Here is a 71,569-nt window from a genome sequence, read left to right on the forward strand (position 1 = left end):
TTTACTTTTAAAAATTAATTAAATAGCAAAATGCACCATGCTTTCTGTCTCCTTTGTTATGTTACTGTCAAATTTAATTCTTTTTTAATGCACTTTATGTTGCAAACCAATGAGTCTGTGGAAAAATTGAATAATTTAAAGCATTTATATCGATGGAACTGCATTAATATAGGGCACAGTTATATTAATTCCCTTGTAATATTATCTAGAGAGAGAGAGTTGTGAATTAAGATTCCAACAATTTCCATGTAATTCTTTTCTTATTTGAATAAACAAAAAAATAAAAAAATTTCCAACAATTACTTATATACTTGTCGAATTGTTAGTAATTTAAATAAGTAATAGTGAGAGGCTGCTTATGTAGTTTACTTATTTGAACAAGTATTCAGACAACTCGATCGAGATCGATTTGTTCGGATAAGTTTTTATTGTTTTATTTATTCTGTATTTTTCGTTTTGCTTTTGAATACGATAAGTCTATTGTTGCTTTGGTTGTAGCAGGTCTTGAATTTGTTGTGTTTTTTAGGTTTTACTTAAGAATAAGAGAATGATTTCGGGTAGGTCTTTTGTTTTCTTCTTGTTCTTTTTTGGGAGCAAATTATTGATCGATGACGAATGAGTTATCAAGTTTATAGAATAATTGCCATTGATGAAAGAGACAACAACCATAGTCGTGATTCGTCCGTTTATACTGCATATCTACATACTGATTGTCGTCATGACATTTCTAAGGTGTGTTTTGTAATAACCCTTCAGACTATTAGGTATGTCATAGATAGTGTTGATGTCGTATTGTTTTTAACTTATATTTTTGGATTGCATTATAAAACATTTTGCTTCAGATTTATTTTATATCAAAGAAAATAACTCATTTCTTAAAAAAGAAAAAAAAAAAAAATTTACTGCATTAAATACATGATGCATCACCGAAAACTTTAGGTAAAAAAAAAACTGTGCGCTATATTAATGCAGTTCCATTGACATAAATGCTTTCAATTGTTCTAATATATATATGCTTTCAATTTTTCTAGTCATAACCTCTTTTGAAACATATCATACTCATTCATTGATAAAACTTGCGAGCCTAAAGCTCTTACAAACAGAGTAAAAAGCTCTGAAATAAATCATAACCGAAGCTAAAGATACAGTTATCAACAACAGACAAAATCAACCAAAACACAGCATCCGCTAACCTATGACTAAATATCAGGTTGAAAACTCAGATCTGCATCAAACAGACACCATCTAATGCATAGGTAGCGCTTATTCCTCGGTCTTGAGAGCAAAACCCCCAAGCCGATACTTATTCCTCGGCCTTGAGAGCAAAACCCACAAGCCGATACTTATCCTCCTCGTCTCGAAAGCCAGGATAAATTTCACATCCACAACCCAAAGGTTTGGACCAGTAATATCGAGCAGCAACCGGGCGCAACAAAGCAGGAGGAGAAAGCTTATTACAAGCATAAATAAAACCATACAAGAAAATAAAGGGAACAATAAAACTAATGCAGGAAAATAAATTACAGCAAATAAAACCAAATACACGAGAACTCAAAGGAAATACAAAACAGAAAAACAACAAAACAGGAAAATAAATGCGAAAAACACTTAAAGCGGGTCATGGCAGCTGGAGGAGGCCGATCGCGAGCTAGCCGGAAACCGCCGCGGAAGGTGGCACAAAAAGCTTGGCGCGGGAGGGGCGCGTGAAAAGACCCGACAGCGAGCAGTGAGCAGCGAAGCAAGTGCGGAGGAGATCAGCGGCACACAAACAAACAGAAGGGGGAGAGTTTGAGTGAAAACTCCCAAAAGCAGTACCTACCGAGAGATAACACAAGTACAACAGAAAAAAAAACACCAAAGATAGTAACAAACCTAAAACAAAAATCGGAAAGCAAGGAAAGGAGGAGGGATGCAGGCAACGGGCATCCTTCCTCCCCTAAGGCGGCGACGCCCTGGAGGGGGGCTTAGGGTTTCACAAGGCTTGTAGTCATAACCTCTTATAGCATATAAAGTAATTTATTATTTAATTTTTCCACAGACTCATTGGTTTGTAACATAGAGTGCATTAAGAAATAATTAAAATTGACAGTTATCATGACAAAAGGAGAAAGAGAAATAGAATTAATTTTGAAAAGTAAACAACCTGCACGTGTATATGTACGTGGTTCGTTCGAATGTACCCCTTTACTATTCAATTCTTTGATCAAATGAAGCTAAACATACAATATTAACTGATATTATAATTTTGGGAAAACTTTTCTGACTTTTCATCATTTTTATAATCATATACCCTTTAAAATACTTTAAAAAGTGTTAATTTGAAGTTATCATGTTCCTGTCGTTTGGAATATCAACACTTCCGTCAAAATTTAGTGTTAAATCAAATAGTTTGATGAGTGAAATTTTCATAATATTCTTAAGATGTTTATAAATTTACAAAAATATATTGAATTTGGACGAGAGTATTTTGGAGATTTCACTTCATCTGTTAGTTAGGATTTATTGTTGAATTTGGACGGAAGAGTTGTCATTGGAAACTTCTAAAAAATTGTGACTTTAAATTGACATTTTTTAAAGTTACTAAATATTAGGATTGTAAGTGAATTAAACATGTAGTTTTTTTTTTTTTTTTTTTGGAAGGGAATATTTCATATTTATTCATTGAAAAAAGATTAAGAGTATAAAGCTCTTACATCAAAGAACATAAAACTCTAATAAATCATAGTCAAAACTATGAGGTTACAACGTCATAGAGACAAACATAAAATCTTACAATTAAGTTTTATCTATGACTTCAACATTCGCTAACACATGTCCAAACTTTAGTTATAGAACAAATCTGCTCCAAGTAGACTCAACCAAATACATAGGTAGCTCATATTCCCAAATTTTATTTTCTCAGCTACGAGAGTAAAACCCTCACACATAAACTAATCCTCGTGGACCCAAAGACCAGAATAAAACACCCTTATTCAAAAAAACAACAATAAAAATTCAGCAAATAGCTACAACAGCCGGAGCGAGGAAGGCGAAGTGCATTGGCTAGCCCGTGGCAGAGCGAGACGGGGAGCAGGGTGGGCCAGCGCGTGGCTGAACAAAACCAGTTGAGGATACTAGATTTAAATTTGAAAAACTAGATTTAAAGCCCAATCGATTCCAAGAAGGCGAAGAGCGGCACAACACGTGGAGGGCGGATGGAGGTAGCGCAGCATAAGTAAAAGGATAGCGGTAGCAACTGGATTGGTTTTTTTTTTCTCTCTAGGTTTTCTCCTAGAGAGAAAACCTTTAGAAAACCTTGGGCCGGCTTAGCGTTTAAATTTTATTTTAAACATTTTGTATTAAAGACAATTTAATGTTAATCACAAAATCTTGTTATTATTCATGTAGATGCCTAAAACAGAAACTTGGTATTCATACCTATGATATCCCAAAATACATGTGAAATCATAGTAGAGGGAGAAGGAGTTGAGGCACCAAAGCACAAATCCTCAAGTTAATGATAAGTTAGTCAACATTTGGAGTTTCCTTTTCTCTCTGTACGAAGAGAAGATCATTGTACCTCAAAATAAAAAGAAAAAAGAAAAAAATATAGATAGAGAGAGAATATCCATTGGCTGGGTGACACTTCAAAAGGTAATTTAGTTCTATCTTTCTCTTTTCCTTACTTTTTTCCAATATATATATATATATATATATATATATATATATATATATATTAATTCAGTTTGGGTTTGGTGGGGGAGGGAGAATGTAATTTTTTATTTAAAAAATATAACGCCCTTATCCGAATCTCTAGCAATTATCTATCTTGATCGCTAACAATTTGAACAGATAATTGTGAGAAGACTTCCTTTGGATTAGAATTGAAAAAGCTATGGGTGCTGCTGTGACAGCTTGGTACGTCACCACTTTGTTGGTTGAAATAAAGTAGTTAGGGATGTCAATTCGTGTTCACTTGTCTAGTTAAGGTTATATTGAGGTATAGATAGACTATATAAGTCAACCTTAACCCAACTTATTTAATTAAATGTGTTTAACTCTCAGCTCTAATTCATTAATTTCGTATTGATTTGTAGATTGTGTCAAAAATTGTTAGACTTTATATAGCATATCAGGTTCAGGTCATATTGCGACATGAACATAAGATTATATAGATCAACCTTAATTCAACATATTCAATTAAACGGGTTAGATTTTTCAAACCTAACACGTTAATATTGTATTGAATTCGTAAATTGGTTTAAATTAAAAATTGATTGTCCTGAAATAAATAAAAGGTCCATATTAGAGAATAGTAATCTACTACCCATAATTTGGTTATGAAGATAGAGATGGGACAGCCCCAGAGCTTCCTCTTTTTGTTTTGGATAACATTAACAGGTGATTTACATGGGAAAGAAACAAATTAGAGTAATCGAATTGGTACTTTACTTGACCAGTTTGACGACAAATATGTTGGCCACCATGCAAAAGTAGTAGTTGATTTTAGTTAGCAACAGCATGATTAAAAAATAGACTAAAAAAAATTAATTAAAAAATAGAGAAAACTTCGCTAAACTCTTTTGAATTATCCAAGTTTAAAAAGTTTGTAATGTTATTCTTATTGTTAGGGTTTAAAGACCCAACGATTAATTTTAAAAATTTAGAGGTATTTTGACAAAAAAAAAAAATTGACATATTTTGAAAAAAAAAAAAAATTCCAGACATGTACAATTTTTATTTTTTATAAAAAAAAAAAAAAAAAAAAAAATTCAAACAATTTTCTATGTTTATGGTTGGCAGAGTTGGGAGATAAAAGAATTGAATAGTAAGGGATACACTCGAACGAACCACGTACATATACACATGCAGGTTGTTTACTTTTAAAAATGAGTTAAATAGGAAAATGCACCATGCTTTCTCTTTCTCCTTTGTTACTGTCAAATTTAATTCTTTTTTAATGCACTTTATGTTTTTGACATGAATGCACTTTATGTTGCAAACCAATGAGTCTGTGGAAAAATTGAATAATTTAAAGCATTTATGTCGATGGCACTGCATCAATATAGGGCACAGTTATATTAATTCCCTTGTAATATTATCTAGAGAGAGGGTTGTGAATTAAGATTCCAACAATTTCCATGTAATTCTTTTCTTATTTGAAGAAACAAAAAAAAAAAAAAAAAATTCCAACAATTACTTATTTACTTGTCGAAGTGTTAGTAATTTAAATAAGTAATAGTGAGAGGCGGCTTATGAAGTTTACTTATTTGAACAAGTATTCAGACAACTCGATCGAGATCGATTTGTTCAGATAAGTTTTTACTGTTTTATTTATTCTGTATTTTTCGTTTTGCTTTTGAATACGATAGTCTATTGTTGCTTTGGTTGCATCAGGTCTTGAATTTGTTGTGTTTTTTAGGTTTTACTTAAGAATAAGAGAATGATTTCGGGTAGGTCTTTTGTTTTCTTCTTATTCTTTTTTGGGAGCAAATTATTGACCGATGACGAATGAGTTATCAAGTTTATGGAATAATTGCCACTGTTGAAAGAGACAGCAACCATAGTCGTGATTCGTCGATTTATGCTACATATCCATATACTGATTGTTGTTATGACATTTCTAAGGTGTTGTTTTGTAATAACCCTACAAATTATATTAGGTATGTCATAGATAGTGTTGATGCCATATTGTTTTCACCTTGTATTTTTGGCATTGTATGATGAAGCATTTTGCTCCAGATTAATTTTATGTCAAAGAAAATAACTCGTTTGTTAAAAAAAAAAAAAAAAATTAACTGCATTAAATACGTGATGCATCAATGAAAAATTTAGGTTAAAAAAAAAAAAAAAACTATGCGCTATATTAATCCAGTTCCATTGACATAATTAAATGCTTTCAATTTTTCTAGTCATAATCACTTATAACATATAAAGTAACTTATGTCTTCAATGAGTAGTTCAATCGGCAGTGGATCACACCTCATAAAGTGAAGGTCACTAGTTTGAATCATCCCTTCCTTTTTTTTTTTTTTTTGACATGTCCACACAAGAGGGAGGAGAGTGATTCGAACTAGTGACCTCCGCTTCATTAGGCATAGTCTTAACCGATTGAGTTACCTCTTAGGAACCTTCTTCCCTTTCCTTGTATAGCCATGTCAAAATAAGGTAACTTATTATTTAATTTTTCCACAGACTCATTGGGTTGCAGCATAAAGTGCATTAAAAAAATTAAAATTGACAGTTAACATGACAAAAGGAGAAAGAGAAAGCATGGTACATAGAATTAATTTTGAAAAGTAAACAACCTGCATGTGTATATGTACGTGGTTCGTTCGAATGTACCCCTTTACTATTCAATTCTTGTATCTCCCAACTGTGACAACCACACGGACATCAAATGAAGCTAAATATAGAATTTTTTTTTTTTTTTTCGAAATATATCATACTCATTTATTGATAAAAGTTGCGAGCCTAAAGCTCTTACAAACAGAGCAAAAAGCTCCGAAGTAAATCATAGTCGAAGCTAAAGATACAGTCATCAACAACAGACCAAATCAACCAAAACACAGCATCCGCTAACCTATGACTAAATATCAAGTTGAAAACCCAGATCTGCATCAAACAGACACCATCTAATGCATAGGTAGCGCTTATTCCTCGGTCTTGAGAGCAAAACCCCCAAGCCGATACTTATTCCTCGGCCTTGAGAGCAAAACCCACAAGCCGATACTCATCCTCCTCGACTCGAAAGTTAGGATAAATTTCACATCCACAACCCAAAGGTTTGGACCAGTAATATCGGGCAGCAACCGGGCGCAACAAAGCAGGATGAGAAAGCCTTATTACAAGCATAAATAAAACCATATAGAGAAATAAAGGGAACAATAAAACTAATGCAGGAAAAGAAATTACAGCAAATAAAACCAAATACAGGAGAACTCAAAGGAACTACAAAATAGAAAAACAATAAAACAAGAAAATAAATGCGAAAAACACTCAAAGCGGGTCACGGCAGCCGGAGGAGGCCGATCGCGAGCTGGCTGGAAACCGCCACGGAAGGTGGCACAAAAAGCTTGGCACGGGAGGGGCGCATGAAAAAACCCGACAGCGAGCGGTGAGCAGCGAAGCGAGCGCGGAGGAGATCGGCGGCACACACAAACAAACAAGGAGGGGGAGAGTTTGAGTAAAAACCCCCAAAAGTAGTACTCATCGAGAGAGAACACAAGCACAATAGAACAGAAAACACCAAAGACAGAAACAAACCTAAAACAAAAATCAGGAAGCAAGGAAGGGAGGAGGGATACAGGTAACGGGCATCCCTCCTCCCCTGAGGCGGCGGCACTTTGGAGGGGGACTTAAGGTTTCACAAGGCTTAGGGTTTCATAGAAATATTAATTAATATTATAATTAATATTTCTATGTTTAGCTACCGAGACGTGATTGGGAGTATGCACGCCGTGAAGGAAATTTTTTTTTTTTTAATATTTTAATACAAAAAAAAAAAAAAAAAAAAATTTGCACTGGCGTGCATAGCACGCCGTGTGCTATCTTGTTCTACCCTTAGCTACCTCTTAGGGACCTCCCTCCTTTTCCTTGTATGGACATGTCAAAATAAGGACCTCCCTCATTTTCCTTGTATGGACATGTCAAAATAAGGTAATTTATTATTTAATTTTTCCACTGACTCATTGGGTTGCAGCATAAAGTGCATTAAAAAAATTAAAATTGACAGTTAACATGACAAAAGGAGAAAGAGAAAGCATGGTACATAGAATTAATTTTGAAAAGTAAACAACCTGCATGTGTGTATGTACGTGGTTCGTTCGAATGTACCCCTTTACTATTCAATTCTTTTATCTCCCAACTGTGACAACCACACGGACATCAAATGAAGCTAAACATAGAAATATTTTTTTTTTTGAAATATATCATACTCATTTATTGATAAAAGTTGTGAGCCTAAAGCTCTTACAAACAGAGCAAAAAGCTCCGAAGTAAATCATAGTTGAAGCTAAAGATACAGTCATCAACAACAGACCAAATCAACCAAAACACAGCATCCGCTAACCTATGACTAAATATCAGGTTAAAAACCCAGATCTGCATCAAACAGACACCATCTAATGCATAGGTAGTGCTTATTCCTCGGCCTTGAGAGCAAAACCCCCAAGCCGATACTCATTCCTTAGCCTTGAGAGCAAAACCCCCAAGCCGATACTTATTCCTCGGCCTTGAGAGCAAAACCCACAAGCCGATACTCATCCTCCTCGACTCGAAAGCTAGGATAAATTTCACATCCACAACCCAAAGGTTTGGACCAGTAATATCGGGCAGCAACCGGGCGCAACAAAGTAGGAGGAGAAAGCCTTATTACAAGCATAAATAAAACCATACAGGAAAATAAAGGGAACAATAAAACTAATGCAGGAAAAGAAATTACAGTAAATAAAACCAAATACAGGGGAACTCAAAGGAAATACAAAACAGAAAAACAACAAAACAAGAAAATAAATGCGAAAAACACTCAAAGCGGGTCATGGCAGCCGGAGGAGGCCGATCGCGAACTGGCCGGAAACCGCAACGGAAGGTGGCACAAAAAGCTTGGCGCGGGAGGGGCGCATGAAAAAACCCGACAGCGAGCTATGAGCAGCGAAGCGAGCGCGGAGGAGATCGGCGGCACACACAAACAAATAAGGAGGGGGAGAGTTTGAGTAAAAACCCCCAAAAGTAGTACTCATCGAGAGAGAACACAAGCATAACAAAACAGAAAACACCAAAGACAGAAATAAACCTAAAACAAAAATCGGGAAGCAAAGAAGGGAGGAGGGATGCAGGCAACAGGCATCCCTCCTCTCCTGAGGCGGCGACACTCTAGAGGGGGACTTAGGGTTTCACAAGGCTTAGGGTTTCATAGAAATATTAATTAATATTATAATTAATATTTCTATGTTTAGCTACCTCTTAGGGACCTCCCTCATGTCCAAATAAGGACCTCCCTCCTTTTCCTTGTATGGACATGTCAAAATAAGGTAATTTATTATTTAATTTTTCCACTGACTCATTGGGTTGCAGCATAATTAAAGTGCATTAAAAAAATTAAAATTGACAGTTAACATGACAAAAGGAGAAAGAGAAAGCATGGTACATAGAATTAATTTTGAAAAGTAAACAACCTGCATGTGTATATGTACGTGGTTCGTTCGAATGTACACCTTTACTATTCAATTCTTTTATCTCCCAACTGTGACAACCACACGGACATCAAATGAAGCTAAACATAGAAATATTAATTGATATTATAATTTTGGGAAAACTTTTCTGACCTTTCGTTATTTTAATAATCGTATACCCTTTAAAGTACTTTAAAAAGTGTTAATTTGAAGTTATCATGTTTCATACGTTTGTAATATCAACCATTATGTCAAAGTTAATGTTAAATCAAATAGTTTGATGAGTGAAATTTTCATACTATTCCTAAGATGTTTATAAATTTGCAAAAATATATGGAATTTGGACGAGAGTATTTTGGAGATTTAACTTCATCTGTTAGTTAGGATTTATCGTTGAATTTGGACGGAAGAGTTGTCATTGGAAACTTCTAAAAAATGGTTACTTTAAATTGACATTTTTTAAAGTTTAGGACTATGATTGCAAAAGTTACTAAATATTAGGATTGTAAGTGAATTAAACATGTTGTATTTTTTTTTCTTTGAAGGAAATTTTTCATATTCATTCACTGAAAAAAGATCAAGAGTATAAAGCTCTTACATCAGAGAGCATAAAACTCTGATAAATCATAGCCAAAGCTATGAAGTTATAATGTCATAGAGACAAATATAAAGTCTTAAAATTAAGTCTTATCTATGACTTCAACATTCGCTAACCTATGTCCAAACTTTAATTATAGAACAGATCTGCTCCAAGCAGACTCAATCAAATACATAGGTAGCCCATATTCTCAAATTTTATTTTCTCAGTTATGAGAGTAAAACCCTCACACATAAACTAATCATCGTGGGCCCAAAGGCCAAAAAAAAAAAAAAAAAAAAAAAACCTTATTAAAAAAAATAATAAAAAACCAGCAAATAGGTACAACAGCCGGGGCAAAGGAGGCGAAGCGCATTGGCTGGCGGGTGGCAGAGCGAGACAGGGAGCAGGGTGGGCCGGCGAGAGGCTGAGCGAAACCAATTGAGAATACTAGATCTAGATTTGACAAACTAGATCTAAAGTCCAACTGATTCCAGGGAGGCAAAGAGTTGCGCAGCACGGTGGAGAGCGGATGGAGGTAGCGCAACATAAGTAAAGGGATGGCGGTAGCAACTGGATCGGTTTTTTTTCCCTCTAGGTTTTCTCCTTGAGAGAAAACCTTGAGAAAACGTAGGGCCATCTTAGCATTTAAATTTTATTTTAAACATTTTGTATTAAAGACAATTTCATGTTAATCACAAAATCTTGTCATCATTCATGTAGATGCCTAACACATAAGCTTGATATTCATACCTATGATATCTCAAAATACGTGTGAAATCATAGTCGAGGGAGAAGGAGTTGAGGCACCATAGCACAGATCCTCAAGTTGTTTTTTTTCTAAGCAGCACAAATCCTCAAGTTAATGATAAGTTAGTCAACATTTGGAGTTTCCTTTTCTCTCTGTACGAAGAGAAGATCATTGTACCTCAAAATAAAAAGAAAAAAAATATAGATTGAGAGAATATTCATGGATCAGGATCCTCTCCAATTGAGAGTAATTGGAGAATCTCATTTTTTGAGATCTTAGCCATCCAAAGAATCTAAGGGTCTAAAATATCTAGGAATACAAAACTCAAAAATAAACCCAGCACACCTGATTATAAATAGGGTTAAATACCAAATACCCCCCGGGGTTTGGTAACTTTATTTTTACCCCCTGGGGTTTCATTTTTATCACAGGACCCCCCCTGAGGTTTTGATAAAGGACCAAGTTAGTCAATCCGTTAGTTGACCGTTAAGATTGACATGTGGACCAATCAAATGTTGACACGTGGCACATATTTAATATATTTTTTTTTAAATTAAAAAAAAAAAAAGAAAAAAAAAATTGGGTGTGGCTCTTGGCCATTTGGGGGTGGCTCGGCTACCCCCTTTGCCCCAGGGGGTGGCCGAAACCACCCCTTGTACCCACTAGGGGTGGCTCGAAACCACCCCCAATCACCATTGGGGGTGGTTTCGGCCACCCCCAAGGCTCCATCGGCCACCCCCAGTTTTTACAGGGGGTGGTTTCAGCCACCCCTTTGGAGCCCAAGGGGCTCCACGGGGGTGGCTCGGCCACCCCCATTCGGCTAGATGGGGGTGGCCTGGCCACCCCTATGGCCAAAGTCGGCCACCCCCAAATGGCCAAGGGGGTGACTCGGCGACCCCCAATTTTTTTTTTTTTTTTTTTAAAAAAAATTAAATATGTGCCACGTGTCAACATCTGATTGGTCCACGTGTCAGTCCTAACGGTCAACTAACGGATATACTAACTTGGTCCTTTATCAAAACTCCAGGGGGGTCCTGTGATAAAAATGAAACCCGAGGGGGGTAAAAATAAAGTTACCAAACCCCATGGGGGTATTTGGTATTTAACCCTTATAAATAATAAAAACATTTATTTATCTGTTTTTTTTTTAAAAAAAAAAAATTTGGAGGAGAAGCAACCCCTTGGGGCAGCTCGCCGCCACTGCCGGCCATCCCATGGGTGGCTATGTGGCCACCCCCAGCAGATTTGGCGGTGGCGCGCGGCCACCCCATGGCCTTCTGAGGTGGCGCGAGGCCACCCCTTGGCCATGGGGGTGGCGCGCGCCCACCCCATGGCTTAGGGGTGGGCGCGCGGCCACCCTCAGATGGGCGGCTCTGGGCGAAGCATCCCCTTGTTTTTTTTTTTTTTCATTTTGTTTTTAAATTAATTAATTTTTTAATTTAAATTTAGTATAAAATCCTGTGTGGTTGTGTTTGTGTTTGAGTTTTGAGATTAGAATACTTTGAACCCTTAGATTCATCTAAGGGTTGAGATTAGAGAAGATGAGATTCTCATTTTCCCCCTCGGGTGGAGGGGATCCTGATCCAATATTCATTGGCTGCGTGACAGTTCAAAAGGTAATTTAGTTCTATCTTTCTGTTTCATTTTTTTTTTTTTTTTTTTAAATTCAGTTTGGGTTTGGTGGGGAGGGAGAATGCAATTTTTTATTTAAAAAATATAACACCCTCCTAATCTCTAGCAATTACCTATCTTGATCGCTAACAATTTGGATAGATAATTGTGAGAAGGCTTCCTTTGGATCACGATTGGAAAAGCTGTGGGTACTGCTATGACAGTTCAGTACGTCACCGAAGGTTCGGTACTTATGGGCGTACATTCGGGTACTGTGCATAGCTTTTGTCGGGCATTTGGTCAATATCCAGCGGTCCAAAACTGGTTAGCGAATGTCCGGATGGTCCCCCAGCAAACGTTCAGTAAACTTTTGGACTTGCACCTGAAAAATCTTGTGTTTACCTTCCTCACACACTGTCAGTTAACGTTCGGTGCATTCAGTGAACGTTTGGTCCCAACGAACGTTCGGTACTTTTCAGCAAACGTTCGCAATTGACTTTTTTAGCAGTTTGACTGATTGCGCAGTATTCAGTAAAACAACCATAACTTTTGCAACGAGTCTCAGAATTGCGCATGTGACCCCATTCCAGAAAGCTCTTTTCGAGATTAATGTCATGGTATCCATTCCGATATTGTTAAGTGTCTTATTGTGATTTGAAAATCTAAGATTTCCCTCTTAAGATGGTGTTTCCAATGCTTTCTCGCCATTTAGGAATTATTCATTAATCTTGACATCGTAATTGATTCCATACTCATTATCCTAAGCATTTCCATTTGGTTACCATGTATAACCTGATTCTTCAGTACTAAAGGCATCAAACATTCAGTACCTCTGTTAAAGGTTCAGTGCAATAGTAAATTCTTAAAAAGTTAAAGGTCTTACACTTTACCAAATAAGAATCGTAACATCATAATTAAAGTGTATTTAACCCTAATTATTTTTAGGGTATTAATACCTATGATATCTCAAAATATAGGTGAAATGTAGAGGGAGAAGGAGTTGAGGCACCGCAGCACAAATCCATGACATAAATGCATTAAATACATGATGCATCAATGAAACCTTTAGGTAAAAAAGAAAAAAAGAAAAAAGAAAAAGTACTAGGTATGTGTTGTGCTCTGAATTAAGGCAGTTCCATTGACATAAATGCTTTGAATTGTTCCAAAAAAAGAGGTAACTTCACTTTACCCCTTGAAATGACGCGCCTTTTGCAAATACCCATCTAATGTTTAAAGCCTCACTTTGGTTTTGTTTCAATGAGGTAATCTTCTAAGCCTAGCTTGTTCCTTACTTAGTTCTTATGTTGTTTAAGTGCTTATTATAGTTAGCTTAGTTGGTAGTTTTGAGCTTCTAGTTATGTTGTTGCCCTTAATGTTGGTTTAAGCATGGGATAGAGTTTTAATTCAAATTAGGTTGAAGGAATTTCCTTCAACCTAGTTTATAAAAGCAATATGTGTCCTTTGAACATGTGAAAAACACATGCCTTTTTAATAGCAGGGACAAAGTTGGAATAAATATTATTAAAAACTCATATGCACCTCACATGTTATTAAAAAAATGGACGCACGTCGCTTTTATAAACTAGGTTGAAGAAAATTCTAACAATCTAGTTTGAGAGAAAACTCTGTCCTTAAGCATGAGTTAGCATTTCATTCTTGTTGGGCATATTTAATTTTGTATGGAGGTGTTGTTTTGGGTTAAGAAGTGTTAGAAGACCTTTGTAGCCTTAGACCAAGGTTAAGACTACTTAGGAGATCGTTGGACAAAATGAGGTTCTACTTAAAGTCTTTGGTTGAACGTTCGGCCTAGGGCACGAGCGCTCGCCCAGAAGCGTTTCAGGGGAATGCCATTTTGACCACAACTCCTACAACCCTATTTTCATGTTCTAGGTTCGTCTTGGCTCAGGTTTAGAATTAATGATAAGTTTTTTCTCAGTATTCGATGTTTTAGAGCCTCAAGGAGATTTTATGAAGGAGCCTTATGACCCGAGAGAGTACAAACTCACATGAATACTTGTTGTACTTATTTCGCATTGCACGATTATTTTATATATATCAAACATGCATATTTACAACTCTCATGAAATACATTTTGGACTACTGTGAACTCTCTTTTATGAAAATGTATGTTGATTAACAAGATAATGATGAGACTTGTAAAAGCATGCATGTAAAAGACGGATACGATTAATTGCATCGTATGACATGGTACATCGGTACGTGCGGGATAACAGTTATGGGCTTACTATACATGTTAACTTTATGGTCAAATGTATGTGTGTGGGCCTTGGATCCAGTGTTTATTTCTTGACCGGCGCAGCCATGCCTAATGGTTGGTCAATACATGATGTGCATCACTAGTAGCATGGGCCACCCGAGTTTGGACTCGGTCGGGCTGCTAGAGTTATGGACGGTAGCGTACAATAACCGAGGCATTGGTATTGTATTACAGGTCTCTTAGGACATCGCCAACCCTGCCGAAAATGGGTAATATCTCGGGTAGACCATATTATTAAATTATGACATGATTCTCATATTACAGCATATATTATATCTATATTGCATACATCATAAACTATCATCTCATAATTCTGCATGTTCTTTATAAATAACATAGTGCACCATTTAATGACGGGTACTTTATGTGCATTTATACTTACTAAGTCGTTGGACTTACCCTTGTATTCTTTCCCTTTTTTTCTCAATATGTACATCTATGATGTTATATATAGTTTAGCATAAGATGAATATCGTGAAGCATCCAATTATTGTGGAGGACTTGATCCAAGTGACGAGGGGTGCGAGGCGGATATCAACCATTTCTACATCCCGACCCACATAATGCGGGTTTGCAAAAAACTACCCTTAACCCGGCTATAGTGAACCATATCTGCCGGATCTCGGGTGTTGCAGGATGGGGCGGATGATGCTGGTTTGGGTGGTTTTGTGAGAGAGAATGAAAGAGGTTGAGAGTTCGAGAGAAAAACCTGGAGGCTAGAGTCGTGTCCGTGGAAGTGAGTTCATGGGGAACGACATTGTTTGCTCTCTTGTAGTTTCGAAATGAGAGAGAGAGAGAGAGCCGCAGACAAGAGACGGAGAGAGAGAGAGAGAGAGAGAGCCGCAGACAAGAGACGGAGAGAGAGAGAGAGAGAGAGAGAGAGCAGACGAGAGAAATAGAGACAAAAACGCCCTCTTGTTCGAATGTGACAGTACAAGGGTTGTTTTCGTCACTTTCGGAGGAGAGCTCCAATTCCGTATGGAGACGTCAGATGAGGGAGAGCAAATGAGAGAAAGAGAGAGAGACAGAGAGGGAGAGAGTAGACGAGAGAGAGAGAGAGAGAGAGAGAGGGAGTGGCAAAAGAAATTTTTAGGGTAAGGGTTGGGGTTTTTTTTTTATTTTTTTTTTAAATTTCTACTCGAGCGGGGTGCGAGGTGGCGGGTATCCGCTGACCCATAATTTTTTATACCCGCAACCAACCCCACCCCGCATGGGTTGTAGGAAATCCAACCTGTTTCCACACAAAAAAAAAAAAAAAAAAAAAAAAACTAAATCCAAGCGGGTGGGGCGGGTTGGGCGTATATTTGCCCACCCTTACGAGTGACGCTTGAGGACTTATTGCGAGATTAGGCGGATGCTCATGGTAACTAGTACTTTTAGGTGATGTCGTAGACTTAAGAGTCTTGATGCATACTTGCATATTAAGGTATAGCATAGATCCATTGTAACGATGATATGTATAGTATTTCAGCTACTTTGATGATCATTGGTAGTTACTCTAATTGTAATGATTAATGTTTATAGAATCTCAATACTTTTCGTTGTTAGTATTCTCTCTTTTTGAGAAGTAAAGATCCCTCAGTCTTACTCGCAAAATAAAGCTGTGAGACAAATCATAGAGTTGATTGCCAATTAATTAATTTTCCTGACTTTACCTATAATATCTCAAAATACAGGTGAAACGTAGAGGGAGAAGAGATGAGGCACCATAGCACAAATCCTTAAGTTAATGATAAGCCAGTCAAAATTTGGAGTTCCTTTTCTCTTTGTACGAAGAGAAAATCATTGTACGTACCTCAAAAAAAAAAAAAAAAAAAAAAAAAAAAACAAAAGAATATCTATTGGCTGGGTGACAGTTCAAAAGGTGATCATTTAGTTCTATCTTTCTCTTTTCCTTTTTGCAATAATTTTTTGTTTTTTTTTTAAAAAAAAATTAAAATTCAGCTTGGGTTTGATGGGGAGGGAGGAGTCAATTTTTAATTTAAAAAATATAAAGCTCTTATCCAAATCTCTAGCAATTACTTATCTCGAGTACTAATAATTTCGACATATAATTTTGAGATTGTTTCCTTTGAGCCCACTTGTTCGAAGAGATTTTGAGTTGTTCGAATACTTGTTCTGTCATATAAACTCTATAAAAAGTCGGTCACACGGTTGCTTGTTTGAATTACTAACCATTCGAGCAAATAACCATTGTGATCTTAATTCTCAACAGTACCCATCATAGACCTATGCAAAAGATTCATCGGTTTAGAACACAACGTGTATTAAAAAGAAAAAAAAAAAAAGAATTAAATAATTGATAGTAACATAAGAGAAAAGAAAAGTAGTACATGGATTTTTCATCTAAAAAGCCTGTGTGTGTACGTGGTTGAATCCCTTACTATTCAATTGCTTTATCTCCCCACTCCTGCGGCCAACCACAAAAAATACAACAAATTAGAAAGATAATAAAATAAATTGCAAAAGAAAAAGTTAATAAAAGGACAGAAAGATATTTTTAAAGTTGCTAAAGCCAAGTGACTTCCCCGAGACCTCACTCCTTCTTACTCGACTATTATGCCTTGGTGGAAGTCGACGTTTCCTCGTTCCTCATCCTCTTCAGCTGTTTCTTTTTTTTTATCTCTCTCTCTCTCTCGGGTTGTATTTATTTTATAGTTTTACATCAAACGTGCTTGCATCAAATGATTTGAAAGGGATCCTTCGAGTTTTTTTTTTCTTGTTTTTTTATATATCCATCTCAGACACCTATCAGAAAACAGTGAGAGATGAAACAAATAGGAGAAGGTAAACAAGGACAAAACTACTAATTAATATATAACATGTCTTGTTTTGTGTTTTTTGTTTTTGAAAAAGTAATTAAATTGTGGTAACTTTTTTTTTTTTTTTTGGTTATGGGAACCCTTTTGTCTTTTATTTATTGGGTACTATCATTTTCATTTGTAGGAGAGTTGCAGAGATGAGTAGTACTCTGACATGAGAAACTCCCAAAAGCCTAAAGAGAGAATCTTGCTCCCATGATCGACAGTTAGAAAGACAGACATGTGCTGAGAAGTATCTGCTTAGTTCTCGTGTGTTTTGGCAATAATTGGTTGCTAGCGAGCTAGTCAGCGCCGCTGCTGTATGTTTCTGCGGCATCATCCTTTGATGGGTTTCTTTTCAAATTTTAATTATATATTTTATTAATTTCTTTTGCTTATGATCTTTGATGGGCTTTGTGCCAGTCTAAATCATCTAATTCCCTCTAAACTCTCTCTCTCTTTTCTCTATTTCTCTATATATATATCTTCCCTATACTCTATATATATGAACACCATATATACTTACATCTTCTAGCTGCATCTTCCTTCTCTCTTCTCCCTCAGCCTCTGAAACATACATAATAACATCATATCTAATGTTTCATACCAGATTTTCCTGTTTTTCCTTGATGGGTGTTGTTAATATATTTCCGATCTTCAGGGTTCTTCATGGATTCATCATCAGCTTTTCCTCTCTAATTGCTTTTCCCCTGCAGGATCCGTACATCCATCTGTCAGAGCCCCATCAATGAAATTAAGCATCAGAATGGGCTAAAGTCATCATGCTTTGAAGAAATATATATTCTCTTTTGTTTCTATATATTGGGTGTGTCCGTACACTCACCGAGAAAATCAATCTCTGCAGCTTTTTCTTTCCAATTTCTTTCCAAAATCATCCATGGGGACCTACTTTCATGTGAGTTCAGAAATCCAAGCCGCCGCCGATGGGCTGCAGACGCTTTACCTCATGAATCCCAACTACGTTCCGTACACTGACACCCAACACCAACACCCTGCAGCCAACATGCTCTTCCTCAATCCTGCCGGCCACGCGCTCAACCAGGGCAATCTACCCCACGCGCAGCCGCCGCCCAACCAACACTTCGTTGGGATCCCACTCATTGCCGCAAACAATTCTGATGATCCCAGCCGTGCATCAATGCTTGCCACACAAGAAATTTCAGGCCTCCATGGCGCCATGGCCGCGCCCTCCTCTCGGGTTCACTACAACTTATGGGATCATACGGCTGCGACCACCTCCGATGTCGGGACGCCGCAGATGGGCTTTCGGGGGCCGACAGCTCAGCAGGGCTTGTCGCTCAGCCTGTCGTCTCAACAGCCGCCTTATCGGTCGCTTTCCGGCGAGCAGGATGTGGTAGGGAATTCTCCGTCGTCAGCGTCGGCAGTGTCTAACGGAATTTCGGGTATGCAGAGTGTTATTTTGGGGTCCAAGTACTTGAAAGCTGCTCAGGAAGTTCTTGACGAAGTTGTAAATGTTGGAAAGGGAATCAAAGTGGAGGGGACCAAAGAAAAGATCACGAAGATGAATAAAGAATCAAAGGGCGTGATTGGAGATTTTCCAGGGGAAGGTAGTAGTAGTAGTACTAAGCAAGCAACTGAGCTCACCACTGCGCAGAGGCAAGAACTTCAGATGAAGAAGGCAAAGCTTGTTACCATGCTTGATGAGGTACATATAATTCTTAATTTTCTCTTCTTTTTTTCTTTTCTTTTTCTTTTTCTTTTTCTTTTTCTTTTTTGTGTATGATGTTTGAAATTGAAACACAATTGGTAGTTGAATTTTGGTTCTTTCTGGCTGTTGTTTGTGTGATATTTGTTGATTAATATAAAAGAATTCACTCATTAAAAAAAAAAAGGATGTTTATTCTGGTTTTGGCCCATTCAGGTCATTTTCAAGCTATTTAATTCACATCTGTCCTACTGAATTAGTAACTTTTTAAGCAAAATTTGGAAAGGATAAGGGAAAAGAAAAAAAAAAGGACTAATAATATTATCACAGGAATTCACTTTTTCTCTGTAATTGGTTTAATTTCGAAGGTGGAGCAAAGATACAGAGAATACCACCACCAAATGCAGATAGTGGTGTCTTCATTCGAGCAGGCAGCAGGCTTGGGATCAGCAAGATCTTACACGGCCCTTGCTTTACAGACGATCTCAAAGCAATTCCGCTGCCTGAAAGATGCAATTTGCTCACAAATAAGAGGCACAAGCAAGAGCTTGGGTGATCAAGAGGATTGCTTTGGAGCAAAGGCTGAGGGTTCAAGGCTCAAGTACGTCGATCAACAGCTACGGCAGCAGCGGGCGCTGCAACAGTTTGGAATGCTGCAACACAATGCCTGGAGACCCCAGAGAGGGTTGCCTGAAAGAGCTGTCTCCGTTCTACGTGCTTGGCTCTTTGATCACTTCCTACACCCGTAAGTGGTTGCGTCCTTCTTGTTGTGACAAAATAATTTTATCTCCAAAGAAGCTGAAAAGAACATGAATAAAAATAACACAACCAGACTGAATATTAAGGTTTAATGTGGTTCAGTTTAATAAGTCTACAAGCATTTATAGAGAGAATGACTAGCTAGGAAAAAATTCATTGATTATCAAAAGATGAATATAATGAGTACGGGATGAAAAAAAACCATTCAAAACCCAAAGTTTCATTACACTCAAATTTTATTCTCACACAAAAGATAATTATTGACAAATCTTTTCTAAATTTCCTAAGTGTGGCACAATACTTGAGAGAAAAGGAGCCCTATATATATATATATAGCTTATTTTGTGTGAGAGTGAAATTTTGGTTTAATATTGGCCGGAGTTTTAATTTTTGAATAGGTTTTTTTCACTTGACAGTGAATTTTCTCTTGATTATCTTCGCCCTGTGAACGTACGCTTGTTAATTCGAATGATATTAAACCTTAATATTCTGTTTGATTTGGATTATTTTATACTATTCTTTTTTTAGCTTCTTTGAGAGATCCTAAATTTACTTTGTCACATAAATTCTTAACCTAAAGGTGTTACAACCTTTGGTTTCAATGTATATAACTATTTCTACTTGAGTTTGCAGCTATCCCAAGGATGCAGATAAAATTCTGCTTGCAAAACAAACTGGACTAACTCGAAGCCAGGTATATTATATATATATATGTTCCATTAATTCTATAGCAAGTTTTTGATGATTTCATGTCTTCTCAAACTCCTTAGCATGCAAAACCCAAGTAAATATAAACACCAATAATTAATAATTAAGTTGTGTAACATTGCAGGTGTCCAACTGGTTCATAAATGCCCGAGTTAGGCTGTGGAAGCCAATGGTTGAAGAAATGTACTCTGAAGAAGTTAAGGAACAAGAGCAAAGTTGTTCTCAGGACAACAACAAAAGAGAATGCAATAAGGAATCAAACATTGAAGCCCACTCAGGATTTAACCTAGTAGGGTTGTCTGACATGCAAAGGAGTCCCAAGCAACCGAGGAGCTCGGAGATGCAGAACTCTCCAAACACCATCATCTCCATGGACATGGACATGAAACCCCGAGACGAGGAGGCAAGTGAGTTTGTGAAAGAAAGGCACGGCAAAGATGGCTACTCATTTATTAGTGACACCTACTCAGTAGGAGAGTTTGGAAGGTTTAGTATTCCAGAGGGAATGGCGGCTCCAAGGTTTCAAGGAAATAATGGCGTTTCCCTCACTCTTGGCCTTCCTCACTGCGAAAACAACCTCTCTGTATCAGCGGCCCATACCCAGCAAAGCTTCCTCTCCCCCCCACAGAGTATTCAAATGGGAAGAAGAAGATCATCACTTGAAATGGGAACCGGTGACACAGATTTTTGTGTCATCAATGCCCCACAAGCATCTCACTCTAACACCGGCTATGGGAACATTAATGACATTCAAAGCAGAAAGAGGTTTGCACAATTGTTGCCAGATTTTGTGGCCTGAAGAATTGAACAAGTAGCATGCAGGTAATTAATTACTATATATATATATAAAACTAGTTAAATGAATGACTTAATATATAGGCCAAAATAGAAAAAGGAAATGGGATCGAATTGAAGTAGAGTCTTTTTCATCAATTTGATCACTTTCTATTATCTTCTAGTGCATTGATCATAGGAAGGAAGGAGGAGGAGGAGCATACTTATTCTAGAAGAAGAAGAAAGTTAGCATATATATGTAGGGTATACTCTCATAAAACGATCAACCAGAAGATGATTATAAGGTTGGGTATTGTGTATCACATTGAAACTCTTTGATATTAGCTAAGTTGATTGAAAAGATTCATGACAATGCTATTTATTTAGTTATTTGGTATACAAACTTTGTATTAATTCCTGTACATGTGTGTGTACATTTTTTATTTTAGGTGGTGGTGGAGATTTATATGAACAAATGGGGAGAGAAATCTCTTGGTGCATGCTTCATGCAATAAATATGTATATATGTTGTTCTACACACCCCCCCCCCCCCCCCCCCCCCGAGATTTTGCATGCTGGATCCTTGGACTGACATTTTCCTGGTGTTCTTTTTTTTTTTTTTGTTTTTTGTTTTTTTTTTTTTTGTTTTATTGCCTTTATTTCCCTTATGCTAGGATACCTCATAGTGAGAAAGTGTATTTGGTGACACTTATTTGGTGACACTTATATATACAGGGGTGTTACAACAAAAAAAGAAAAAAGAAAAATGCTATATATAATGCAATAAAATGATTATTTTTAGCCCATAAAAGTGTTAAGTGGCAAGAGATGAGATCATAGGCCCTATCTATAATTGCTGTGGCCCCACCCACTGATAAGCTTATGACCTCTTACCACTTAGGACTTTTATGGGCAAAAAATGATTATTTTATTGCACTATAATATATCTCACAAAAAAAATCCCCTACTTTGTGACGTGTCAATAGTGAGTCTCCAAAAAAGACGTCATTAATTTTAAATAGTATTGTTTGAGTAGTGACACATCACTAATTAGTAATGTGTGAACAGTGAACATATATATGTTTTTTTTTTTTTTTTCCTAGATTTTGCATGCTGGATCCTTGGACTAACATTTTCCTTGTGTTCTTTTTTGGTTTTTTTGTTTTCATTGCCTTTATTTCCCTTATGCATTGGCTTAGACAAGTACCTTTTTATATTGTTTTTATATATATAGAACACCAAATTGTGTTTTCTAAAAGTTGAACAAAACTTAGAAAAGTACCTTTTTATATTGTGTTTTTCATTTTAAAAACATAAGAATGTTTTGGAGAGCTGTTCCAAGCAATCCCTAAAGTTTCAACAATATTTCTTCCGGCATAGAAAAATGTTTATTTCTGATAGTAAACTTATTTATTAGATTAACTCACTTAAGTATGTGTGTTTTTTTATTTTATGAATAAAATTTTCATTCCGGCCAACACAAAAAAAAAAAAAAAAAACACCCAAACACACCAGCAAGAAAGCTGGAACTCAGTTCTTTACATCAAACAACGAGAAACTAAACCCAAATCAAACAATTACAGATGATGTCCTACACAAAAAAATCACAAGCTAAAAAAATACTACCACCCATCAAAGAAAAAAAAGAGTTTTGTCACCCATTTTGAACCAAAATATTTAAAGAAATGCTCAAATTCTCACAAATCTTGACCTTTTCAGTAGTATTCTTTATTAAGACATTAATGGCAATAGGTTAAATTTTTAAAAAATAAAATAAAAACTAGTGGAATCTAAATATTTTACCATTCATGTTAGATGATATTATACACATCCTTCTACTAGCTAATTAAATATAGGGAAAATGTTCCAGAACCCTCTATAGTTTTTCAAATGTTACATCTTAGACTTGGGTTTTCAATTTGGTCAATTTAATACCTGATTTTGTAAATATTTTAAATTTAAGACCTCTAATAAGTTTTTCCTCAAATAAATAATAGAAAGAAAAACATGAAAAGACTATATATATATATATATCATTAAAAAAATTAAAAATTAAAAATTAAAAAGAACAATTCAGCAGGCAGCTAGCTACCACCCCAAACAAAGGAGGGTTTGGCCACAAGGCATGGTCGAGCCCCAAATTTTTTATTTTTTTGATTTGTTTGCACAAGAGGAGGGAAATGGGGAGGGAGATTCGATTTAGTGACATCCACTTTATGAGGCGTGGTCTCCAGCCAATTGAGCTATCTATTAGGGACATGGTGGGCTGCCAATTAAGGGGTAGCTAATTACGACAACTCCTAATAAGGTGTGGCTCACAGTAGCTACCTAGACTTTTTATATAGTTTTTAATTTTTAATGAGAAATGTATAAGTATTTTTTATCTATTTATTTATTTTTTTTTAAAAAAAATTTGCTAGAAGTTTAAAAATCTTTGTAAGCTCAGTATTAAATTACCAAATTGAAAACTCAAGTCTAAAACTCAAAATTCGAAAAGAGCCTAGCTAGCTCCGATTTTGCAATATTTTTCCTCAAATTCAAGAACACATATTGTGATTTTGTTAACGTTCTTTTGAATGTGTCTTCTATTTTTTTAAAATAGAATACAAAACACCGTCGTTGATTTGGGTGTTTTGTTTTTTTTAAAAACACATGCCTGAGTTGTTTTTCCCTGCCACGGTTATGAAGGAAAAGTCTTCTCAATCGTGCTCAAATTTGAGCCCACGCATTCCTACATTCTTCGTGTGCCTACAAGGTCGTCTTCCATCGAATCGGACGGTGTCTAACGGTCACCGAGCTATGCATTATATTACACTCAACTTGGAGTAATGATATAAGGAAAATTAGAGTCCTTTCAAATGCAATGTGACTTTTAAAATTACTATTAAATTTGAAAGGATCATTATTGAATTTTGATCTATTCGTGATTTTAAAAATCATGTCACATTTGAAAGGATTAGAATCCCCTTGATCAAATATTTGGTCCAAACAGGATGGAACAAGTATGTCCTAACAGACAAAAAAAAAAATAAAATAAAAAATAAAAAAAAATAATAAAAACAAATTGAAATAAACTGACAAGGTTCAAAGAGTAATTTTACGAGTCAAGGAAAGTGTAGAGTCCAATGAATAAAATATGATATGGATGCAGAGAAAGTACGGAGTTCGTCTACAAAGACAAGAGTAAGAAAAAGTTGTAAGTACAATGCTTTGTCACTGATAATAAGCCTTGTATTTGTAATACGTACGTTCATATATGCAAAGTATGTTACTAACTATTTCACATATATATTTCGAAGGAAAGTTTGTTTTTATGAGAAAGGGAATTTATGTGAAAATGAAGATTTGAAAGAAAATAATAATTTTTTTTTTTTTAAAGGAAAATGAAGCGGAAAGAAAATTATGTTTTGTTGAAGGATTATTGAAAGACGATATTGATGCCCGATCCATTGATAAGAGAAAGTTAAACTCTTATCTCATAATTTAATAATGACTATCTCAAATTTAATAGTGATTTTAGAAATCACATCGCATTTGAGAGGACTCTAGTCCTCCGTATATTATTACTCCAAGTTGAATGTAATATAATGCATAACTCGGTGACTGTTGGACACTGTTGGATTCGATGGAAGACAAGCTTGTAGGCACACGAAGGTGTCTGCAGATGCAGGAATGCGTGGGCTAAAAAATGCACAATTGAGAAGACTTTTCCTTCCGTCTTTAAAAGATTACTCACTTCTTCTTCCTTTCGGATTATGAGTGAGAATAATCATTCTTTGTAACCCTTTTCTTATTTAATTAAAAAAAATAGAAAAGAAAGAGAAGACTTTTCCTTCATAACCGTGACGTAGAAAAACAACTTGGGCATTTTTTGTTTTTTGTTTTGTTTTGTTTTGTTTTTTTTTTTTTTAAAAAAAAACACCCAAATAAAACGAGGTTGTTTTGTATTCTATTTTTAAAGATGGAAGACACAATCAAAAGAACGTAAACAAAAATCAATAGGTGTTCTTGAATTTGAGGAAAAATATTGCAAAATCGGAGCTAGCTAGGCTTAATTTTTTTGAATTTTGAGTTTTAGACCTGAGTTTTCCATTTGGTAATTTAATACTGAGCTTACAAAGATTTTAATTTTTAAACTTCTAGTAATTTTTTTAAAAATAAATAAATAAAAACTACTTATACATTTCTCATTAAAAATTAAAAAACTATATAAAAGGTCTAGGTAGCCGCGAGCCATCCGCTTATTTAGGAGTTGTTCTAAGCTACTCCTTAATTTAGGGGTCCATCATGTTCTTAATGGGTAGTTCAATCGGTTGAAGTAATAATATAAAGAAGACGAAATCTTCTTAGAGTCCATTCAAATGTGACATGACTTTTAAAATCACCAATAAATCAAAATTTAATAATTAAACATATCTACTTAGAAAAAAAAAAAAAGAAAAAAACCAAAAAAACAAACAAACCTTGCCAACAAAACAAAGGGTTCGTGTTGGTTTGTGATTTCAAAATGTGCAATTTAAAAGAGGACAAAGTTTTTCTTTAAATTAGATTGGAGGAATTTCCTTCAACTTAGTCTATAAAAATAATATGTATTTTTTTTTTTTTAATAACATGTGAGATGCATATAAATTTTTAATAAAATTATTATTATTATTATTATTATATATTTTTTTTTAAAGCATTAAGAATAAGAATAGAAAGGTCTGTAATCAGCGTCCGACCAGACCATAGCAGACAAAGTTGGAGTGTGATGGAAAACCAAAAAGAAGAAGAAAACGTAGAAAGCTGGAGCGAGGCGGTGGAGGACCTCGTCGCCGCCGGAGACACCGACGGAGCCATCTCTCTACTCGAAACGCGCGTTTCGAACATCCAATCCCTAAGCTCCTCTAACCCAGCTGTCCTCCTCCAATTGGCCTCTGCCCTCGGCGACTTGGCCAGTCTCTACTCCTCTAAAGGCTTCTCTCTCAAAGCCGATGACCTTCGTTCTCGGGCCTCGCTCCTCAAACACAAAGCTCTTTCTGGGTACCCCTTTCTTTCCTTCTGTTTGTTTGCTCAGAAAATTGAAGCCTAGGTTTGGTTGCTGAGAATATGTGGGACGTGAAAGGGGGAATTTGAAAATTTGAATTTTTACGTCATTGAATTTTTTGATGCATGGGATTATTAGTGGGGTGAATAATGGGATTCTGATATTTTGGAATTCTCTTTTCCCAGAAACAAAACGGAGGGTGTGTTGGTTAAGTTTAGTTCTTCATTGTTCTGGAAAAAGAAACCGAAAATTACATAGAACAAATACATTTTTATTTTTTGGTGCCATTTTGTGTTTCAGTGATGTAGAGGTTGTAAAGAAGGAACAAAAGGAGGTTCAAGTTTCGGCTGCCGATGTTGCTTTGTGTGGCAACGATTCTTCAAGCAATGGTGCATTTTCTCTTTCCTTAGTTTTTAGGCCTTTTGATGACTTTCATGGTTATCTTGATCACTGAATTATTTTCAAGTCCAACACGAATCGGATTTTAGAAGTCTAGTAAAACCTTACCACAAAGATTATATGTGAGAAGTAACAAGGATTGGCTTCTTTGTGAAGGGCATCTCGAGCAACCGATAAAGTCTCCCAATGATGAAAAGCCGGGCAATGGGTCTTCAGATGATGGTACTTTTCTATCGCCTTACACTTACTTTTGTATTTAGTATCTGTAAATTGATTTATTCATTATTATGAAAGTTAGCACCACAAGGCCTTGTTACAACCGATTAGAGTAGGATAGATAAGGTCTTTTGAAATCTGCAAATATTACAGCTTGGATAATGAGCTTCACTACCAGTTAAGTAACTAAGATACATGGATACAGGGTTTGTGTCTGCTAGTAATTCAGAAAATCATATAAATTAGCGTAGGGGCAGAATTATTCAAAACAATGCAAATGATTACTATTTGAGTCCTGCATTCTACTTGCATAGATTTGAACATCTTCACCGCCATTAATCTTGAATGTCTTGCATGGTTTCTCATGTACTCAGAAGATCTATAACCAAGGAATACACCAAATTCTTGGCAATATACTTGAGGCTGGAATTGGTCATTCTTTTTCAAGTACTTGGAGGGTTGACTAAAGGTGTTTTAATAAGATTTAGCTACTGCTATCCCTTATGGTATTTAAGTAGTACAATAGGTCGTAGTGGTAGGATATGTGGTTACGTAAAAAATTGAAAAGGCACATACTCCCAAATCCTTTCACCTACTAGTTCCATAAGTGGACTCTAGCACCTTTCTATGAACATTTAAGTTCTTAAATGCTTGCTAGAAACACGCTATTATTCATTCATATTGTTGCAAAGTAAGACAGGGCAATCTTTAATTACTTGTCAAACACATTGGTATTGGAACCAAATTTATGTTTGGTTTGGCATACCTACTATGGAAGTCAAAGAATTTTCACCTATATGCATGTCTACGATTAAAGGCAGATTACTATGGACTAGCAATATGTTTTACAATTTTGGCTTGCTGATCTGCTATGTTTGGCAAACAATTATATTTCAAGTTAGAGTTTAAACTAGCAAATGAGTTGTCTCTTAAACGATATAATAGATGTTGCATGTGTAAGAATTGTGGTGAAATGTTGGACCATCTCCTTTTACATAATGTTGCGGCGAGGGAAAGCTTTATCTTTATTTGGTGTTCAATGGGTGACCCGGCTTGTGTTAGAATTGTTTTGCTAGTTGGAAATGGAGATTTAATTGCCAGGAAATAGAGTCAGACTTGGGGAGCAGTCCCTTTTTGCATTATGTTGAAAATTTGGTGGGAGAGAGAATCATACTTCCCACAATGGAGAGCTGAATAGGAACATGAAACCATTGTCTTAGATTCGTTATTGAATGCACGCTTTGGGCAGTGTACATTTTGATTCTTTCTTGATATTATTGCTGTTTGAATTTCCAATTCTAATTTGTTGAGATGATGTCTCATAATATTTTGTGTATTATATCTTTTATGTTTTAATATTTGTTAGATTTGAAGTGGGTGATGGGTCTTGGGCCAGTTTTTGATATGATGCGCGGTGTGAGGAACAACCATTGAAGATATCTTATTTGGACTTGTTTAGTATTGCACGTTGTAAGGACGCTTAGGTGGTGGATTTCATGCAATTCCAAAATGGAAATATTTCTGAGAGAAACAAACAAAATGTTGTGGTCACTGACTTGTAATCATAGATTTAAAGTGGAGCTATTTATCAAAAAAAAAAAAAAATGTTACAGCCAGGTGAGCCTTTCCTTTTTCCTTGGATGAGGGTTTGGAAGGTGAAGGCTCCTTCTCGTATTGCTTTCTTCACTTGGACGACAACTTTGGGTAAAATACTTATGATTGATAACCTTAGGACACGGGGTCTTACCCGTGTTAATTGGTGTTGTCTTTGCTAGAGAAGCGACTACCTCATCATCATCCATTGTGAGTTTACTAGCGAGATATGGTATTTGTTTCTTATCTTATTCGGAGTTTCGTGGGTAATGCTTAGCAATGTTGTGGAGCTACTTCATTGTTAGAAAGACGCAAGGGAGGGAACAATCCAAAGAGGCCATATAGAAAGTCATCCCAAGTTTGCTAATGTGGAGCATTTGGAGAGAAAAAAATCAACGTCTTTTTGAGGGCCATGAGTCTAATGTGCTTCAACTAAAATCCTCTTTCTTGAGTGTCCTTTTAGATTGGGTTGCAACTTTTGTTCTTAACTTCGCTTCCACTAATCTTGTTGATCTTGTTAACTTTTTAGTTTTTTTACCTCAATAGGGTGGTTGCTTCTCTTGTATACTTTTCGTGTACGTGAGATTTTCTCCTAATAGATTATCATTCATCAAAATATAATTTTTATTACACCTATACAAAATTGGGAGGTGGAGTTGGTTTCCCCTTTCTTTGAGATGCTGTATTATCTTTAGAGTAAGGCAAGGAGTTGTGGGTAGAATTTGTTGGACCTCTTCCAAAAGGAAAAAGTTTGAAGTGAAGTTCTTTTATTATGTTTTAACCATAGGTACAAGTTCCCTGTTTCCTTGGAAGAGTATTTGGAGAGGTAAAGCTCATTCGAGATTGGCATTTTTTGTGTGGACGATTGCATTAGGAAAAATATTGATGTTGAATAATTTGAGGAAGCGGAACATCATTATGGTGGATTGGTGTTGTATATGTAAGTTGGGTTGGGAGTCTATCAATCACCTTCTTTTTCATTGTGAAGTAGCCAGTGATTTATGGAGCTCAATTTTTAGTTTGTTTGGTGTTGATTGGGATATGCCTAGAAGGGTGAGACAAATGTTGATGAGTTGGGAGGTCAGGTGGGCGTCATAACATTTTGGAAGTGTGGAGGTTGGTTCCTTTATGTTTGATGTAGTGTATTTGGAGGGAGTGGAATGTATGGAGGTTTGAAGATAGAGAGACTTTCATGGTAGAGCTTAAAAAGATTTTATGCAACTCCCTCATACATGGATAGCAGCTCATCATTGTTTACTCTTTTTTTTTTTTTTTTTTTTTCTAGTTTTTTCTAATTTCTGAACCTTTGTTCTCATTTTTCTACTGAATAAGGAACTCTCATGTATACTTCTTGTGTACTAGGGTTGTGCTCCTCTGCACTTGTCAATGATAAAAAAAAAATAACTTATTAAGAAAAATGTTGATAATTTTGTCTATACAGGAGCACCATACATGATTGGCTAATGGGTTTTGCATCAGCTTCCAAAACTTTAATGTGTTATCATGATATGATTGTTTTGATTTTAAGTGATATTGATCTATACAGAAGGGTTAGTAGTTTGTATTAGTTTCTTCATTATATTCTAACACAGTTTTGCCAATTCAGTCTCTCTTGCATGGGTAAGAACCTGCACTCTGTTTATAATCTTCAGACCTATGGAATCCCAGAAGCTAAACAACTCAGTTTGGAGCTCTGTGAACCATATGGGATATGGCTTGATCATACTATATACCCTGCTGATTTCAAGTAATTGGCTTCTGAAGTTAGTTGATTATGTTGTAAACGATCTTGTGAAAATTTACAGATTGGGAAGCTATCGCAGATCTTGCACCTGATGAATTGCGCATGTCACAATGTTTGCCTGGAGTATCACAACTTTCATTGACAGATACCAAAGTTCAAACCCCTAAGCGGCGTGGAAGGGGAACATTCTCATACAACAAACATGAACTGTATAGTGATCAGTTATCAGATAAGGCAATTATTGATAATTCAGAAGATGAAGATGTGTGCCATGATTCAAAAGGGGATGCAGATAAAAAATATTGTAAGTCATCATTTTCATTCACTTCAATTCAATTCTTCATTGCCAAAATCATTTTGTGTTTTGTTTGTCTTAATTGCGAAGGGATACTCCATCGTGTCGCGCTGACCACCTCTATTAATGTGACTATCCAATAGGTTTTTCCATTATGAAAAATCAATTAACATTTTTGCTCAGTTTTCAACAATTTTTGTTTTCATAATATCAAAAATGGAACACAGTTATCACTATTTAAATGACAATTAGCCCTTCCTTATTTTATAAATTATTCAGGGCGAATATTAGGGCACCAATGTATAATAGATGAGTTTGAGTGCGCTTAATGGGGTCCCATAGAAATTAATAGTGGACTATCTTTTAAGGACAGAGGGTGTAGAGGGATAGGGATTAATCAATCCTTCTTTAGTTGTGAGTATGTCATAATATTTTATACGCACAGAATATATCCAGAGGAGAAACTAAAAGTTCTTTTTAGATAACCACTGAGCTTATCTCAACTATGCAGTTAATGTGATCAGTGGCACTTTGACATTGATAAATTCTCCAAACATGTCAGAGAACAATGTTGACTCCGATTTGTAAAATTCAAACCGGTGTTCCTACTTAATTTGTGAGTCAGACCTGAATGATTCTGTAAGAAACACGATAAGAAAAACTGTTATATAGTTTTACTTACCTGATTCTAATTAATTATTTCTTTGTGGTTTGAATGACAGTCTAACGAACCAGAATGCTAATGTGACTAAAATCATAATCAAAGATTTACTAATAACTAGCACTCAACGGTTTGACATGAAATTACGAACATTGCATTAGAAATAAAAGTTTTTTTTTTTTTTTTTTGGGTGGGTGGGGGTTTGCAGGAAGTCAGCGTGTTCAAGTTGGATGTTAGCATTATGATATAACTTTTATCGCATTGTCATCAGTTGGCCAATTAGATTGTTAAAAATCTTGCATGTGTATATTAGCTTTATGTAAAACAGCATGCAGGATCTAAAGATTTGTTATTGTGAATTCAGCAAGTTATGGTACAAGCCATGTTCTCGTTCTCGCTGACTTTCCACCAAGTACTAAGACAATAGAGCTAGAGAAGCTTTTTCAAGACTTCAAGGATCATGGATTTGTTATTCGATGGGTCAATGATACAACTGCACTCGCTGTATTTCGTACACCATCAATAGGTAATTATATCTCTATTATTTTCATCGATTTTATGACATTAAACCTGATAAAATAATTAAATATCGGAGAAGTTCCTTTTATTCCTTATTAGGGACCACAGCATATCTCTCCCCTTTGTCAATTACTTATGCTGATTTCCTTGTTTGCTTTTCTATTTCTAGTTAGGTGTTTCCGCATATATACTTTCAGTGTACGCAGGGGCGCCTTACGCTTTTAATAAAACTTGCATATTACTTATCAAAAAAAAAATCCTTATTATTGTGGTGCATTTTGACATGCTGGTACATGTAATAGTTGACCAATAATATACTTGGAAATTTATGGTGGGAATTGATATTGGTAGCTGTTTCTGCTCTCCTTTTTTCTCGTTTTTCTTTTCTTTTCTTTCTTTTTCTTTTTGTCAGAATCTCTATGAATTGGATTTCCTATGGGTGTCTTTCTGTCTATTTGTTAGGAGATGATGCTATTTTAGCTATTACAGGTTTGAATTGTCTATTGGTGCATTGCATCATAGGAGAAAAAAGATTGTGGCAAAAAGTCTTTTCTCTTAAAAATGTGTCATTGATTAATCAATGCATTTTCTTATATTCACCCACTCACATGTTAGTACGTCTGCCAGCATTTGTATCCTAAATGTGCTTAGAAGTTGTTATTGTTTTGAAAATTTAGGCTAGAAAATATATAAACACAGTTAACAGGCAATTAAAACCAGTGCAGTTTTGAATTTGCTATTCATGCTTTGTAACGACTCAGGAAAGAACTAGCCATATCTGTGTTATCACTTCAAAATGACCAGTCAAATTACAATTGGAGCTCCATAGAATCACTTTTTTTACCTAGTAAGGAACCAATGTATGACTTAGCACTAATGAACACCTTTATAGTCCACTTACTCAATATGGATAATTGACCCACCCAATATGGGATTAGCTTTATGGGGTGTCACATGCTCCAAGTGTACACTGCTAAGGTTTTTAGTTTACAACCATATTTTTTTTTTTTAAGTCTTCATGTTAAACATTACAAATTTGTCCCATATGTTATTTTGGTCTTTAATTCAGAAAATTAAGATTCTAGCTTTTGGTATTATATATTAACAAAAATTGAAAACAAAAAATTGATTTCTGTTCTGATATATTATCAACTAAGGTTTCTAATAAAATAAAATGAGTTATGAAGATATGGAAATAAAGTACCACTGTTGTAGCAAAACCTTTGTACAAAAAATCAAAAATAGATTTTGGGTATGGGCTTATTGGTAAGTAATTTTTGTAATTTTGGGTATGGCCAATGCCATATGATGGTCCTTCATTTGGTAAGGGCAGCTTACGTACTCTATTCTATTTGCAACCATTGAAGGCAGAAAGGAAAACCGAGCTATTTGTCGGAGGAAAAAAGAGCTTAGGGTGCCAGCTGCAGTGAAAGGGACCCTTTCTTTATGTATAGTTGTGATTTTGATAGCCATTGCTAACATCGATCAGATAACTTCTATTTGCGCAGGATGAGATCCATGGGGCCTGTTTGTATTTCATTTTTTAAAACAATTTTCAGGTTTAAAACCTTAAAACTGGGCCCATCCCACAGAAAATGCATTTGGGTTAGGGATTCCGGAAACCTGTTTTCTGGAACCAGTTTCAAAGAAATGGTTTGTTTTTGAAATATTTTAGATGTTTTTAAAATTTAGGAACAGGTTTTGCTTGAAAATATGTAGAAGCCAGTCTGTATCCAAATGCACTTTTTTTTTTTTTTTTGCACACAATTAGTTTTTTCTTAGTAGTTACCAAATACTTTGTCAGGTTCAATTTTTTCTTGTGTTCTCAAGCTCTTTCTTGCGTGCATCGCTAGTCATCTTAGCTATCTCTAATAAAGGAATAGTGACGCAGTATAGAATAGGCTGAAGGAAAACAAGCTTAGTGACCAAAGAAATCTGTAATAGGTTTCATTTGATATGAGGCATTAATGTTTCTTTGCATTTGGAAGCTGGTGCTATAGTTTATTTCACTTCTCTTTATATTTAGGAGTTGGGGCCATCATAGTGATCTAATTGCTGAACATGGTCACCGGTGAGCTTTAGCTCAAAATGATCTTCCTTCCCCTTTGTATGTGGAATGTGAGTATTCATTCAAGACCCACTTTGTATGTGGGTATATTACCAATAAAAAGAATTGCTAGTTATTGGCTGCCGTAATGACTCATGGGTCTCATTATGAATTTTGTTGTGTTTTAGCTTCTGCTGGTGCTCTTATATAGCGTTTAACTTGATTTGAGTACTTTCTGTAATTCTGTAATAAAAATGCTAGGCTTAGTTCTAGTAGGGGTTGACTTTATTGATACAAGGGTTTCAATCTGATAGAGGGATCTTATTTTGCATATGTTTGCCTATTTCAAAGGGGAAGCTATATTAAAGATAAGCAGAGTCCTAGAAGGCCTTATTGAGACTGATGCATAATACAAGAGGCTTCAGAAAGAGCAACTATAAAGACCAAAGAAATCTTGAAATGTGAAGTCTAATGCGAGTTCTGTAGGCTATTCTAGATACTATGGAGTATATTAATATGGTCACCAAACTGTATGCAGAATTACTTGGGCACAGTTGTAGTAGTTTTATTCATTCCAAAGGAAGCCGAGGGAGTTTCTATTGCTTCTTAGCTCGAGGTTTACTGCCACTGCCTGTGCAATGTGCTACTGGGGACCTTCAGTTGTTATTTTGCTGAAAGATGTCGAGCGTGTTAATTGTAGAAAGTGAAGACATATGTAGAAAGTCGAATGGTTGGCTTTGTTTGCTGGCCACTTAGCCTTGAAGTTTTTTTGATGATGCATTTCATCATCTCCAGAAAGGAAGTTGGTATGCTAGAACACTTTAAAATGTTGTCTTCATGTTCTCTTAGAGATCAACAAGCTGAAAAATCTTAGGTTTACATTTCCAAATGTCTGTTTTGCATTCATGATGGTTTGCACTACTCTGGTACTTGGGAGGCGATTTATTTTTTTTACTTTGGTCCCCTTCTTAGTTGGCATTTGGGGGTTGGTAATTGACTTTTTTTTATATACTATTTCTTCATGAATTGTTGACAGAGTAGTGATTCCTCTATCTGGTGCTACTTTGAAGTCACCATCCCTTTATTTGCCATCCCTATGGTGGCATTATTGTGACTGATAGTAGTATTTTGCATTCTTGCTCCAATATTTTGCTTTATTTATTGATAAGTAATTTCAGTTAGTTATTTGACAATCTCAATGCTCTAATGCAGCACTTAAGGCCCGTAATAGCATTCAATGTCCATTCAAAGTGCGTATACTTGATGTGGACGATACTCTTTTGAGCTCCATATCGCCAAGAGGTTAGTGATGTATCTTTATGAAAATTATAGCATTGTACAGAATATAAGCCCGCTTTTCTGAAATATCATTTCTTCATATTCTCTGAATCATGCACTTGAAATTTCAAGAAATGAAAAGCCCTGATAAGTTTCCTGCTTGAAAGCTCTACTTGAATCTCTATTAAATATTTCTAAAGGATGTTGTAATAAAATCATGCATTGCCACTAGTCTGATTGGCTTCATGGGTATATTTGCTTCACAAGTAATAGATTCATTTAAGACAAAAATAGCTACCATTTTATTCTATTTCATGATAATAACTAAAGAGTATTCACACTGCATCTTAGTACTAATTGGTTCATCATGTAGGTGATCTTAGAATAAGCTTTTCAATCTGACCTGGTTTATTGGTCAATATCTCATTCGATGTTGAATATAATTCTTGTGCCTAAACAATCAAATTATGGTGACTAGAAAAATATCCATGCCGTATAACATGTCAGCATCTTCTTGCAAAATTTTCTTGAGGAAGGGTGATAAGTAATAAAATCTTTTGAGGCTCCATAGATATATTTATCGACTCATGCTGAACCACGATGTACAAAATGTGCTCTGTAATGTCGCTGGGTTCGTCTTAAGTTGAACTAGTGCAACATCCTCCTCTGCTCATTTTGATGTTGGTTTTTGTCTGCATGGTGGTAGTATTGTAAATTGTGTAGTGTTACACAGTAGGCAATAATATGCTCTAAATTTATCATGTTTCCTCTTATTGTCAACCAGAGTGCTCCTTGAGATTAGCATTAGCCTCAATGCAATCATTTAAAAAAAAATATATATTTTGCTGCAGGATTGTAAATATATCGTGTTTTATGTGACACAAATGTGATAAATGGGTGTAAAGAGTATATCTTATATTCTATGACACGAGTGTGATAAATGGGTGTAAAGAGTATCATTACTTTTTCTAAAATAGCTCTTTACACGATACTAAAATCTTGTACCTTCATTCCAGACCTGGAACCTCCTCGACCAAGGCCGAAGACTTCAGCCAGAACTGCACAGAGGTTGATTGCACAGGGAATGGGATTGAAATTGCCTTCAGCAGCTTCTGGCTCCCAAGAATTCAGAAATCAGGAAGATGGTAGAAGGAACCGCATATCCACAAGGCAAAAATTGAGAAATGATGCTTGGGGTGATGATTAATTTTTTTTTTTCACAAGACTTAAACATGATAAGCCCTTAACTCATCCATAGATTCTTTATTGTAGCATAGGCTATGGCCAATTTAGAATCCAAATTTTTCTGTTTCTCTATTTTGGTTATTCCAGTAGTACTAGCTCGTGTCTGCATGAGCGAGAGACCAAAGAATTTTTAGATATATATCAAAAGCTTTTGTAATTGCAGATAATTGCCTAGATGGCCAGCACTTTGGAGTTAGGACTTTGCAAAGAATTATGAGTAAATAACTATTATGTTATGGAAAAATATTCTTTAGCTCCTTCAACTATAATTGCATTTTCTTTTATGCCTCGAAATTTTAAAAAGTAACATTATCATTGTATGCCAAATTAGACATTGTGTTTTTTTTTCATAAAAGTTATTAATAAATAAAATTAAAAAATTAAAAATAACCATTTGAGAAGAAAGGGGTTAATATGAAAATGACCACCCCTTTTTAAATTTATAGTTTTTCTTTTTTTCTTCTTTAATAATTTTAAGGGTGTTTTGGGTGGAAAAATATAAGTATATTTTGATACGTGATAGTAGTATCTATGGAGTGCTTCGATGTTATTGTTTAAAGTTAGGATGTATAAATGAAAATGAGGCGGTTCCCTCGCAATAGATTTCCAACATTCCTTTTGGATTTTCCTAGATGATACCTATTTTTTCGCTTATGGAAACCTCCTAAATCTAGTGGGGCAAGATCATTCATATGACCCATTCTGCTTAGACGGGCTATGTTGGATTATCTCACCCAAAATCTCCCTCTTATATCTTAGCTGACATGATAATGTTAAATTTCATGTCAAGAAGACATAAAAAGCCCTACTAAATTCTTTCAAAGTCGATGCGTGTAGTGCTCTCGTTGAAAAAACTTTGATTTACATGAGATATCAGATAGTATATGAAATCGTTAACTTGTACAAGCTTCCATCATGAGACCTTTCTGGATAGGTTCTTCAATCCGCAGCCAATACATTTGAGTACAACTGTCCCCGTGGATGGATCTGGCTTGATAACAAATTTGACACCAAGAAAATCTCGGATCTGTCTTAACGTTTCTATTCCGTAGGGCGAAAGCTTTGAAACCCGAACCTTCGAAACATCTTGTGGACATAATGCGCAAAGCAGAAATAACAAACCCTACAAAGATAAATGGAACCAACCATTAGCAAGAATGCATTTCATATCTTTATTCTTTTCTTTTTCAATTCCTATCAGCATTAGGATTCAAATTTAAACCAAGCTTCTCATGTGTGAAATCCTCTACATGAACACATTTGAATCACAGTTCCAACTTGCATTAAAGTCGGTGCATCTTTTGATACATTAAACTCTAAGCAGATAAACAATAACATTTTGATTAGATGTAACAGATTGACACTAAACTTCAGGCAGAAAAAACCAAAAGATGTAGTTGGTTTAACATTTTAAACCATTAATTGCCAACAAGCTCTAGCTCAAAATGCATCTACTCCATAAAAATGGGGTGGGGGTAATAACATGGATTCAAGACTATTGGGGGCATGTGTAAGTTACCAATAAAAAACAATTATTTTAAACCATTTAGTCGAATTCAAAAGCAAAAATTCAAGGCTGAAAGGGTTAAAAAATTATAATTTGAAAACATCATAAGAGGAAAAAAGGTATATATCTCCTAATCCATGCAAACAACTTCCTTGTCTCATATAAGGCAATAATACCATTTCTCTTGTTCAAACATCCAAAACAAAGGTATGACCAATCTAGTAAAACATAAGGTCAATACATTTATATAAACCAAACGTTTTCTTTGGAAGAATAAAATAGAACTGCAAGTGTACTAGACAAATGTAAGGTTAAACCTTGGTACAATGAACTGTAAACAACTCAATGATATAGTTAAAAAAAAAAAAAAAAACAAATAAGGGCATGGGTTTAAAAGATTAAAATGGGTACAATGACAGAACACAGACCTGGTGTGTCGAATCTACCACTCCACCTTGCTCAATCTCCCCAAGTAGTACAGAAGCAATTTGCTCACCAACATCTGCGGGGGGCATCAACTCTTTCTTCTCGTCTTCAAAATCATCTGTCTCTTCTGTCCGTGCATAAGCAACAGCAGTATCAGCAGAGATGAAGCAACCAGCATTAGTTTCCGCAACCAATGAAATTCCATAACCACGTGAGCTGCCATGAAATCATCATTCTCTAAATGAGCCAAACTTCTTGAATAAGAAACTTGAAAAACACTTCACAATTTCACTTAAAATATATTCTCAAAGTAAAAAACTAATGCTATCTACTTAAAAAGAGAGCATACTTTCCAGCTTGTGAGCCTGCTTTATGATCAGTAAAGATGTGAACATCTGGAATAAAGTTATTGAAAATTCCACGAGCAGCATGTATCATGGTATTTTCAAACTGAGAAGACACCCTGGTTGAGAAAGTAACTCCTCTAATCCTCTTAACCATTCCAAAATCGGTCCAGGTTACAGCCTGTAGACCAAATCATATAAGAAACTACAAAATGGATGAACTACTTATAGATACACAAAAACTCACATTTAGACTTTGAACAATTGGAACTGTCAAAACAACTTCTCCACCTCCATGAGGAGCAGATCCACGACTCTCTATTTTTAGATCTAATCCTTCTGAAGGAACTCCAAAGCGCTTTAACAAGGGAATGGTAGTAGACCGGAATGTATCGACAGATGGATCCCTAGGATCATTTGTAATTCCTAAAACAGAGCATAACATATATCATATATAATACTGTAAATAAAAATTAAAAAAGTTGGGTCCTATATGTCATGCTTAAGCTGCATCACGCAATGTAAACATTGCACTTCATATTTTAACAATGTCGTTTACTTTGTCTCCCCCACCTTTCAGATTTCATTGTTATAAAATTTTACACCTCATGAATGAAAATAAAATTTTGCTCCAACTCAAACACCGTTACCAAAAGTTCTAAAGGCAATGAATCTAAATTGATAGTTTCCATTTCCTCTAATGAAAAGTGTAATCGAAATATACAAATTCATATTAGGAAAACTTTATTCATGCAAAATAATTCAGTTTATTAATGAAGCCAAGCATTTCTCATTAATTAATCTGTGCATCACAACTACTGCTGTACTGGCTCAAGTGACAACTTCTAAATGCTCAAGGCCTGAAGCTTACACTACACGTATTAAACAAAACATCACAAAGCAGAAGCATATGGGAGGAACAATAACAAGTCAAATAAAAATAACTAGAGCACAGCATAGAGCAACTAAGCATGGTCAATGGGTCCAAGAAAAGGGTCACCTTTGAGCCTTATCGTAAGAGGTTTCTTGGCAAACAAACCAAGAAAAATCAATGGCTCCAAGAAATACCCAATGGACCGAATAACACCACAGTCATGTACAAGATGTCTCCCACCCATCACAATGCCGGGCTTGTACTTCAGTTTGGTCCCTGCCACACACACACCAAATCAAATCCACAAGAATATCATTGTTATTGTCTATTACACCAGTCTTAATAACACCCGTATCACTATTTTCCCATCTATGGGGAACAAAGGGTATAATTATGGAGGCAATATGAAAATTTTACCGGTTTCGTTGATTTCGACAACGCAGTCGTCGGAGAGCTTCTCGAACAAACGGAGAAGGGAGACCTCGTGGGGGCGAAGGCCAGGCAAGGTATCATCGGCGCGGATTTCCTCTATCAGGACGGGACTCGCCGAGAGAGTCGCCAATAAAAGCCTTTGCCTCAGGTTCTGGCTCCCCTTCAGCTTCCTGTACGTCGTCTTCCCCATTTCACTTCTCCTTTCTCTTTTGCCTACATTTTAAAACGGACCACCAGAAAGCACTACATAGTCAGTCAAAGCTAGAAACTAGCAATGGCTAAAACAGATTCCTCTGTGCTACTAATATTTAACTTAAATCAGTGCGACTAAAAGTGAATTCTCTGCATCACTGCTACATGTTAGGCTGGGGACAGCTTTAAACTGACAATCCCACCAATTTGTTAAGTTACATACACCATATTAGCTTTTCCCTCTGAATGAGCTCGATGGCATTGAGAATATCCAATTGTAACCCGTCACCCCGTCACCCGGCTACATTGGATTTTATCCGCCGGGTATCGGGTCTGCGGGTTGGGCGATGGCTGAGACAGAGAGAGGTCGATGGCTGAGAGTCTCAGCCATCTTCTTTTTTACAAGAACAGCGATGGTATAATCACCGTCGACGAACTTAACCGAGCCCTCAACCTTCTTGGCTTGGAAACCGACTGAGACTGAGACAGAGACAGAGAGAGAAAGAAAGAAACAAACCTTGTTATCGGAGCTCCGGTGGACGCTAATCACGGCTGAGCGGGAGCGGCGCAGACGCTGAGGGAGAGAACTGAGGGAGACGTGAGAAAACTGGGGGAGAGGGAGATATTTTGGAATATGGGTTATTAGGTTTAGGTTAAAGCAAGGTCGGGTCGGGTCACAGCGGGTATCTGGTGTTTTAAAAACGCAACCCGAAATCCGACCTGGTACGGATAACTGAAAAATCAACCCGGATCCGCCTTTTCAATTTTTGATATTCTTTGCTTAAGTGATTTAATAACAAGAACTAGAAAGTAATTTATGGTAATAATGGTTGTTAATGCATTTGTGACCCATTAAGAGACTCATGATGTCTTTGGAAGAAAACCAGAAACCTGTTTAGGGTTTAATATTATATTATTGAAATCAAGATGAAGAAAATTCCTTGTAGATAGATTAGGGTCAAGGTAGGTGCATGCATTTATATAAACAAAGCACGATTGCAATTTGCAAGGGATATTTAATTGTTGAAAGTTTAACAGCCAAAATTAGTTTTTTAAACTCGATTTTTTTGGAGTATTATATTCAAATTAAGTCTTTATAACTAACCAAATAAAAATAAAAGAAATCAGAAAGAGAAAACTTGTAGATTAATATAAATTTAAGGAATAACTTCACTTAAAATTTATGAACTATCACGTGTTTTGAAAAGACCCGTCATTTTTTTTTTTGTTAAACCCTAGCAGAAACGGATTTGGCTTACATGCTGTTATTAAAATAACAACATATATGCTGTAGTTTAATCAACGGCCAAGATTAAATTTTTTTAAATCTTTTTTCATTTTCTTTCTCTTATTAAATGTTTTTAAAATTAAGTCAACTTTAAAATTCAATCTTGACCGTTGATTCAACTACAACATACATGTTGTTATTTGTAAACCGGATCCAATAAAAACAACTAAAAAGACCAAATTATCTTTCAATTTTTTATTTTGTATTTATAATTTAAAATTAAGAATAAATTTAAAATTTTATAAATTTTAGTGAAATAAAAGTCATTTCATCACCTTTAAAGTCTAAAAATTAACTGAAAGAATGGATTATATCAAATTAAAAATTAAATGATTGAAATTTTCGACCCTGACCGCCAGCTGTGCAGACTCGCCGGCAAAAGTTGCCGGGTTCAGACTCTCTGTACCATTTTGCCCATTCTTTCCACGTTTATCTGGTGGGTTCGCTCTGACCAGAGAGGAAAATCAAAAAAAATTCAAAAAGGAAAGAGAGAAAGCCCCTGGGACCGTGACAGGCTGGTAATTAAATGCATTTCCAGTGGCGGTTGATGGCAGTTGGTAGAACACCGCATAGTATTTAACATGAGTTTCATCATCTTTGTCCGCATGCATATGTTTTTCAAGAAAAATGTTTATTTTGTATTCTCCTGTGTATATCATATATGCAAAGTTATTATTGAATTTTTGGGTTGAATTATAACCACAAAAATCTTAGATATTTATATTTTATCAGAGTAAAAATGGTAATTTAATATGGTATTAAAGTCAAAAGTTCTAAAATCGAACATTAACTTTATTAGTTCAATGCTCATTTCAATTTAATATTTCACGTGTTGGGTCGCACCTATTAAAAAAAAGAGAGTTTAAGCCTACACATGATGAGGAGTGTTAAAGTAATGATTAAGTGATTAAATTTACTTATTCCTATTAAGTAATTCTATAAGTCTCTCTTGTTTTCCTCTAAAAATATGGTGGCTTTTAAAATCACAATTTTTATTAAAATCTAATAATGATAAATCATAAGCCAAATGGTGATTTTAAGAGCCACATCATTCTGAGAGGGACACGAGAGTGACACAAAAGTGACTTTTAACATTACTCCTTCCTATCGGCTCAAACTTTTGAGATAATTAGTGATTTAATATGCTATCAGAGTCAAAGATTTTAAGTTCAAACCTTGACTCTATCAAATCACTTCTATTTAAATTAAATATTACATGTGTTGGGCCTCATCTATTAGTTTAAGTTTTTGTGAAGTGGTAATCTAACACAATATTTATTCAATAATGCATGTGACACTCTTAATTAACTTCTAAATTTTTTTATTTAACAAAAATTAATCCAAGAATTAGTTGAGAGTATCAACTCTTCTCGCACAAACTTGATGGAACAGAATCCTCTCCAGTCCACTATGGACGGAAAAATATTCAGTTCATGATCAGGATTTCTTCTAAAAAATCCTATGGCCATAAATGGAACACATATCTCATCAATAAAAATAATAATAAAATATTATTTTAAATTAAAATTTTTTTTTAAAAAAAATTAATAAAAAATAAAAAAAGAAGAAGGGGGGTGGCTGGCCACCATAGGGGGTGGCCGGCCACCCCCATTTTGGGTAGGGGGTGGCTTGAGCCACCCCCAATGTCCGGCCAGGGGGTGGCCGAACCACCCCCATGGCCTATGGGGGTGGTTCGGCCACCTCCTTTTGCAAGATGGGGGGCCATGGGGTGGTTCGGCCACCCCCTGGCCGGACATTGAGCCACCCCTACCCAAAATGGGGGTGGCTGGCCACCCTCTATGGTGGCCAGCCACCTCCCTTCTTTTTTATTAATTTGTTTTTTAATTTGTTTTTTAATTTAAAATAATATTTTATTATTATTTTTATTGATGGGATATATGTCTCATTTGTAGCCATAAGATTTCTGAGAAGAAATCTTGGCCATGAACTAAATATTCTCCTGTCCATAATGGACTGAAAAGATCCTGTTCCAAAGTTGTTGTAGGAGCCCCGTCAACCGAGTAAAATGAAAGCAACATACTTGGCATTATTCCTCCTACAAATGGGATTTACACCATATTGTTTATAGTGGGGTTGACCATGCTAGGCAAACTACGACCGTTGACTAATAGGAAAAGAATAACAAATTTTCCTGGCTCATACCGTCGCCGTTTGTTTTGCTTTCAATGTTCAACCCCTGCCATTTGAATCAGCCGCTTTCTTTTACCACTGCAGCTTATATAAACAATTTTCCTCCATGCCCACTTCTCAAAATCTCTCCATCTTCACCTTCTCTTTTGCCCCTCTATCTGATCTCTCATCAACAAGAACACTCTTTTAATTTGCAGTATTATTTCAGCTTAGAGAGATCAAGAATGGAAGAAATTGAGATCCCTCAATATTTCCTCTGCCCCATATCTCTGCAGATCATGAAAGACCCCGTCACGGTGCTTACCGGCATCACCTACGACCGGGAAAGCATCGAGCATTGGTTGATGTCGGCCAACGAAGCCACTACATGCCCCGTCACGAACCAGCCGCTGTCAAAACACTCCGATTTGACGCCAAATCACATGCTTCGACGGCTGATTCAGGCATGGTGCACGGCCAATGCCAGCAATGGTGTCGACCGGATTCCCACTCCAAAATCTCCTCTCGACAAAACCCATGTCCTTAAGCTTGTCCGGGATCTTCGTGTTGCTCATTTGTATGGTACTACATTGAAGAAAATTGAAGCTTTAGCAGCCGCAAGCGAAAGGAATAGGTAGTTAAATGACGTCGTTTAGTATATATTCTAACAATTTTCTTCACGTGCGGATTCAAACTCAAAACTTGGAATGAATTTAATCGTTTGATTTATATTCTAACTCAGATTTTGCTTGGCGGAGGCGGGTATGGCGAAGGTGATGTGTTTGTTGATCATTAGATGTTTCAAGGAAAGGAGAACATCTGGGCTTGAGGAAGCTCTCAGAATTCTGCATCTTGTTTGGAGTCCAACGACAGAAATTAAGCTTTTAGTTAACGAAGACAACGATTTCATCCCCTCGTTGACATGGGTTTTGCAATGTGATGAGATTGATAATCATGTCATCATCAAAACGGAAGCAATTTTTGTCGTGAAAATGGCGATTGAAGTAGCAAGTTCAAGAAAGCTAGAGCGGTTGAAGCTTGAATTCTTCCAAGGTATTATGGAGGCTCTAAGATGCAAAATCTCTCAACAGGCAATCAAATCCGCCATGCACGTGCTAATAGAAGCATGCCCGTGGGGGAGAAACAGGCTGAAAATCGTGGAAGCCGGCGCCGTTTTCGAGCTGATCGAGCTGGAATTACAAAACCCAAATAAGAACATCTCCGAGCTCATCTTCAATCTTCTGGCAAATCTATGCTCGTGCGCTGATGGGAGAGCAGATCTTCTACGCCACGCAGGAGGCGTGGCTGTCGTGTCGAAAAGGATTCTGAGGGTTTCCCCGGCGACAGACGACCGAGCTCTTAATATACTTTCGTTGGTCGCAAAATTCTCGGCGACAGCCGAAGTTCTTCAGGAGATGTTGAGGGTTGGAGCAGTGACAAAGCTTTGCTTGGTGCTGCAAGCAGATTGTGCAAAATATTTGAAGGAAAAAGCAAGAGGGATCCTCAAATTGCATTCTCATATTTGGAATAATTCTCCTTGCATTTCTGTGTATCTGTTAACGAGGCACCGGAGGTAAAATTTTGAACATATTTGTATAAATTTCTCCTTGGGTTTACCAAGATATCTTCCTTTTTTTTTTTTTAATATGTATTTTCCTACCAAGTGCTTACAATCGACACAAATTAACATGGGAAAGGTGAGTCTCCAAGGGATAGCTTAATTGGCTGGAGATCACGTCTTATGAAGCAGAGGTTATTAGTTCTAATCCTTCTCTCTCTTTTGTGTGGATATGTCCAAAAAAAAAAAAAAATAATAAATAAGGTGAAATTTCTGACATGGGAAGTAGGGAAAACCATTTGAATTAATTTGAATAGAAAGGAAAACTCGAAACCCCTAATTTTAGGGGTATGATCCACAAGTTTTGGATTTGTGTCAAATTGATCAATAGGGTATATAAAACTATCTTAAAAGATCCTTGTGGTATATAAACTCATGATGTACCCAATGGATCATTTCCTACAAATTTTATCCATTTTTTTGATGAAGCTCCTATGAAATTATAGTTCTAGTCTTTAAAAAAAAAAAAAAAAAAAAAAAAGAGAAGGTAAAAATAAATAAATAAATAAAAAGGGTGTTGTTCGACTATGTTGCTAAGAGCATGTTTGAGATTGTGTTTGAGAAATATAGCTTTTAAGTTAAAAAAAAATGTTTTTTGACAAAAGCTTCATTTTAAAGCTTTTGTCAAAAGTGCGTTTTAGCAATTTTTAGGCTTTTTGAACTTTTAAAAGCGCTTTCAATTTCTTTACAAAACGGGTACTTTTTTCTTCAAACGGACTTTTTGAGTGTTAAATGCACACCCAAACAGGCCCTAAGAGGATTATCACACTCCTAACCATTAGTGCCTTACGGAGGTAATTCGATTACCCTAAAATATCTTAAGTGCCTATTTGGGATTGCGTTTGAAAAATAAAGCTTTTAAGTAAAAAAAAGTTTGGGCAAAAGCTTCATTTTTAAACTTTTGTCAAAAGTGCGTTTTGACCATTTTTAGGCTTTTTGGACTGTTACAAATGCTTTTATTTTTTTTACCAAACAAATACTTTTTTCTTCAAATAGACTTTTTGAGTGTTAAAAGCACTTTTAGACTATTCAAACGCAATTTCAAACATGCCCTAAGAGCATCCTACCACCTTCAAAGGTGGCTTCAAGCATTCAAGGGGAAGCTTGGTTATTTTCGAATACCTTTGGCAATGATTCTGCCGCCCCATGAAGTCACCTTTGAGAATAGCTAAATGACCTTCAAATAAATGTCTTTGGGGATGATGAAGCCACAATTGAGGGTGTCTGACCACCCATTGAAGCCAACTTTTGGGGTGTTCCTTTGAGAGTAGTTCTACGACTCTTGAAGGTGATTTTTTTTTTTTTTTTTAGCCAAAACCACCTTCTCTCTCATTTCTTAATTATATCTATATATATTTTTTGAGGCTGGAGTACTATGTGGTCTTTCCGCGACAAATAATAAAGAAAGAAAATTGTTTCCAATAGGTACTTCAATCGGTTGGAGACAAATCTCCCTCTTTTTTTCCTCCCCTTGTCTGGACATGTTAAAAAAAAAAATTGTATCATAGAAAATTGAGAAACACTACACACTCTCATTTCTACATTCTATAATGTGTCTTTTAAAATCACCTACCATAATCAGTCGCGAAGCTAAGATATTGTCCATGTAGGAGCGAGATTAATATAAAATATTATAAGTACTTTAATACGGTTTACTCAAAAACCAACATGGATATTTTCTTAATTAGTATCAAGAATAATTATGTTTGTGGTCTCAAACCTTGTGTTTTAAATAACACTGAACAAATTGTGCTAACCAATTCTCTTTAATTTGTACTTCAATATATGCATTTTGCTCATGACAAGACACGTTATCAACTCCATAGTTAACGAGTAACGTACTATCTAGGGCCCTTGAGAATTTTATTTTATTTTTCTTACTATGAAAGCTAGGCTTACAAAATAGAAAAAAAAATCTTACAAAATGATGTGGCACAACATGATTGAAGTACGAAAAGTTACATAACTTGTTGTACCACGTCACTTTGTTAGTATTTTTTTTTTTTTTTAGGTAAAAAGTTATGTAGGCCTTACATTTCTCCATTCTTATCACTTGGTTTTGGCATCTCAATGTAAGTCCCAAAATTTAATGAATAAAATACAATAATATGAAACAATATATTGTATATTTTGACACCCAGATGCAGACTATTTGCAACTGCACCCCAGAATTATTTCTTTGGCTTGCAGGTTCACAGCTGAAATGTTTTGGACGTTTTCTTTGCAAGTTTTCACAGCTGAAATGTTTTGGATTCAGAATTTCAAGATGAGGTTAATAAGCCAACCCAAGCATGTGGCCAAGCAGGAAGAAGAAGAGGACGGGAGGAGGAGGAGTAGGGACTAGGGTCAAGAATGCTAAAAAAATTACCCATAAAAACAAATTTCAAAGATATTTTTGGAGGTGTGTAGATCCGCCACTAACCATGATTAAAATTCAATAGAGATTCAAAATTCACTTAAAGAAGTGTGGAGTGAGGAGTTTAGAGTAGAAATGTGGGTGACATTTCTTGAAAAGTTTTTGACTGCATAGGTAACAACGTGAAACAGTAAAAACAGTGGAACAACATAATTACTTAATTAATTATCGAGATTTTTATTTATTTATTTATTATAAACAAGTCACACATTTTTACGAGACTTAATACAACAGCAACGATTCTCCCCTGCTGCAAAGTCAACAACACATTTGACAGCATTAGGCTTATGTCCGAGGGCTTCACATTGATGGCCACAGTCTTGTGCGGTGCTGCATGCACCAGCAAAATGGCAGCTTTCCTTCCCATTTTCTTTGTTGGATGAGAAATCCAAATCCGCATCATCGTCAAAATTACACAGATCGGACTCTACATATATATACACATACAGATTTCATTCGTCAATATCACACAAACATATATAGTAGCAATGAAAATTGATGAATCTAGAGAGAGATACAGATACCAACTGGGTCTCCTGAGGATGGAGAAGATAGGAGGAAGAAAAGGAGAAGAATAGCAAACAGATGAAGCTTTGGTGGCACCATCTTTGTGTTGGTTGTGATAATATTTATGGCAGAGCTGATGGGTTTTATAGGGATTGCCATTTGCCAATACCATTTCTCATTTAATGCCCTCGGATTTAAAGAATCCTCTCACATTGTCGTGACTTGGCCCCATCATAATTGCTCATAAATACACCTCATCCTCTAATAAAAAAAAAACAAAAAAAAAACAAAAATGATTGTTTTTTTGTCTTACCAATAATTTACCTCATCTCTAATTATTCAAAATTGAAGAATTTTATGTTACGAAATCATGACCCTTCATTTTAAATTCAATAGTCTATAAAATCATTTAAATCTCGGTAAAACAAATGCTAGCTTAAAAACAAAAGCTAGCTTAAAATCAAAATTTAATACCTTGGCTGTACAAAAGTAGCTGATATTTTATAGACCATTAAATTTAAAATGAATGGCAACAATTTCATAACATTGGAGATTGTAATTAAAGGGGATCTCAATCCGGTTTTAAGTATGCTGTGAAAGAGTAATATTGCAACTTTGCATCCTCTTTATCTCATTTTTAAAATGAAATGGATAATATTCATTTTATTTTATGATCAAGATTTGAATTTAGTGTATCTAATTGTGTACATGATGTTAATGTTGATACATTTTTTTTTCTTAAAAAAATTTTAAATGATATGGTGTCATTTACACTGTTAACTATACTATACATGTCATTGATTTGAAGCATAAATTATGCTTTTTTTTTTTTTTTTTTTTGAATGAATAAGTATTTATTGAGAAGAAAACACAATAAAAAGATGAGGGCCGTGTTAAGCCCTCCCACAAACCGCAAGCCACACCAACAAGGTTTAAAAAAACTAGCAAATGGCAAGGAAAGGGCTAGCAAAGCAAACCCACAAAGGCAGCATCATATTTGAAAGAAAATGCAAGAGGGATCCTCAGTTTGCCTAGTAATATTTGGAACATTTCTCCTTGCATTGCTGTAGCTAGATCTGTTAACGACGCACCGGGGTAACATTTTGAACCTTTTTTATAATTTTCTTCCTGGTTTTACCAACTACTACCACAAAAAACCGAAAAAAAAAAAAAAAAAGCTCAGTTAGTGGCATATGAAAAGTGACGTTTCAAGTAATGTGCGCGGACTTGTTGTTGCTGGAGAATCAGATCCCCTTCATCCTTTAAACACAATTTTAAAATATTTCTACAAAATATATGCAGAAACAACCGGTAAAGGTTTTTATTTCTCTTTTGTTTGTCCTTCCTTATTTTTATTTTTATTTTTTGGGAAAATACATTGTACCCGTAAAGTTGTACATTTCTTTTGATTTTGCTTAGAATGTTTAAAAAATTGCACCGTATCATCACCAAATTTCTGTAATTGTCAATGTAGTCATTCCAATAACAAAATTTGTCTCCTTAGATGGGAGGAGGCCCACATGCCTCGCACGTGGATTTTTAAGCTAGGGGTGTCAAGACGGTTACGGTTAGTAGATTTCACTAACCGCAACCGTTAACCGCCTAGTGGTTAATCGTTAGCCGCCGGTTAGCGGTTAGTGAAATAGATAACCACCCGCTAACCGCTTTTTCAAAATTGAGCTTTTTTGGGCTTTCTTTAGGGCTTTTCGGGCTTCTTTTTTTGGGCGTTTTTTTGCTTTTTTTTACCCTTTTTATTTTAATTTTAATTTTTAATTTTTTGTATTTTTAGTGTCTTCTTGGGCCCAATTGCTATAAAAAGAGCTCATATGGAAAAATCAAAAATATTTGACCCAAAATTTACATTTACTTATAGTTTAAAAAAAATTTCTTAAATATTAAATCATAACTGCTTAACTTTTTTATTTTTTTTATTTAAAAAAAAAAAAAAGTTCAGAATTCAAACAACTGTCATAACATATAATGATAATACATTAATACTACTTAAATTATGTTTATAAGTAACACATTGGTCATTGTTTAATCCAATGTCAATTACTTAATTTGATATTATACGAATCATATCATCATTGTACATTAATAATATGATTCACTGGAAATCTTGAATAAAGTATTTGAATTGTCATTGAATCATATGATTAAGTATTGATATTATACATTTATATTATTCATATGCATATGTAGACTTATATAGACTTATAAGTTTATAACATACATTGGAAATAAGTCTCTAGATATTTAATTGTTGTATTAGTATGAATTGGTATACTTATGAGTTATGTCATATTATAAATGTATAATTTGTTATTATATAATCAAATAATTTAATGATCAATTGATCATGTGATATAATCATATAAATTATAGTGATAATATATTAATACTCAAATTGTGATTTAATTATTTGTTAAAAAAATTGTGATTTAATCATTAAGTGATTATGTTATATGTATAAATATTTTTATAATTATAATTATAAAAATATATTATATAAAAAGGCGGTTAGCGGTTAGCGGTTACGGTTAGTAAACCTATAACCGCTAACTGCTAACCGCTAGGTGGTTATAGCGGTTAGGCGGTTAGCTGTTAATACGGTTAAGCGGTTAAGCGGTTAGCAGTTATAGCAGTTAGCAGGCGGTTTTTAACTGCCCGCATTGACACCCCTATTTTTAGCTCAAGATCTCCCCAAATTACCCTCACTTCACACCTGTTTTTTCCCACAAAGTCCCCATGTTTTTTTTTAAAAAATAAATAAATAAAAGGAAAAAAAATTCATTAGGGGCTGCAACCCCTTTACAAAATATTTGCATTTGAGTCAAAAACAATGACTATGAAAAGCAATGAACTACAATAGTACCTTTCAGGTTGGCTAGTAGTTGCATAGGGCATGTTCCGACTGTGCAGTTGCCTTTGGAACTTCCAAACTAATTGGTTTTGTTGCCTCCAAAATCTTATCAACAAACTTTGTATGCCAAGTTATATATTCACGTGTGCAAATCACTTTCCTTCACACAAACAAAAATGGGAATCACAACATATCACCAATCTGTTTGTTAACCAAGAGAACCAAGGAAAAGAAATACACATAAAGTGTAAATCATATTCTAAAATGATCTTCAACATATTACTTATCAAAAAATATTAAGATGAGAATCAATCAGTGTAAGTTTTAAGTGTTGGCTAAATGTTCGGTGAGTAAAATGGGTAAAATGGATTCAAAACGGGGCCAAATCACTATGGGCACGGGATTCATAGCTGTCCGGATGAGATTTCAAAGCCGCTCAGTTATTTTATCCCGAGAGCCTCGTCTGCATTGCGTCCGGACGAGAGAGAAATCCAAGAATCCCGAAAGCCTCATCTGCAACCTCTTCTGTACCACATCCAAACGCGCCGCACCAAAAGAACAGAGAAAGCGATGTTGCCCTAGAGCTCCGTCCGGGCGGACATACACCCTATCCGGGCGGCCACTTACGAGAACTATATTTCTCGTGTTTTAAGAGCCCTGTCCGGATGAGCCCACTTATCGTCCGGATGGCCCGTAGCTTCTAGGTCTATTTTACAATGTAATTGAGGTCTACCTAGACTAGGGGTCTTTCGGCTTTATATATAGATCTATACAGATCTAAATAGGTACGAATTCTGTATCTAGAGTTCGTCGTCGTGTGCTAAGAGAGTCTTGATATAGAGTGTTTGTTCTTTCTCTTAGAGTGATCGTTTGATCTTACTTTTTGATTGTTGAAGTGAAGTCAACCGGAGTTCCGGTGAAGGGAGATCACGTAGAAGGATTGTGCCAACTGTCTTTGGAAAGGGCTACTGCGGTAGAAAGCAAGTGAGTCGCTTGTCTTATGCAATATTGTGTCAATTGCAAAGGTTTTGTAAGCGTGAACGTCTTATAATCCTTTATTCTTTTACTGAGTTAGTTGATTTCTTAGGTTTGACTACCCCGGAAAGGTTTTACTTTTAAAGAGTTCTCTAATTGGTTTTCTCTTCGTAACCAAAATCTATGTGTTCTGTTTTGTTCATTGCATATCTATTTTTGGTTGATTATATTTGTTAGGTCAGATCTATTTCCGTATAATATTGTGTGAACCACCTATACATTAAGAATAGGTGTTAGGGATATATTAGGGTTTTTCAATCAACAATCATATTGCAAATTTAACCAACGCTTCAAAATTTTAAACTTTATTCGACTTCTACAAAATCTAGCATTATAACAAACCCAATCTCAAAATAATGAAAAAATTTCAAAACTTGCTAATAGAGTTACATAAATCTGTCCTAGTTCTTATTTTATTTTAAAGGAATTCAATATCATTGAATAAAATTCAGATGGATACAGATTGTTCCATTAATACAATATCACGGATAGCCCCTGAGATTTCAAACCTCTAGGTCTTCTCTATGAAACGTTTACAAGCATCTTTGGCCAAGCAATGTGCCACCCCATTAGATTGGCGACATACATGATGACATTCCCATTTAGTAAAGGAACGCAAAACTATTTTAGTATCTTCCGCAAGTTGACTGTATTTGTGATTTGGGGACATTCCCGAATTGATTGTAGTGACCACCTACTGCGCATCCCCTTCCAATACAAGCTAGTTGACGTCCACCTCTTTACTAAAAATAGTTGCATGATAAGCACCCATAGCCTCTACAGCAATAGGTTCTAAATGACTAAAAAACATTAGACATTTTGCAGCAACAACCCTTCCCATATTATCCCGAACCACCATAGCCAACAAATCTGTCCTAGTTCTTATTGACTACAAATTAAATTAATTAACTAAAGTAGGCACAAGGTTAATTTTAAATTGACTAAAACAAAACAAAAAGACTTCAACATCATATCCATCAACTTGCCACAATATTGGGGTAGAGACAATAAGATAGCATACAATCCAACCAAACAATAGAAACATGCTAATGCTTTAAGCAGTATGTGGAAAAAAAAAAAAAATCTTACCAGTCCATGTAAGTAAGGGCCCGAACGGTGGGTCCTTGAAGCCTTGAAAATAACTTTTTAATCATGGTGGGTCCCTGCTAGGGTTTCTCTTGACAGCGTGAAGAAGTTAACCTAGCTCTGGTTGTAGTCACGTTCAAACGCTGTCAATAGACATGTCAACTAGGAATCCTGGAAAGGTCCACTCAAGCGGGTTTTAGGGAAAGCATGTATGCCTGTTTTCAGCTTGGACTGAAGCTCCGTTTGAACATCCAACTACTACTGTTCGAACGGACCTCCTACAGTGGCCAACATCGAATCCACTTTCTAGAAAACATGGACCTAAGTGGACAGCCTGTCGTGCACTTCCAGCACATGGAAGCTCAGCTGTTTGAACGCCCTACCAATCCGTTCGAATGCTAGTCAACAAAAGTCACCTAACTTTGCCGACCAACCTAGTTCCCATGAGCCTATAAATATGGCACTTGGCCATTCATTTTTCCTAAGAAAACAACCAGAGAAGAAGCTCTATTTTGAGAGAAAAGCCTTAATGCTTAAGTGTTTGTTTCATTGTGTGCTAAGAGAGATTAATTGTTCATGTGCCTTGGAGCCATAACTCTTAGAGTATATGCTGAACTTGTAAACAACATTAGTGAGTTTTGTTAGTGTCAACATTTGGTAACTTGCAGCTTGTCAAAGGTTCTGGCAAGGGAAGTCGATAAAAGGGGTACCAGAGGTTCGGGGGGACTACCATGGTAGCTGGGCAAGAAGGGTCACTTGTCTAGATGAGTTCGCATCAATTACAAAGGTTTTGTAAGTGTGAGCAACTTGTACTTCCTCACTCTTTTATAGTAAAACGATTTCTTGGGTCCGCTGCCCCGAAGTGGTTTTTTCTTGACGAGGTTCTTCTTGGTTTCCATTTTGTCACCAAAAATACTTGTGTCATATGCTTTATTGCTTTACATATTTTTGGTGAATGTTGATTGTTGCATGTAAATTTTTAATTTTGCATTTATTTTGATAAACACCTATATTGACCCCCCCCCCCCCCCCTAGGTGTATTTGGGAGTTTTAACATATTTTCAACTAAGTTGGAGAAGGAACAAATACCAGAAAATTGTGAAATTAGAGAATGTGTTTGTTATGGCCATACAAGCAATTGACCCAAGTACAAAAATGCATGGTAAAATCTTAAGAACAAGCTTCGTGAAAGTTCCAAGCGTTCCAAGAAAATTATTCATCATTCACTTAGTATTGTGCCCTGGTATGTTGTGCTCCTTTTATACGTAGTCAGTGATTGCGTCATACTCGACCCATAGATAAAGCCTCTAATTTGATGATTTGGTGATGTTGAATACATAAAATGATGAAGAATGAAATTTTATAGGCAGATAAAAGACTCCAAAGTTTTTATTCGTCCAAAGTTTCAAGTCCATTAAACCTTTTCAATCAAATTGGAGGTTTAAACATGATTTGATTCATTCGAAATTTTTACCATGTATCCCCTAAACATGAAAGACGATATGAAAAATTATTTTATAAAAAGTATCATCCGAATTGATCTTCAATTTTTGAGTCAAACTCTTATTATGTTTGAGGTTCAATCCTAATATCCTTGAACTTGAAGGAAAAGCCTAAGGAGAAGAATCCATTTTCTCTTGAAGAAGCAATAGATGATTCTAAGAACTTGATTGATTTTCTACTGAATTTTGAAGAAGATGACTGATCTTATTTCTGCGATTGAACATTTTGTATTAGTTTTAGAAAATTCTAAGAGAAATAGTCAACACGTTATGCATATCAATGTTGAAAATGTAGCAGTAGAATTATTCATCAAGAAAATGAAATTGTTTCACTTTTTTCTTTAATCTAAAAATAGAAAAATAAAATTCAAACATTTTTATTGATTGCTGTGGTTGTGTATACTTTCTATCTCTCAGCATTTATCATGTCTCATTAGCAAAAAAAAAAAAAAAAAAAAAAATCATAACATTTTTCCATTAAATTTTGTCAATTATGGTTGACAGAATGATGAAAATTTCTCCATTTTAAATTAATAAGGGAATAAGTTGAAACTATGGATTATATAGAAAATTAATGTGGGTGTGGTTGTTTTATATATATATGGTTAGCATAAAGAATGATGGAAAGAAGTCTGGTTTATTTGTGCTTGAACTGCTTTCTCACTTTCGCAAATTTACTTAATAAAAGATGATGCTAATCATCTTTTATTGCAATGCTTCATTGATCTTATGAGCTAATAATTTAAACTTCTCATTGAAAATTAATCATAAATAATAGTAAAAATATTAGAATTATATATATATTAGGTTTCTTATGTTTCTTTGTAAGAATATTCACCATTTAGGATTAATTGTACCATACTAGTATTTTTTTTCTTTCACCTATTGTAGTTTTCTTATAAATAAGGACATTTGTCCCCAATATTTTTGGGGCCACGTAATCACATGTTGGCTGGATATGGAGTGGAATCGTGCAGGGGGAAGAGACCCGGGCTTTCTGATAGTGGAGAATCACTTGTACTTTCTCCTGGGGATGTTTCTCATCAACTAGGGAAGAGGAAAGCACGTGGTAAGGGCCCAAGGGAGATTGATGTAGAAAAGGGGAAAGTGCAAATCGAAGGCAGAAAGGACGGGATAAAACAGGTCTTAGTGGGGGAGGAGGATGGGGTGAAAAGAGCGAGAACGAAGGAGTAGAATGAGGAGATTGGAAATTTGATTAAGGCAGCGGCTGTTCCTCAACCCCGCCACTTGCCATGATTATCTTGAGTTGGAATTGGCCGAGGGTTGAACTGCCGAGGGCTTGGGAACCCTCAGCCAGTTGGTGACCTTCATCAAATGGTGAAGGATAAGAAACCCAAAATGGTTTTCATTATGGTGACCAAATTGTCGAGTAAGAACTGGTTTTCTTAAAAGAAAGTTGGGCTTTGAAAACATTTTGCAATGGATAGTATAGGTCGCAATGGGGGTCTAGCACTTTTGTCGAGGGATGAAGTACAGGTTGTAATCCAAAATTACAGTAGACGGCATATTAATGCTGTTGTTTCTATCTATAATAATGGAGATAGTTGGAAATTCATGGGATTCTATGGCCACCAGAAATAGCAAAATGAAAGGAAGCGTGGGCCTTGCTCCTTCACCTTTCCCATCTTTAGCCCTTACCCTGGTTATGCATGGGAGATTTTAATGAAATAGTGGATCTCTCCGAGAAGCGAGGGGCAATCACAAGAGGTCGGCATCAAATGGAGGAATTTCGACATACTCTTGAAGACTGTGGTCTAAGTGATTTGGGGTTTAGAGGTCCCAAATTCACTTGGAATAATGGTAAAGATGGTCGAGCCTTCACACAAGAGTGGTTGGATCAGGTGGTTGCTAATCATGAGTGGTGTGGGAGGTTTGGGGATGTGGATGTGGAGGTCTTGGCTAGTAGAAGTTTTGACCACCATCCGGTGGCTATTTCTTTTACAGATGGGAGGCAGTTGAAATGGAGCAAATGGAGACCCTTTCGTGTTGAGGCTAGTTGGAATTGCCATGCATGATATAAGGCAACTATCCAACAGGCGTGGAGGAAAAAGAAAAGAAACGAGAACCAGTGGGATAACATGCATGGAAATATTACAAGATGTCGAAGGGTTCTCAAGCAGTGGGTGCGGAAAGAAGTGGTGAGGGCTGATGATACCATTCGGGACAAAACAGGAGAATTGGAAATAGTTCAATGTAGGGATGAGGGGCGTTATGTGGAACATGAAAAAACTCTTAAGATGGAGATTAATAACTTGTTGGAACAAGAGGATTTAAGATGGCGTTAAAGGGCCAAGGAGGAGTGGTTGAGGAATGGAGATAGAAATGCCGGATACTTTCATGCTTGTGCTTACCAAAGAAAGAGACCCAACCAGATTTTACAAATCCAAGAAGAGGAGGGCTAGCTATGCAGTACTCAGGCTGTTGTGGAGTCAGCCTTTGTAGGGTATTACCATAAATTTTTAATACAGCTTCTTCAACCAACTTTGGGGAAGTCACGGGTGCTATCCGAGGATTAGTTTCTGAGGCCATGAACAACCAATTGGTAGGAGAATTCATGGATGAGGATGTTCGGACAGCTCTCTTCCAGATGGCCCCTTTGACGTCACCTGGCCCTGATGGTTTTACAGTTGGGTTCTATCAACATCATTGGGATACTATAGGCCCAGAGGTTTGTCAGGCTATTCTACAATTTCTAAATTTTTCTATCATGGATGAGAGAATTAATGCCACACATATTGCACTTATTCCTAAAAAACCTGATCCGTGATGTGTTGTTGATTTTCGACCTATAAGCCTTTGTAATGTCATATACAAGATTATTTCAAAGGTCTTATCTAATCGTTTGGAGGTAGTTTTGCCCCATGTTATTAGTCCTTATCAAAGTGCTTTCCTCTCGGGTAGGCTAATAACTGACAATATAATAGCTGCTTATGAGACTTTACATTCCATGCATACCCGTATGTGGAGCAAAGTCAGTTTTATGGGGATTAAGCTCGACATGAGCAAGGCATATAACTGGGTGGAATGGGCTTTTCTGGAGGCTATGATGTTTAAAATGTGATTCACTGAAAGGTGGATTCAGCTTATAATGAAGTGTGTACGGTTTGCTAGTTATGTTATCCTGGTTAATGGTAACCCTTGTGGAAATATTCAGCCTATCCGAGGACTACGACAAGGAGATCCTCTTTCTCCATATCTTTTCCTTATTTGTGCGGAAGCTCTTAGTGCGTTATTGTCACAAGCGGAACAAAAAGATGTTATTACAGGTTTCCCTACCTCCAAAAAAGGACCTCGTCTTAGCCACCTTTTATTTGCGGATGACAGTTTGCTGTTTTGCAAGGCAAACTCGGAAGAATGGAGAAGGGTAACTAAGATCTTGAAAAATTATGGAGTGGCCTCGGGGCAGCGATTGAATAAAGATAAGACCTCTATCTTTTTCAGTTGCAATACTAGTCAATCAAGAAGGACATAAATTTCTCTGTTGCTTGGTATCCAGGCTTCACAAAGTTATGATAAATACCTTGGACTCCCAACTTTGGTGGGTAAGTTGAGATCTATAGCTTTTTGGAATATTAAGGACAAAGTGTGGAGTTGCTTAAATAATTGGAAGGTCAAATTCCTTTCACAAGCTGGGAAGGAAATTTTAATTAAAGCCGTCATCCAAGCTATTCCAACGTATTGTATGAGTGTTTTCCAAATTCTGAAAGTCTTTTGCAAAGAGCTTAATGGGATGATGCAACGTTTTTGGTGGGGTCACAAGGAGAATACCACAAGAATCCCTTGGATGAGTTGGGCTAAGATGAGGAAATCGAAAGACCAAGGAGGGTTGGGATTTAGAGATTTGGTTTCCTTTAACAAAGCTCTATTGGCCAAACAATTATGGCGTCTCCTTCAAAATACGGATTCATTGGCAGCACGTATCTTACAAGCTAAGTATTATCCCCAAGGTTTAGTTATAGAGGCAATTTTGGGGTCGAAAGCATCTTATATGTGGCGAAGCATGATGGGGGCTAAAGAAGTTTTAAGCCAAGGTCTAATTTGGCGGGTGGGTAATGGCTGCGACATTAAGGTATGTGGGGACTGGTGGTTACCTTTCTCGATTACCAATGTGGTACAGTCACCAAATTCTCTTTTGGCGGCAGATGCAAGGGTAGAGGAATTGATAGACAGAGACACCAAAGACTGGAAGGTCCCTTTTATCAATAACATTTTCTTTGAAGAAGAAGCAAAGGCCATCCTACAGATTCCCTTAAGTTCGATGCTCCCTAAAGACAACCTGATATGGAGATGTATCAAAAATGGAGATTTCATGGTTAGAAGTGCATATCATCTTGAGGTAGAAATCAACGAAGCAAAACAAAGTGGAGGGTTACGGATAGTGCAGGAATCACCGGTGTGGAAGGCCTGCTGGAAGCTCAATGTCCTTAATGTGGTGAAATTGTTTTTGTGGAGGGCTTGCAATGATCTACTTCCTATTAGAGTTAACCTGTCACGTAAGGGTATAAACCTTTACAAACTCTGTCCCATTTGTCAACAAAAGGAAACGACGGTTCACCTTTATGGAATTATCCGGCGGCTTGTGATGTGTGGGGTGTTGACCCGATTATTTGGCAAAAGAGGGGAGGTGGTACATGTACTTTCATCAGATTGTGGAGGACCTTCTAGGACGTTGTGACAAAAAGGAGCTTGAGTTGTTCGGGATTGTAGCTAGAAAGATCTGTTTCTGGAGGAATAATGTGATTCATAGAGGGGCTTTTGATCATCCAAACATGCTACTATGTAGGGCTACTATGGATCTTGAGGAGTTTCAACAAGTCAACTCAAAATAGGAAATTGGGGGGGGGGGGGGGGGGGTTGGGTGGGCCAGGGTTAGTGCTACTCGGGGAGACATTAAATGGCAGCCACCTCCCATTAACTGGGTGAGAATCAATTGGGATGCAACAATAGACAACAAGAAGACCGGATGAGTCTGGGTATTATTGCACGAGATTGCAATGGAAAGTGCCTTATTGCTCATAGCCTGTCTTATGAGATGTCTTCGGATCCAGTGATGGCTGAAGCTTATGCCGCTTTACATGCAATGCTAATGAGCAACGACTTAGGTGTTGATGAAATCTTATTTGAAGGAGATGCATTGCAGGTGGTTAAAGAAGTACGTTCGATTCAGACCTGCCAAAGCAGCTTAGGGCATTTTGTTGAAGAGATAAAATTTGGGTTGTAGTTGATGGGGAGAACTGATTTTACACACATGCTGTGAGAGGCGAATTGTGCAGCACATGGGCTATCTTGAGAGGCAACCTTTCATACAACAGATCAAGTTTGGGTGAGAGAGATTCCACCATGTATTTGGGGTATTTTAAGGAAGGAAGAAGTTCTTCCTGTTCCTTTTGTGTATTAATCTTGCTTCTTTTGAGATTTATAATATTATCAAATTTCTCTTCAAAAAATAAAAAGTAAATAAATAAATAAGGGCATTTGTATATATGGTAAACCGAATTAAGTCAATGAGAGAGCACAATGCAAGGTAAGGGAAAGGAAAAATCACAAGAAAGGTAAAAAGAAGGGATGAGCAACCCAAACAAGAGTCCAAAAACAACTGTTAGCCATGGGCCTAGAGGTGGTTCAGCGGGTCTAGGGAGAGATCTAACAATTGTTTGGCATGGGCCTAGTGGTGGCCCAATGTGGTCCGGAGGTACTCTGGTGGAGGTCCAGTGCTGATCTGACGGCGGTGATTTGTTATGGTTTATGAAATTTAAAAAGGGAAACCATTTTTTGAAACTAAATCTTTTTATTTTTATTTTTTTGTCAAACCAAAATATTTTCAGTTTGATTATTGTTTTTGATCCTACTAAACACTGAAAAATACAATATATATATTTTCTAGAAAGTATTTTATGCGAAAAGAAATGAAGCTAGCCTATTTTCAAAAAAAAAAAAAAAAATGAAGCTAGCCTGAGTTACAAATTGTTTGACTAATATATCTTAATTGGTTCAGTTAGTAAAGTATATTGATATCATGTATAATACTACCTACATATTTGGAATCATATTGTTTTTAGCTTTATATATAGACGCATGGAAATCCAACTCTAGCTACTCTTAATTTACATAAATCATAACAAATCTCACAAAACAATATAAAAGTATATACCGAAAGGAAAAAAAAAAAAAAAAAAAAAAAAAAAAAATCTTAACGAATAAGTAAATATACAAGAAAAGATTTATCAGTTAATCAGTTAGATTTTTTAAAGATAATGTAGATTTTATTAAATTTTGAATATATAAAACAATTACAAAAAAAGTTATCTCTATTTATAAAACTCATCTCTTTGCGACTACGTACACAACTGTTATCATCTCCAAAAAGAATTCTTAATTAAGTAGAAACGCAGAGATCTGAAAGTCTTTTCCTTCAAACATCGATCGAGGTTAATTGTTGAGGCGAATATGATGGATTCTGTAGAAGAATACTTTAAAATTCTCCCACCTGGGTATAAGTTCTGCAGCAAAGAAGATGAGCTAATTCGCAGCAAAGAAGATGAGCTAATTCGGGATTACTTGAAGCCCAAGGTGTTCAACGAACCCCTGCCACCAAACCCGATCACGGATGATAGATCGAGGTTAATTGTTGAGGCAAATATGATGTATTCTGTAGAAGAATACTTTAAAATTCTCCGACCTGGGTATAAGTTCTGCAGCAAAGAAGACGAGCTAATTCGGGATTACTTGAAGCCCAAGCTGTTCAACGAACACCTGCCACCAAACCCGATCACGAATGATAGATCGAGGTTAATTGTTGGGGCAAATATGAAGGATTCTGTAGAAGAATACTTTAAAATTCTCCCACCTGGGTATAAGTTGTGCCCCAACGACGCCATGGTGTTCAACGAACCTCTGCCACCATACCCGAACATCAACGACAAAAAATATATCTCTATAAACCTCGGAATCTTTCAGGTAATTCTGGTTGAAACAAATATCCGTCTTCTTTTTTGTGTTTATTAATTCAATTCGTTTATGGCTTCTTTTTTAATGCATATGCATTAGTTTGATGATATAATTGGATGGTGTAAACATTCTTTAATTTCTTCAATATTTTTAATCTGACGGAGAGGATCATGCATATCACATATTGTGAGTATAAAATTAATATTGAGTATATATATAATATATTGATATCATACTTTCTATTGTTTATATATTGTTTCTATATATATAATGCCTTGGTAGGATTGGGTCAAGTTATGACTTGGCTCCCATTGTCTAAGATTTTCAGTGTGGCTTTCAATGAGCATGTACTACTATGGTCACGCTGTAATAACTACGTGCTCTCCATTTTAGAGTCCTCTTTTTCTCTGTTAAAGTATTGATTAAGTGATTAAATTTACCTCTTCCTATTAGCTTAAGCTTTTGGGATAACTGGTGATTTAATGGTATAAAAGTTAAAGGTCATGGAATCATATTGACTCCATCAAAGGGAGTTTGAACCCACACATAAAAGGGAGTGTTAAAGTATTGATTAAGTGATTAAATTTACATTTTTCTATCAATTTAGTGATTTAACAAACATCAGTTATCTAAGACATAAAGAGTAAGGCTCTTTCTCTATAGAGCTATTATTTTAAGGGTTTTGTAAGGGTTGCCCGCCCTTTGTTTATTTTCTTTTGATGTAATTCTTCCTTTGTCCTTCCTAGTATTGAGTAGGAATAAAAAAGATGAAAAAGTGAAAGAACTATTAAGAGTTGTGTGAGACCTTTCAATCTAAAAGATGAATGCTAGGCTTATAACCAAATTAGAAAGGAAAAAAAAAAAATTACAATAAGATGATTGAAAATGAGATAAATTCAAATTTTGAAAAATTCAATCAGTTTGTAAAATTTTTTTTGACAGCCTAACATTTTCCTTTGAAAAAATTCTAATTTAGAAACTTTTTTTATTTTTATTTTATTCCTAACATACTATTCTAAGATGGTACAACTATTTTCATGTAAATCGATCACTGCATCAATATATATGGGGTATACATGATGGTGTATGTTTGATGTTGGAACGTGAAAAAATAATTATTTATTTAATTATTATTATTGTTTTAGTTCTTTGTTATGTTTTTCTTCTTTATTCTTCTTTTTATTATTGTTTCTAATTTTTGTGCATATATATATATATATATATATATATATATATATATATATATATATATTGCATAACATTTCTGTTTATTGAAGAAAAATACAAACAATATGGAGAAGAAGAAGAAGAAAAATACATACAATATGGAGAAGATGAATGGTACTTTTTTACTCCAAAAAAGAAAGGTACCGAAACAGAAGCCATTCAAAACGACCCACCGTTGATGGATACTGGAAGGTTATTGGAGCTGACAAGTAAGTTAAAGATGTAGTAAATATCATTATTGGGTTTAAGAATCACACGTGTTCTACATAGGAAAACCTCCCCATGGTACCATTATTGTTAGTTATTTCGTAATATTCCTCCCTTTGTAGCGATTAAGATTGTGTAATTAAGTTAACTCAAATGTCACTTCCTTCCTTTGTAGCAATTAAGAACTGTGGAAGACTAAAAATTTGTGGATTTTTTTTTTTTTTTTTGAAAAAAAGAATAATTAAAGGGATATAAGGGGATATCCTTTCCATTCTTGATTCTGATGGATGATAGAATGAGAGAATCAGTGAGAATGCTACCAAACATAAGGTGGGTAGCGACTCATTTTTGCGAGAGTGTGTGCGATAATTTGCACATTTAGAATCGTTTATAGCATTTCAGCTGTGAAAGGAAGAGAGATCCAGTCTAATGTCAAAAACAAAAGAAGAAAATTGCCATGAAGAAAAAAGAAGGGGCTGATTCACTGCTAAAATGCCCAACACCTGCAGAAGCTGCCAACTAGGGCTGACAATTTTGACACAACCCGCGAACCCAACACAAACACGACACAAAATTACCGGGTTTGGTCATAAACGGACCCATTTATGACCCGTTTATTTTGCTCTTGGGGGGGCAACCTGCGGGTTACCTACTAGATTTTTTTTTTTTTTTTGGGTTTACGCTTAATGAGGATGGGTCGACCCATCACTTTCGTTTTTTTTTTTTTTTTTTTTTAAAAAAAAACCACTTTCTAAGCTAAATGAGTTAAGCGGGTCATGTTGAGTGACCGGTGAAATTGTATTGTCGTGTTCGGGTTTAGTGGAGCCGACCCATTAGCTAAATGAGTCGTGTTTGGATTTATCCTAAATGGGTCGCAGGTCATTACAGGTCGACCCACTGACCCGTTTTGCCACCTCTACTAGAGAGGAGAGCTGCAGAAGCTTCACCCATAAGCACATCAGTAGAGGAAAGTCTTTGAGTAGTAGCTAGAAGAACTTCATTAGAAGAGTCATTGATCATCGCAGCTGCCACAACAAAATTGTCTTGAGTGACAACATCAAAGTTCCCTTTAAAACACCCAAAGCCAGGCAGAAGTGGGCAGCGGCCTTCCAAGCCGAGCAATGATGTTCCAAGGTGACTTTCAGTTGCCGGATGGCCTTCACTGCATTAGGCTGAGAGGCTTCATGAACCAAATTGTTGCGTGCCAGCCATATGGATCGAGTACATAACAAGGGCGGCAAAGAGTTGAAATTTCCTAGAATCTGTCTTAGGAATGTCAAGCTTAGCAGAAGGTTGAATCAGAACCATAATCCAGTCAGAAATACGACGAGAAGAGAAAAGATTTATGTTGAGGGGCCAAGGGGAAAAACTCCACGTAGCCTTGGCCAACTCACATTCCAAAAAGACGTGTAACAAGGTCTCGAGAGGACCTTTACAAAATGGACGGCCCGAAGCATTGCCAGCCTAAAAAACTACAAATCTGCCAATATTAGCAAAAATTTGTGGAATTAAATTAGCTCAAATAGTGCTTCCACCCTTTATAGTAATCAGTAAGGTGGAGTGTGAAGTCGAGAGTTCATCCCACCGAGTATATTCTTTGAATGACGTGTACAAGCAATTGAAGGTGTAGATATAGATGTAGATGAACAAGGGGCAGATTTTCAATCCCTTGGTGATCGATGATGAAAGAATAAGCCCATGTGCATAATAAAACCCAACTCTCTTTTTATGCACCTCGATCTATGCCCAATTTCCTAAGCAAATGGGTGAATAATCATAATATCAAGCTACGTACTGCTTGATAGAGGTGCAAATAATTTCATAAACGCATTGTTAGCTTTTAAGAGAACATAGATCTTTAAATTCATAAAGAAAACTTAAACCTTTTTTTGACAATCCATATACTCTTTATTAATTGATGTAGATAGTATTTTAAAATATTTTCAGTTTGATTAACAAATACAGGTAGAAGTAAAAGAATAACAAATAAAATATTTTCAGTTTGATTGTTATTTTTTATCTCACTAAACACTGCAGAATACCAAAAATATTTTTTAGATAGCTCGAGTATTTTATGTGAAAGTAAATGAAGCTAGCTCGAGTTTCAAATTGTTTGAGTAATATATCTTAATTGCTTCAGTAAATATACAAGAAAAGATTTATCAGTTAATCAGTTAGATTTTTGAAAGATAATGTAGATTTTATTAAATTTTGAATATATAAAACAATAAAGAAAAGTTATCTCTATTAAAACTCATCTCTTTGAGACTACAAGAGTTATATATCATCGATCTCCAAAAGGAATTCTTAATTGAGTAGAAACGCAGAGATCCGAAAGTCTTTTCCTTCAGACGCATGGAGGTTGTTGAGGCGAATATGATGGATACTGTAGAAGAATACTTGAAAATTCTCCCACCTTGGTATAAGTTCTACCCCACCGATGAGCTAATTCGGGATTGCTTGAAGCCCAAGGTGTTCAACGAACCCCTGCCACCAAAACCTGATCATCAACGACAACATATATCTCTACAACCCTCAGATTCTTTCAGGTTCTTGTTGAAACATATATCCCTCTTTTTTTCTTTTTTTCTTTTTTGTATTCATTCATTCAATTCGTTTATGGCTTCTTTTCTAATGCATAATTAGTTTGATGATATAATTGCATGGTGTAAAGATTCTTTAATTAATTGGTTAAATTTTTTTAATCTGACGGAGAGGATCATGGGTATCACATATTGTGAGTATAAAATTAATATTATAATTATTTCTCAGAAAATGGATATATTGATATCAACGTAACGTCAAGTATATATATATATATATATATATATATATATATATTGATATCATACTTTCTATTGTTTCTCACGAAGTGGATGTATTTTTATTTCAATAGCATCATAATATACCAAAGTATTTGGTCATATGTACTAGTACGAGTTCGACAGCTGAAATGAGAAATTTTTAATGCTATTGCTTATTGGTATTAGCTGTCGTAGGTCTCATTAATGCTTGTAAGGCCGGGTCAAATTATGATTCGGTCGGACTCGTCATTCCTACTGTCTAAGCCCTTCTGTAAGGCTTCCAATGAACATGTACTACTATATATGGTCATGCTAAAGTATAATAACTACAAATAACATCATAATATTCCCCCACCGACACTTTATTTTAGAGTCTTCCTTCTCTCTAAGACTTAGAGAGTATGGCTCTTCTCTCCAGAACTATTATTTTAAGGGTTTTGTAAGGGTTGCCCCTTGTTTATTTTCTTTTGATGTAATTATTCCTTTCTCCTTCTTAGTATTAAGTAGAAAAAAAAGAGAGTTAAAAAAAAAAAAAAAAAAAAAGATAAAAAAGTGAAAGAAGTACTAAGAGTTGTTTGAGACCCTTCAATCATATTTTGTAAAAAGGCTAAGACACTTTTATAATTGTTGATTTTATTCCTAACATAGTATTCTAAGGTTTCACTTTATTATATTTCTTTTGTTTCTCAGTTCTTTGTCTTGGTTGCAATAAGTTTTTTGTAGTCATGAAATCGAGGAAAAGATATGAATGTCAAGGACATGCATGTCGAGATAATCAATCGAATTTCCATTCAATCATCCGCTTTCATTGCATGTTTGCTGCAGGGTGCAATCTATCATGCTTAATATATTTGCATCACAATATATAGTATAATAGCAGTCACATGCCAAGATTTTTCCATCTACAATAAGTTTAAAGATCTAATTGGTTTGTTGATTTTCTTTTTCTTTTTCGTTTTCATTGGTGTTTTGTGAAGATAGTACAACTATTTTCATGTAAATCGATCTATGCATCAATATATATGGTGTATGTTTGATGTTGAACATGTAAAAGGAAGTATTTATTATTATTATTATTATTGTTTTAGCTTTTTGTTATGTTTTTTTTACTACTATTTCTAATTTCTGTGCATGTATAAATATAACATTTCTGTTTATTGAAGAAAAATACAAACAATATGGAGAAGAGGAATGGTACTTTTTTACAAGGTACCGAAACAGAAGCTGTTCAAAACGACTTGCCGTTGATGGACACTGGAAGGTTATTAGAGATGACAAGCAAGTTAAAGATGCAGTAAATACCATTATTGGGTTTAAGAAATCACTGGTGTTCTACAATGGAAAACCTGGTCACGTTAACAAGACCAAGTGGATTATGCATGAATATACAATTAACGATCCTCCTCCAAACAAAACGGGTGAAAATGACATGACAGTACGTAGCTTTTCATCCTTCCATTTTAGCATTCATAATACTCACCTAATTTAAGTTTGGGGAAACTTCAGAAAACTTTTCTGAATTTTCGTTCGTTTTGATACTACTATTCTAAAGTTTAAAATTTTTTCTCAATTAAGGGTATCAAACTTTAGATTTTGTTTTTGTTTTTATTTTTTATTTTTTTGTTTTTGTTTTTGTTTTTTCGTTACCCCATTCAATTAGGATTTTCAGTTAAATTTTGTCAAAATTCGCAATATACCGCATTTTTATATTGGAAATGCTAGGTGTTCTCCTAGTGTTTTCACGGTATCTTCTTAGTCCTAAATGAAATTTAATTTAATTTTTTTTTTTTAAAAAAAAAAAACCCAAAATTTGTCAACCGGTTATCCAATTAAAACCACTTTAATATTGGTTTTATTTTTTATTTTTTATTTTTTTTAATTAAATTCTACTTAGGACTAGGAAGGCACTAGGTGAAGGTGTTTTTATATAAAAATAAATAAATGCCTGAATCTTAACAATTTTTTATTTTATTTTTTCTAATAAAAAAAATGGGTATTTTAGAAATTTTGACAAGTTAATTTAGCGGAATATTTTAACGGAATGAATAATTGAAAGAAATTGAAAGTTTGATATCCTTAATTGAAAGTTTTTGAACTTTAAGAAATACTTTCAAAACGTGTGAAAGTTTAGAGGTGGTTTTGTGAAGTTTTCTCTTTAAGTTTTGTACTTCTTTTTCAAACAATATTGTAGTAATCGATCTATTCGTTTTAAGTTGTTTCATTCACAAACTGACCTTCACAAAATTCCAGTTGGATGACTTGATCTTATGTAGGATCTATAAGAAAATTGATAAAGGGAAAACCTGTACTCAAGATGATCAGCAGCCCATTAAGATGATTGGCCCTGTAGATGACAAGATGGAGCTGTAGAACTTTATGCAGCAGCAGCAGTCTCAAAATGCAATATTAATGTTGATAATATTTATGTTCCTATGGCAATTATGGAAATCTTGCCTGCATTTTGCTTGAATCCGAATCCAAGGCATCTGTATGGATTACAGTACTAGTGAGTTTTAAGAAGATGATTTGAACCATTTCATTTTAAATTTGCTTTATACAATTTTTTATGTAATTTATATGAACCATGGATTCCTTTTCTTAAGGTTTGCTTAATTTACGTAATCTATACATGTTTGTTTAGTATTATACTATTAGAGTCCCATTTGGTTTCCCACCAGCCACCCTCGTGGTGTTTTTTTTTTTAATTATTTTTTATTATTTTATTTTTATTTGTATTGAGAATGACAAAATTTTCATGTCTTTTTTTTGTGAACCTCATAAACTACAAATCTGCCAATATTAGCAAAAATTTGTGGAATTAAATTAGCTCAATTAGTGCTTCCACCCTTTTTGGCCTTGTTGTCGTTTTGGCCAAAAAAATCTAAGGTTGGCCATGTCACGGGTCGCCCTATCTCCTTTCTTGAAATTTCTTTCTCCCTAACCGTGTAAAAGTAATATATATAAAATATAAATCTTGAAGGTTAAAGCAAAAGATTCCAACTGGAAAGGCCAAAACTTATGTTGCTAACCACCATTAAAGATTTAAGGGGAAACTTCACTAAGGCCCCCTGAACTTCCGGCCGATTTTGCAGACCCCCCTGAACTTCAAAAACTCTCATTTTGGACCCTTAAACTTCCATTTTCTCTCACTTTGGACCCCTCCGTCAGTTTTCAACGTTAGATTTAACGGTTTAACTTTTTTATACCCATTATACCCTTCGTTAAAACTACACCGTTTTGGATCTCTAAAAATTACAACTCACCCAGCCCAAAACGACGTCGTTTTGGGCATTAACATTTTTTTTTAAAAAAAAAAAGAAAAAAAAAAGAAAGGAGTAATATCGGGGTGGCTCCAGCCACCCCTTGGCCAAAATGGGGTGGCCGGACCACCCCATTTTTGGCCAAGGGGGTGGCTGGAGCCACCCCCTGGCCGATCTGGGGGTGGTTCGACCACCCCCATGGCCAAGGGGGTGGTCCGGCCACCCCCTTGGCAAAAAAAAAAAAAAAAAAAAAGGGGGGGATCGGTGCATTTGGGGTGGCCGGACCACCCCCAAGGGGCTGGGGGTGGTCCGGCCACCCCAAATGCAGCGATTCCCCCTTCTTCTTTTTTTGCCAAGGGGGTGGTCCGGCCACCCCAGATCGGCCAGGGGCCACCCCCTTGGCCAAAAATGGGGTGGTCCGGCCACCCCATTTTGGCCAAGCCCGATCCTTCTCCACCTTTTTTTTTTTTTTTTTTTTGCTTTTTTTTTAAAAAATAATAATAATAATAATAATAATAATAATAATAATGCCCAAAACGGTGTCGTTTTGGGCTAGAGTGGATGCTGTAGTTTTGGGCATTTTCAGAATTTCAAGTGGGTTGGGTAGGGGTATAATGGGCATTTAACATTAGAAACTAACAGATGGGTCTAAAGTGAGAGAAAATGGAAGTTTAAGGGTCCAAAATGAGAGTTTTTGAAGTTCAGGGGGGTCTACAAAATCGGCCGGAAGTTCAGGGGGCCTTAGTGAAGTTTCCCCAAGATTTAAAGTTGTTATCATGGATTCTTTTTCTATGCCATCGGGTTGGAGGTTCCATCCAACGCCCCAAGGTTCTGGGACAGATAGTGCCCAATCCGAATTGTATCTTCGAGTTGGATCTGTATGGGAAAAATTAGACTTCTCAGATATGGAATACCTTCATGGGTCCTGTCCCGCTTGGATCGACATCATTTATGGCCTCTACTTCTTCACCAAATTGAAGTGGTTGGATTCCTACAACGTTGTCCGGAGCATCATTTCTGGCGGGACATGGAGGAATGGGTCGTCTATGCCCCTCTTAGATTCCGGGACGCAAATTCCAATTGCACTGTTGAAGAGCTTCTGGACTCACCCCAAGATGATGCCGGGCTCATGAAGGAGTACAGCCAGTCGATTTCAAAGACTCGGCTCCAGGTGGGTTTTTCTTCTTCTTCTTATTCTTCCTACATGGTCTGCCACTTGAATAATAACAATCTGCTCGAACCGAAAAGTTCTTCTTTGATCACCGGAACTGATGAAGACGTTGATTATGAGAAATCTTCTCCTGAGGCGTAGTATTGAGACAAGAGTTACATGAACTCAAGAGTTATGAATTACAAAAACTCAAGAGACTAGAGTTACAAATGATAAATTAACTTTATTGTTGTTAATGTAAAAGTAGAAAAGACCTTTGCATTCATACTTTTTGATGCAGATCGGGTAGCCAAACAGAAGCCACGGGTAGCAAAACAGAAGCCACCGTTCAAACGGCCAAGTGGAACGGAAGCCAAACAGAATGCTCCGTTCGAAGCCGTTCGAACGGCCATATGTTAATTTCGTGTTTTTACACTTTCAGTAGTTCCCGTTCGAACGTGTAACCGTAGTTGTTTTATTTAACTTACTTTATTTTGTTGTTTTATTAGAATTATGGTTTTGAGAGTCTATATTTCGTATTTTATTAGGTTTAGGAGTCTTAGGGGCTATAAATACATGCTTATAGCCTCTAGAAAAGGAGTTTATGTTTATTATTGAGTTTTATCTTAGGTCTTTGATAGAATCTAGATTTGAAATTGTTTATCCGTTCTTTTATTATTGTTCTTCGCTGCAACCCATCAAGTCGGATTGCATCACTTTTTCTCTATAAATAAGCGTATTGTACACAATCAAAAATAAGAAGCAAAAATGTAGCCATGAAAAAGATTTGATTTTTGGACAAAGGTCATAGGCCGAACCACCTTAATTCTCTGATTCTCTCTTCCTTGGTGCCTCTCTTCTTTAAATTATAAGCTCTAATATGGTATCAGAGATATAGGCAAACACCAATTATCGATCTTGTGATTTTTTTTTTTTCTCTCCATACAATCTTTAGTCGCTTTCACAATCTCTCTCTTTCATATATGAGGGAAAAAAAAGAAAAAGAAAAGTAAGCCCCTCTCTCTCTTTCATGTATCAAAAGAAGAAAATAAAAAACACCCCTCATTTTTTTTTTTTTTTTTCCTTTGATGATTTACTAGACGGTGAATAGTATAACATCTTATTACATATTTTCATCTTTCTTTTGATTTCCACTGATGATTTACTAGATGATGAATAGTATAACATCTTATTACAGTGACTATTTCTCTCTTCTCAATCACTCTTCCTTAATGAGTGACCAAAGACATTTTCACCGTCGAAGCATCATTATCATCCAAGTTCTGGCTAAAAGTAGCCAATGTCGGCCATACGTAGCCGATGTTAAGGTCATGGCCAAAAGTAGCCAATATCTGCCAAAGTTGCCGAAGTTCAAGTTTAGGTCATGACAATTGATGTTCCACTTCAGACCGTAGAAGCCATTTCTCAGCCCTTTAATGTTCAAGATCAAACCTCAACATACATGATCTACCGTTGGGTTTGCGGGGGTGTATTGAGATTTGAGACAAGAGTTACGAGAACTCAAGAAACAAGAACTCAAGAGTTATGAATTACAAGAACTCAAGAGACAAGAGTTATAAGAACTCAAGAAACAAGAACTCAAGAGTTATG

At 35.8% G+C, this 71,569-nt stretch overlaps 5 protein-coding genes across 7 annotated transcripts; 4 read left to right on the forward strand and 1 right to left on the reverse strand.

Moving 5' to 3' along the window:
• The first annotated feature begins 16,992 nt into the window (after positions 1-16,992).
• Positions 16,993-21,636, forward strand: LOC132164003 (BEL1-like homeodomain protein 1). 3 transcript variants are annotated; one of them, XM_059574409.2, is made up of 7 exons: positions 16,994-17,156; positions 17,316-17,490; positions 17,887-18,857; positions 19,226-19,602; positions 20,250-20,310; positions 20,449-21,146; positions 21,284-21,636. In XM_059574409.2, the coding sequence occupies exons 3-6, from the start codon at positions 18,069-18,071 to the stop codon at positions 21,121-21,123; spliced, it is 1,902 nt and encodes a 633-aa protein (XP_059430392.2). In that variant the 5' UTR covers positions 16,994-17,156; positions 17,316-17,490; positions 17,887-18,068; the 3' UTR covers positions 21,124-21,146; positions 21,284-21,636. The 3 variants fall into 3 exon arrangements, with proteins under 3 accessions (XP_059430391.2, XP_059430392.2, XP_059430393.2); XM_059574408.2 differs by having other exon boundaries at positions 16,993-17,156; positions 20,449-21,636; XM_059574410.2 differs by lacking the exons at positions 16,994-17,156; positions 17,316-17,490 and having other exon boundaries at positions 17,507-18,857; positions 20,449-21,636.
• A 4,171-nt stretch (positions 21,637-25,807) lies between these two features.
• Positions 25,808-36,367, forward strand: LOC132163219 (coiled-coil protein). Its single transcript, XM_059573425.2, has 7 exons — positions 25,808-26,120; positions 26,425-26,513; positions 26,680-26,745; positions 30,138-30,380; positions 31,397-31,558; positions 34,811-34,900; positions 35,893-36,367. Exons 1-7 carry the CDS (start codon positions 25,849-25,851, stop codon positions 36,081-36,083), a joined length of 1,113 nt encoding a protein of 370 aa, XP_059429408.2. The 5' UTR covers positions 25,808-25,848; the 3' UTR covers positions 36,084-36,367.
• A 522-nt stretch (positions 36,368-36,889) lies between these two features.
• Positions 36,890-40,512, reverse strand: LOC132163842 (RNA cyclase family protein). The gene is made up of 7 exons (XM_088519107.1): positions 40,414-40,512; positions 39,690-39,917; positions 39,399-39,548; positions 38,646-38,824; positions 38,404-38,579; positions 38,057-38,270; positions 36,890-37,244 (listed from the first exon to the last, which is right to left on the reverse strand). The coding sequence occupies exons 2-7, from the start codon at positions 39,892-39,894 to the stop codon at positions 37,035-37,037; spliced, it is 1,134 nt and encodes a 377-aa protein (XP_088375233.1). The 5' UTR covers positions 39,895-39,917; positions 40,414-40,512; the 3' UTR covers positions 36,890-37,034.
• Positions 40,513-43,559: 3,047 nt separating this feature from the next.
• Positions 43,560-44,891, forward strand: LOC132163248 (E3 ubiquitin-protein ligase PUB24-like). The gene is made up of 2 exons (XM_059573459.2): positions 43,560-43,948; positions 44,057-44,891. The coding sequence occupies exons 1-2, from the start codon at positions 43,560-43,562 to the stop codon at positions 44,889-44,891; spliced, it is 1,224 nt and encodes a 407-aa protein (XP_059429442.2).
• An 11,120-nt stretch (positions 44,892-56,011) lies between these two features.
• On the forward strand, positions 56,012-59,037 carry LOC148584068 (uncharacterized). The gene is made up of 5 exons (XM_088518726.1): positions 56,012-56,353; positions 56,399-56,642; positions 56,831-57,030; positions 57,517-57,726; positions 57,859-59,037. Exons 1-5 carry the CDS (start codon positions 56,012-56,014, stop codon positions 59,035-59,037), a joined length of 2,175 nt encoding a protein of 724 aa, XP_088374852.1.
• Positions 59,038-71,569: the final 12,532 nt, after the last annotated feature.

The sequence above is a fragment of the Corylus avellana genome, chromosome 8 (assembly GCF_965113065.1).
Source record: "Corylus avellana chromosome 8, dhCorAvel1.hap1.2, whole genome shotgun sequence".
NCBI lineage: Eukaryota > Viridiplantae > Streptophyta > Magnoliopsida > Fagales > Betulaceae > Corylus > Corylus avellana.

Bases quoted from the DNA above. Each gene is read 5' to 3' on its own strand.
- LOC148584068 (XM_088518726.1), top strand. From the start codon at position 56,012: ATGGGAGATTTTAATGAAATAGTGGATCTCTCCGAGAAGCGAGGGGCA. The intron at 56,354-56,398 runs GCTAGTTGGAAT...ACTATCCAACAG, and splicing joins GGAGACCCTTTCGTGTTGAG to GCGTGGAGGAAAAAGAAAAG. The intron at 57,031-57,516 runs GTTTGTCAGGCT...GGAAATATTCAG, and splicing joins GGGATACTATAGGCCCAGAG to CCTATCCGAGGACTACGACA.
- LOC132163248 (XM_059573459.2), top strand. From the start codon at position 43,560: ATGGAAGAAATTGAGATCCCTCAATATTTCCTCTGCCCCATATCTCTG. The intron at 43,949-44,056 runs GTAGTTAAATGA...ATTCTAACTCAG, and splicing joins GCCGCAAGCGAAAGGAATAG to ATTTTGCTTGGCGGAGGCGG.
- LOC132164003 (XM_059574408.2), top strand. From the start codon at position 18,069: ATGGGGACCTACTTTCATGTGAGTTCAGAAATCCAAGCCGCCGCCGAT. The intron at 18,858-19,225 runs GTACATATAATT...TTAATTTCGAAG, and splicing joins TTGTTACCATGCTTGATGAG to GTGGAGCAAAGATACAGAGA. The intron at 20,311-20,448 runs GTATATTATATA...GTAACATTGCAG, and splicing joins CTGGACTAACTCGAAGCCAG to GTGTCCAACTGGTTCATAAA.
- LOC132163219 (XM_059573425.2), top strand. From the start codon at position 25,849: ATGGAAAACCAAAAAGAAGAAGAAAACGTAGAAAGCTGGAGCGAGGCG. The intron at 26,121-26,424 runs GTACCCCTTTCT...TTTGTGTTTCAG, and splicing joins AAACACAAAGCTCTTTCTGG to TGATGTAGAGGTTGTAAAGA. The intron at 30,381-31,396 runs GTAAGTCATCAT...TTGTGAATTCAG, and splicing joins GGATGCAGATAAAAAATATT to CAAGTTATGGTACAAGCCAT.
- LOC132163842 (XM_088519107.1), bottom strand. From the start codon at position 39,894: ATGGGGAAGACGACGTACAGGAAGCTGAAGGGGAGCCAGAACCTGAGG. The intron at 38,580-38,645 runs GTGAGTTTTTGT...TTTGGTCTACAG, and splicing joins CAATTGTTCAAAGTCTAAAT to GCTGTAACCTGGACCGATTT. The intron at 38,271-38,403 runs GTATGCTCTCTT...ATTTCATGGCAG, and splicing joins GCAGGCTCACAAGCTGGAAA to CTCACGTGGTTATGGAATTT.